We start from the raw sequence: 72089 nt of genomic DNA, 5'->3' as shown, positions 1-72089 counted from the left end.
TTTTGTATACCATCGTCAAAGAAACTTCCCGCCAGTTTCGATAACCACGACTCCACAGCATTTTTCGTCTCATCGTCAGATCCAAAGCGCTTGCCACCAAGCTTGCGCTTCATGTGCAGGAACAAGTGATAGTCGGACGGCGCTGTATGGCGGGTGATCGAACTGCTTCCAATGAAACTGTCGAATTAACGATTGAGTGACACCAGCAGTATGGGGCCGAGTATTGTCATGGAGCAACACAATTCCTTTACTGAGCATTCCTCTTCGTTTGTTTTGAATGGCACGCCTTAGGTTTGTTAAAGTCTCACAGTATCGTGTCGCATTAATGGTTTCACCTCTGGGAAGAAATTCAGTAAGCAAAACGCCTTTCCTATCCCAGAAGACAGTGCACATAATTTTTTGTGATGACATTGTCACTTTGAACTCTTGTTTTTTCGGAGAATGAGTGTGTCTCCACTCCATCGATTGTTTCGATTCTGGTGTGAAATGACACACCCAAGTTTCATCACCTGTCACAATTTGGTTTAAAAAGTTTTCTCCCTCATCACTGTACCGCGTGAGAAATGTTAGGGCACTACCAAGTCGCTTTGTTTTGTGAACATCAGTGAGCATTTTTGGAACCCATCGGGAACACAGTTTGCGATAATTCAAGCGGTCAGACACAATTTCGAACAAAACAGTACGTGAAATTTGTGGAAATGCCTCTGAAAGAGTTGTCATTGTGAAACGTCTGTTCTCATGAATTGCTTCATCAACTTTCCTTACCAAATTATCGATGACAACAGAAGGCCGACCACTCCGAGCCTCGGCGTGGACATTTGTTCGACCTGCATTAAACACTCTTACCCACTTTCTCACCATTCCATCACTTATCGCGTATTAACCGTAAACTTCTGTCACTTGACGATAAATTTCGGCCGGTTTAACATTCCTCGCGTTGAAAAATTTAATCACGACACGAATCTCACAGTCAGCGGGAGAACTAATTGTCTTAAACATTTTGAATGTGCACAGGAAACTGAAAACACAACATAGAGCAACCAAAATGGCGACAATTGAAAGTCAGTGAACAAGAAAGACTAGTGCGCATGCGCGGGACGCCTACCACAGCGCTACGACAGCGCTCGAATGAAACGGTACTTAGTTTCCGAATACGCTACGTATGTACTCCAATAGCAGGGACGCCATCTCCATGTATTCTAACCTCCTTGGTCCACACAATGCAGTGCGAAGGGTGAAAGTTCAGACGCCTTACGTGACGTCAAGTCACATGATTCTGCAGCTGACCAGGCCATCTAATCTCGAAGGCCACGCTACGATCCTGCTATTTGCAGCTCGCAGGAAAGACCTCGTCCATCATACGGCATAGGCGTAGACACGCCCCTCTGTTCTCAGTTCCAGCGCCCGTCCCATGAAGGATGTACTTAGCCATGTAATTGCTCTACCATTCTCCTACTGAAAAGTGGCCACCTCTGCATTGTTATCAATCTGTTCACTATTTAATCACATCATGCCCGCTACCATGGGTATTTCATCGCGAAAACTTAATCTTTACTTCGCTATGCCATATGCCAATGAGCCTATTAATCTGTAAAATTTTTCCTTTCCGCTTTTTGCTTTAGTATTGTATTTTTGTGTTATCAAATTTTTAAAAAAATTTACCAAAGAAATATATAAAATTAAAAAATACAAAAAAAGTTTAAAATCATAAAGCTTCCAAAAAAATCAAAACTTGATTTTTCCTATCCCTAAACTTTCTCGAGCTAATGTAGCTTCCTCTAGTGTGCATCGTGATAACCAATTATGCAATTTTCCTATTTCTGCTCACTACTTAGATATTTTTCTGATGTAGAGGTACATGGTTTTGAACCATAGGCACTCCGTATCTTGTAATTATTGGCATTGGCATATGTCATAACGAATATGAAATATTGGTTTGGCAATAAGTTCCCGCCGTTTTTTTAAAGTGGAACAATCTGTATGACATTAAATACTTTTGGCACGAAGTTGTACATCATTCGAAATAGAATATATTGTTCTACCGAACTACGATAGATTTACTTGTTATTTACAGATCATTAACATGGAATGAATGTCAAGTTGAGAGGAATGAGGATTTTCGACACCTCCTTCTTTTCGCCTTTAATAAAGGTTTTAAAGCCGTTTGCAACATTTGTGCTGTGGATGGAGTGGGTGCTATAGCTGAAAGAATCGCCCGCGATTGGTATGCGAACTTCAAAAAAGGAAATTTTAACCTCAAAGACGCACCTCGTTCTGGCCGTCCATTTGAGTTCAATGAAGAGCGATTGATCCACCTTTTGCATAAAAATCCGCGTCAAACAACAAGGAAACTGTCAGAGAGAATGGATTGTTTCCACACTACTGTAGAGAAGCATCTTCACTCGATGGGCAATGTTCAGAAATGTAGAGCATGGGTTCCTCACATTGTAAGTGTCACCAACAAATACTTTCTACCAACAACGTATTGAAATTGCTAAGCGTTGGGAAAACGTTGTAGACAATAAAGGAGAATACATTCTTAATTAATTACTTGTATATGTTTACTGAAAAATAGCCTTTTAAAAAACATTATTAAAAACCGCGGGAACTTAGTTGCAAACCCAATAAATAAGTTCAATTTTACGGACTCATTTACATCTTTAACTATCTTTAGAAAGACAATGAAATTTCATTTCATATTCTTCTCTCAAATATTTTACACTTAACTTTCTAGAAGTGGAAATATTAAGCTCTTAAATTTGACATTCTTGTTTGTTAAATTTTAAAAGACATTAGGAGAAGTTGGGTGAAGTATGAAACTCGTTCCGCTTTTGATTCTCCTGTTTTCTAACCTGTTTTTGCTAATATTCACAAAAATATTTACATAAACATTTTCTAACAATTAACGTATTTCTTTGCAATCTATTCCTACCCTCATGTAATTTTCCGCCTAGATTTTTCTACATATGATTCAGAAATTTCTGATCAATGGTCGCAATGTAAAATTTATTGGAAAGAAGTTATATTACTTATGTATGTTTAAAAAGGGAAAACATATGTAATCTAATTCTATAAAACTATTTAATATTTTTAATTAGATACTTCAGGCATTAATTGCATTTTTAAATTTTTAACAATCAGATTAACATATAAATAATATACTTAAAGACTGCATCTATTGTTTATAAACAATCTACATTGTTAATAAATGACAAACAGATTAAATAAGAAATAATAGTTTACTTTTTAGGAATAACAAGACTCAACTGATAAGTGAAACAACGCATTAAAGCGAAACAAAGTAACATCCTGTTTCGATATTAATAGCTCTTTTGGGCTAAAAAGAGAAGTCAAATTAAATAAAACTAATAAGCAAACCGATATATAAAAATTATCTCTAAATATCATTGGCATCCATAGTTTGATGTCAAAGAAACTCTTATTCCAAGATAATTTTTAACCGGTTTTATTATGTACCTCTCAAAAAATCAAATTCCGAATCAAAATTCTAGACTTTAAATTAATTAAACTAACAAAGAAAATGAAAATATTAATCCTTTCCAACGCAGCTAATTTTATAAATATATTTTACTAATATCCGCAACGGGACAGTGGATTCCATTTCATTCACCCAAAACTCAAAAGTTTTAACGCAATAGTATCGCAAAGGAAAAACGTCGACTCAAAATCAGAAATAAATCTATAGAATATCATCCGCTCTTGCCATTCCAGCACTGCTAAGTTTTTCTTCCTGCAGCTGTTGCCAGATTTATCCTCGCTGTATGTGAGAGGTACAACATCCTCCCACCCTGATTTTCTCAAAATCAGACATTGCACAAAATTTTCTGACATTACGAATAAAACAAAACAATGCTAAGTATTAGTTTAGAAAACACATAAAAGAAACTCGGTTAACATACAATATATATGACAGATCATACTAAAATGAGATCAATAAAGAATAAAGCTGTTCCACATGTAACTTTTGCTAAATCAGATTACATATAAATTTGAAGAATACACTTTGGAGGAAGCGAATATGAATACCCAATAGTCATAGAAGAAATGAGAATAAATATCTTCGAAAGATTTAAAAATCAATCTTCCAGTTAATCCGTTACGAACATTCTCAAGCTATTAAATTAAATAACGATGCCCTCAAGACAATTTGAGGTTCAACATCTTTAATATATTTTTGCCTGCGGGAGGGCATACCCACGTAAAGGAGCATTCTAGAAATTTAAGTTTACGAATTTCGGTAGATATCTGAGAATCACTGAGTCATCTCGATATGTGTAATTTGTCCCCAGATGATGCGACCTAAGCAGATATTACCAAGACTTTTGACTCCGTGAATACGGCAAAGCACACCACGGCTATCTCCCTAAGTTGAGCGGTGTCTTCGTGGAGGACGTTGTAAAAGAAAGCTGCTTATATACCGTTACACATCAGAAAAACCGTGCTGCAGGTCAAACCCAAACCGGAATTTCGAGTGTTCAGGAATTTTACCGCTCGGCCGCTTTGGTGTGCTGAATTTACGGAGTTTAGTTGTGCTATGGTGGTAAGCAGTTCCTACACAGTGTCTGTTACTCATCAACAGCGAGGATTATAAAATGAAATGAATCTTTCTTACAAGCGCCTATGTAGTAAACAATGTTGAAAGCCGATGCGTAAATGTACTTTGTCGAACTACATGCACATTTTTGGCCACCAATAATTATAAAAGAAACTCTTTCCAAAATAAAAATTTCAAACTAGGAATATGTAAAGTTTTTGAACTTATAGTTTTCTAGAAAAGCCGATTTTCTAGCTTCTCTAGAAAATCGTTGAGTAAAAAAAAAAGTGTTTGGTAAAAATGGTTTTTCTGTTGTCCATTTTCACGACATTTCGCGAGTTGCACTCCCCATAAATTTCTAACTTCTTTTATAATACAACTCAATTTCACTTCTGCAAATTCAAATTACATTTTCTTATTTCATCAAAGCCTTGCATGACTTTTAAGATATTTTCGCACGTAACAGGTATATAGCCGACCCGTCGATAAATATTGTCTCAGAAGGACTTGTGCGATTATAGGGTAGATGACCAGCAAAAAATGTTTATTTTAATCATTCTTTTTTTTCACTAACATCGGGAATCGTGCGTTTTCAAGGAGACATATGCAGTATAACTTATTTCAACTTGCAGCTATAAGATTTCACAGCTTAACGGTAAGAAATTTCTTGCGATAATTGAATATATATTTCTAGACTTTTTTTTTTTTGATTTGCTATTTGCAGGAACTACAGCATGTCAAGCCTGTTTTTTTTTTTTTTTGATTAATCAGAGCAACAATTAAATAAACCACATCAAAAATCGTAGAGATTGCTTAAAACTATAATATGACTACATACACTGGGTGTTACGCTTCAGAAAAACCGAATTAAATAACATTTTAAAATTACTATGAATTTCTTCTCAGTGTGATATCAGATGGTTTCAAATGTCTGCTTTGTCACAACATCCAAGTCTTCTATAGTTTTAAAAATTTGCTGTGTGTGGAATGAAGAATTATAACTTCATGTGTTGACACGGAGAACCATTTCTAGTCAGGTCTTATGAACGTTTGCAGTCTGTTTCCTTCCACGTAACTTTCTTACTCTACACGTCTGCTTCATTTCCCCCCTCATCTTTCTCATTTTTCTTCTATACCAGTACATTTCCGATTAGTTCACCGTCTTCTTCATTGCGTGTAATGAAAACTGAATTATCCACATCCGCTTAATGGACCCACCCGCGGCCAAGTCGCTGAACACTGGTAGTTCGGTCCGATATTCGAATCCCGCGAACGGGCTGGCTGCATAGGTGTTTTCGTGGTTATCCTTCAGTTACGCTAATCATCACTGAACAGGTATGCACGACTCAAATTGTCGGCATTTTTCGACGAAGCAGTTAAAGAAAATCTTTCTAGACTCATCGTCTACGAACATGATCATAAGCTGCAATTCAGTCAACACTGACATGAAAATTTTAACGTCTTTTCTGACAGCAGCCAAATAAATATCAAGTTCAAAGGTCGTCTATCAACACATAAAAATGGATCGGTCACTCATCTTTGTGTCTTATATAATTCCCTGATACAGTTTACATGAGACGTGCTACGATGGAGGCATAAAATTTATACAAATATATTCCTCATTTTAAGTCATTAGGCTGTCACCACATTGTATAGTTTTTTTATCCAGCGGGCCTGAATTTAGAATTTAATTTAGAATTGTTCAGTTTATTATTGCCGGTAGAATGGGTAGCAAACTTCAACTTAGACTCTATAATTGACCGAGCTATTGCGAAGAGCGATGTTGCCGGTTCCAGAAATAAAGCCCAGGGGCACTTGACATAAAGAAATGCGGACGTGGAGAAAATCTCAGATGAGAAAATGGAGAAAAGGGGAAGAAGAGAAGTAGCAAAAGGAGCAAGACAATCCAATCGGACAAGTTCACAAAACGTGACGAGCGATCATAGCTTTCAAGGAGGACCCAAGACAATGCAAATCAATGACAACAATATGAGAAGATACACTACAGCAATAGTTCCAATGACAAAGTCAAATACAACTAAACAACCTCAATCAATAATGTTAAATACAACACAGTACAATACAACTATACAACACAATTTTAATACAACTATTCAACGCAATACACTACAGCAACAAAACAACAACCTAAGCAACCTATTTACCAAAACTACTATATCATCACAATGCGAAAAATCTCACAGAATTAGTTTTATCAATCTCCAAGAATAATAATCAAGCTACAGAAGAACTTCATTTAAAATCAGATGCATTGGAAGTATAAACAGCTACCAATTGAGGATCTAAGTGAAAAAGTTGTCGTCTCCTCCCATGAAGGTGTGAGCTGCAAGTGGTCTGACGCTTCTATCTTCGAAGAGAATTTCATAATTAAAGACTTGGGAGTAATTAACAAAGTCACATTTGCACAGACAGCTTTGTTGAAGAAGTTTTCATTAGATTTTCTGATGAAATCTGGAATAGTAGTTTATTGCGGATAAAATAGTGTGAATCAGTAATAATGCGCAGGAATGTTTTTGCACTACTTGTAATTGATGCAGTTGAGTTTGAGTGACCGTGTTCCAAACAGGAGCAGCATAACAAAGTATCGGTCGAATGAAAATGGTATATATATGTTTTCTGGTACTCAAGCTAAGATTTGAATATTTTCCAATGACCGAGAGAAATCTGCATATTATGCCCATGGCTTTGCTCATGACACTATTAATGTGGTTACACCATGTGAGCCTTTGGTTCAAAGTAATTCCTAAGTATTTGGCCTTTGTGACCAGAGGAACAGCTTCCTGAAAAAGGTAGAGATCTTTAAAAGCAATGTTTTTCTTAGTTTCGCTAAGAATTAAAAGTTGTGACTTGCTAGCATTGATTTTTACTCGCCAATTTGTGCACCAGTCTTCTACGACATAGAGGTAATTTTGCATTTTGTCTATTGCATGATTAGCTTGAATGGATTTAATTGCAATCGCCGTATCGTCGGCATAACATGCTAATATAGAGTAATTGTCCAAACCAGGGTGAGGAAAATCTGATATGTTAAAAAGATATGGCACTGGACCGAGAATACTTCCTTGTGGGACGCTGGATATTATAGGTCTTGAATTGGGTTTTCCATTTCTTTGAGTGAAGAAGAAAGTGCGGTTCTGCAAAAAGGAGAAGATCAGAAGAATGAGTTCTCTAGGAAGTCCCAAGTTAATAATCTTGAAGACGAGCCCCTCATGCCAGACGCGGTGAAAGGCTTTTGCCACGTCCAGTATAAGGAGCGCAACACTTTGCTTGTTATGGAATGCAGATCCCACAAATTCTATAATTGTTATTAGTTGTCGAGTAGTACTGAGGTTTTTTTCTGAATCCTTACTGATCATTAGGTAGCAGGTGAAGAAAAGGTTCCAATCTTGTGAGAATAAGTCTTTCATAAATTTTATTAAGTCTGTATAATAAACTGATTGGACGATAGCCAACAGGCTCGGTCACATCTTTAACCGGTTTGGGAAGAAGAAAGATCTTGGCCTGCTTCCAAGGACCAGCGAAATAGTTGAGAGTAAGACAAGCGTTGAGAATACTAGCGAATTTACTGATAAGATTTCTAGGTAAGGGTTACGAAGCATTTTATTAGTAATTTGATCACTTCCAGGAACTTTTTTGATGATGAGATATGTAATAATATTAGTAATTAGCCTTGGGATGTTATGAGCCAAAGAAGAATGAAGCCAGGAATACACATAGTTTTCCAGAAAATCTTTAAAGGTCTGATTCATGGGCTCCATATTAGGAGTAAACTACTTTTCCATGTATTCAGCGAAAATATCAACTTTATCTTTAAGTGAGTAGGCAATTTTAGTATCCGTATGAATAGGTCTATTATTAATACTACTTCTTTTAAGATTTTGAAGATACTTCCACAAAGAACCATCATTAATATTTAGATGTAAATCTTCTCTTGTTTCTTTTTTAAAATCAGTGATAAGCTTCTTTATTCTTCTATTAAAAATATTGATTTCTCTTTTAAAGGCAGGGTCCCAGTTACGGTGCCAAAGCTTCAGCAATCGGTTTCTTTCTTTGATAATGTCTCTGATACTGCGAGGGAGTCGGATATTAGTGTTAGTTAATTGAATGGTAACTGTAGCATCTCTGAAAGCTTTCAGTATACTGTCAATGAAGATTTGAATGGCAAGATCGATATCCTGTTTGGTAGAAAGTGAAGTGAAAATAGGATTTGATTAAGATATTGTGAAAGATATTCCAGTCAGTATTATTTCTGGTAATAGGAGGGTCTTCTTTAGAAACACCTACAGAAGCAATGACAGGTACATGATCATATGTAAGTTCTGCCTTGACTTCCAAGGAAATAGGGATAGAAGTATTTGTAAGGATAATATCCAAGATGTCCAAGAGATTTGGATAGATTTGAGAAGAAGAGATTTGGAGAGGCAGGACGATAAGTGGCTTCAGAAGGTACATGTAATGCGACAGGATGATTGCAGATAAAATTATGCATAATACGTCCATTGGAGTTAGAACGACGACATCCCCATTCGAGATGCTTAGCATTCATGTCTGAGGCAATAATAACTTGCTGATCTTCAGGAAGTAAGTTTTTTAGCATATATTCAGAAAGTCGATTTCGTGGAGGATTATAAATAGCCTTAAAATGGATGGTACCAAGTTATGGGAGTATAACAGCAACAGTCACACTTTCGAATCCAGAAGCAGAGTTTGTCGACACAAGACAGGATTGCAGAGAGTACCGTAGCAGGAATTCAATTATTGGCGCCGCATCTTTCATGTTACTCTCGATTGGCAAGCTACATGATTTTTAATGAGTATTCGGGTTTTGCTAGTAACTTCACTTAGAAATCGCGCTTAAACTAGGTTAGTTGGTTATCTGAACATAGAAAGAACATGGGGGCTATTTGATTAGGATGCTTTCATAGAGAACCTTTGTAAAGAGAACTTAGAAAACTACGAAAACCAACCATGCAGCCTGGGTTAGACTTCGCAACAAACAATTAGTATTTAACAATCTTCAAATACTAGGCAACTGGTGAGGCTCCAATTTAATATTTTATTTATAAATATATAAAATATTGTTGTATTGTTAGACACAAAAAGCAGAATTTAAGTTTTGTTAACTCGTTAGTAAACTACCAAGCCGTAGTGCAAATGAATATTCAATTGCTTTTGCAATAATTGTATTCACTTAATATTCTTGGAATATGAGCTAAAGAAGGAACGTTCTCGGAAGATTAAAGAAGTGTTTAAATCCAGTGATATTAGGTTTGTCTTACAAGCTCAGGATCAAAACGATTCTGCAATTGCCCGAATAGTTGACTTGTAAATGACTGTGAACTAAGCAGATGACTTTTAATCTTACGTTTTCAGTCAGAAAACCTATTCCGAATGTTTTGTATTGCATGACAATGCATCTTTTCATTATTCAATAACCAGTCGGAGAACTGCTTGTGTTCGGAAAATAAGTATGTGTACTCAATCGTCCTGCATGTTCTTCAAATTTGTCTTCTTGTGATTTTTTTCTTTCCCAAAAACTAAAGTTGCCTCTCAAAGGAAAGTTTCTTGATATTGAAGAGACAAAAGACATCTACTTTTAGAGGCATGTCAAAAACAGATCTCTACAAGCCTTCTCTTCCATTACATGTTGTGCAGTCAGACGAAAAGTTGCATCAGCGTAAATTTTGTAATCTATTTTTATTCCACTCTGATTACTTTATTAACATACAGTGAATATATACTAAATCTTTTACTTTAGCTTAAGCAATTCGGAAGTTTTGACGGAATTGTTGTCGGAACTAGGACTTAGAAGATAAGTCAAATTAAATATTTCGATAATCCAATAAATTCAGGGTCGAAGTTTCAATATTTTATTTTCGGAGGGAGAGGAAATTTTTCAGTTTTGGTCCATTATCCTAAGTATATTTGCTTTGATTCTTTATTTTTTCCATAAAAGCGAAAAATTTACGCTTGGTATACATATAACGCATAGCTTCAAATTAAAATTTAATAATATACAGAGTGGTTATAATTAAAGTTCCACACTGAAACGGTCATAAAAGAAAAACTACTGGATCAAATGTTATCCAACTTGGTAATCGTGTAAAGGAGGTCATGGGAATTTATTTTCCGCGAAAAAATGGAAGTTCGAAACCTCACCACCAGGGGGAAAATGGCGCTGTATGCAATATTGTTAAACGAAATATGGGTCGGAATCTAACTTAACCTTTTGTTACACGGGTTTAACATGTTGCATACCCTTAAGAAACTTTGAAGTAGGCAAATTACCATTTAAAAGCGTTGAATTCGATAAAAGTCGAGTGCGCCATCCGTGTAAGTGAGAAATGCGTCCGTGAAAACCACGAATTAGCGATTAGAAAATGTGAGATCGCAAATCACTCGCACAAGTGCGTATAATCTGGAAATCGTTTTCTTACAGATCGCTAATTTGTAATTTTTGAAGCCTGAATTCGGCACTAAAACATGAAGATTCAAAATGCTTTCAATCGATATGGGCCAAAGAAATCTCTCATGTTATCTATCTAGTTCCATTGCATTCTCCTACTGCATTCGATTGCAAAACAGTCATTCCACACCGTTTAGTGTTGAATGACAGCTAGTTTTATAACTGAACCATTTTTCTCTGAAGGGCAGGCGACAGCTGGACCACTGTGATTGCTGCTCACTTAGAGTCAACTTTAAAATGTTTCGTGATACATGAAATGCATGGAACTGCAGTAACATGGCATTTTAAATACTACGATTTTATGCAGGGCTGGGCCTCACCTCACGTGTGTCGCACAGTTACTTAGGAAACATTTCACGAATGAACGTCTTATAGGCCGACAATTCCCCTCTTCCCACCAGACCTCAATCTCTGTGACTTTTGGCTATGGGGTTATCTCAAAAGCACTGTTTATGGTGATATTCTAAACAATTTGGCAGAAATGAAAAATGTCCGTAACATTCCTCATGATATACTAAGAACTGCTGTTAAAAATGCAGTAACAGGATTTAAAATGCTGGACGCTACATTGAACATGCTTTGTAACACATTTCGGAAACTATTAAACACATTTTAAACAGATGTTTTCATGTCTTATTTCATTTACCAATATTGTATACAACGCCATTTTTCCACTGGTGGGGAGTTTTTGAACTCTTTTTTTTTCCCGCGGAAAATAAATTCCCATAACCTTCTTTACACGATTCCCAAGTTTGATAACATTTGGTCCAGTAGTTTTCCTTTTATGACCATTTCAAATTGGAACTTTAATTATAACCACCATGTAAATTAAACTTTAAAAGTCTGACAGTTTGGTTCAAGTCCCAGCTTTAAAAATATATATATTTAAATATAATATTTTATATTAATCCTCTTAGAAAGAATGTTTTAAGAAGAAGAAGCTAATTTTTCTCTCGCGTAATAGATTGTATAAAAAAACATGATCTTTAATATGATTTAGATTGTTTCAGCCGATATAAGAATCGGGTTACTCGGTGGTACAGAATAAGCCCTGCTGGACTGTTTTATTTCTTTGTCATTTAGCAAAAATCTTTTAATTAAAATATTTATGCTTTGGACTTTGCTCTATACTTTGTTTATAGTTAAAATGTCTAGAAAATGAAAAGCTGTCTTCAGCTGAAACGCAGTTGATGCAATTGATATTTTAAAAAAATTGACAAGAATGCAAAATTTATGGAAGTCTAGGAATCGAAAAATCTTAATTTTTTTTGTGTGAGCACTGAAAATAACTGTAGAAGGAAAGAAGAAAATTAGGGAGAAAAGTAAGCAAAAATTTGCAGGGAAATTTAGCTGTCAGACATACCAAGATGTTTCAAAAAGTTGGACGCTTTTGAATATACCTTCAGGATACTTCAAAGAATTTGTTCAAAGAGAAAACATTTGGACGTGTACACCAGCAAATACCATCAATTGAGCTTGTGTTAACAGAAAAGACAAAAACGATATCATTACAGATGAAAGTGAAGAGCGACTGGTTGTAGACTATATGGTTGTATAAATTTAAATTACATTATAGAACATCATATCGTATCATAAATGGAGAATCCCATGATTTTCTCTGTCGAATTATTTGAAGATTCAGGAGTTTATCCAGTGATGTATGTGGATGTCACCTAAAGAAGCGGCTGAGCGGTAAATCGCTGAACACTGGTAGTTCGGTCCGAGGTTCGAATCCCTCGAACGGGCTGTCTGCATGGGCGTTTTCGTGGTTTTCCGCATATGTAACGTGTATGCGAGCCAGTTTTCCTTAGAAAGTCCTCCACGAAGGCATCCCTTTCCTTAGGCATAATTAAATAAACCAAAACCTCTTGATGAAACCAGACTTTCCTTTCATCTCATACCTTCAAAATGTTTAGCCTCTAAAGACTAATAAAGGCTCTGACCAAATACTTCGTGATGAACTTTCTAAGAGAAACCAGCTAGCATACACGGTACACATGAGAAAATCCACGAAAACGCCCATGTAACCGGCCCGTTTACCGGGATTCGAACCCCGGAGTGAACTACCAGTGTTCAACGATTCTCTACCGCTCGGCCGTTTGTAGGCCTTTACGAAATGGAAGGCGATAACTTTATTTAAAATGATTGTCAGAAATACCAAGATTATTTCGAAAAGTTGGATACTTTTTAATATACTTGCAGAATGCCTAAAGAAAAAGAGCAAGAATAAAGTAGAATGCCTGAAGAAAAAGAAAAGAAAAAATAAATTTTTGCGTAAAATTTAATATTTCTACTTTTTTTTTAATTTAAAACTTTTTAATCTTATGATATTTGATTCTTGCGATTTCAAAAATAAAATATTTGACTAAAATATGAATAACATTTTAAGAAACCAAATGTAGGATAAAACTGTGTACAATAGGCACAATGATTAAACTGTTTAAAGCAGTGTATGCAAGTCATCCTATGTTAAAATGTCCGTTATACATCTCTCTTATTTATATATTTCTTTTCTGAACGGAACATTGAAAAGCGTGTTAACTGTGCTTTACTGTAATTTCTCTTTTAATATATGCAGTTTTCAAATGCATCAGAGTCTGGGTTACAAAATATTCTTCGGAAAGAAACGCAATTCAAATAAATAAAATCAAATTCTGGAAAATTTATATTAATAAATATATTTAAAATGCTCAGTTCGAAGGAATAAATAGAAAATTTTAAAACAATTATCTGAAGAGTCAATGCAACACAAACAATTAAAATAAAAGTATAAAAATTTAAAAATTTCCTAAAATAATAACTATGACAAATAAATATATATAAAGAAAACTATTTGAAAAAAAAATAAATAAATAAACGCTGCACCGTTATTGACGCAGTTTGAATAGGTAAATAGAAATTTTTAAAACAGTTATTCGAAGAAAAAATCGCAACTTAAACAATTAAAATGAAATTCGAAAAAGAAAAAATTACTTAAAATAATAACAGTTATAATAAAAAATATATAAAGAATATTATTTGGAAAAAAGAATGATGGTGACTTTTTTTCCTCTCACGGGAAAGGAAACAAGGTTGCTATATATTAAGACGTTCGCCAAGTGAACTATTCTTGGCGCAAACTGAACAAAAAGTGCCAACATAAATTTGTGAATTTCTCCGTAAATTTCGCTCCAAATTTTACAAAATTTCATATTTAGGCGTAATTTGAGTCGTAGAATCGAAATATGTAAAAACATTGGTATGTTATTTCAGAAAAAAGTCCGATTTTGTGTCAAAATACCTATGTTAGAATAGTGCTATATATAAATCTAATATATGTCCTAAGTCGCGCTTTCGAGACATGAAGAACGCAATTTGAATTTTGTCAATCGGCCCAGTAGAACGGGAGATATAGCACTGTCCCATTTTTTTTTTTTTTTTTTTTTTTGAGCAGTGTACATATTTTCTACCTATTGAAATCAGTTTCATTTTTATGACACCTAATTTAGGCGGCTGGCTGCGCAAACCGCTAGATTTTTAAGGAGTAATGTAGCGTCTATAAAGTCATGGAAGGCAACACTTAAGCCCCTAATCGGGAATTTTAAAGATATGCTGCTTTAAAATATTTAATGACTTTGCTGCTATTATTATGTTTCCTGAGTGCGAAGAACTTCATATTTAATAAATAATATTCAACACGCAAAACTTTACTTAAAAAAACAGACAAAAGGTTTTGTAAACAATCGTACTCAGGAAACTGAACAATGATAAATTGAGAAAAGAGTGAAAAAAGCCCAAAAACGTACGGCGTTACTTAACACTGTATCGGGAATTCTAAGCATATGCTGCTGTTAAAAGTTTTGCTATATTGCTGTTAGGGCGGAAATTTTATTGCAGTGTGTGGCAATATTCATCTTTGCTGCATACTACGCATAAGTGCGCTTCATAACGCGACGACAACTTTTTCGCCGAAACGTAACTACTTACTTCTCACATTTTCCTTTCCCTGTTAGTGTCCTATTTCTAGCGTCGTGTGTATTCTAATATTTAAATAGATAAACTCTTGTGACATGACGAAGTTAAAGACGTATGGTAATCGCGAAAAATTTCGGGTGTCATATTTCGACGGAAATATCCATTTTTACCGCTTTCGTATGCAAATTAACGATGGTTCTGCAGGAACTATGTACGTAAAGACAGAATAAAAGACTCTCTCTCCCAAAATGGGTTTAAAAAAGGATTTAAAATGGATTCACAAGAGACCTTTACCGGTACGTTCGTTCGTACGTACGTATGTATGTAGCTCGCATAACTACGAAACGAATAGCCTCAGAACTTTAAAATTTTGTATGTAGGACTACTATAACAAGCAGTTGGGCACCTTCCGTTTTGGTTGCAATCGGCCGTACCAATAGTAATGTAAAAATTTCCAGAGGAAGAAGAGGAGGAAATTCTAGCAATGAAAACTTTTTTCCACGCAGGATTTGGGAATAGTATTTAAAAGTATTAAAAGTATTTGTTCCTTCTTTCAAGAGAATGCCTTCACTAAAAATTCTATTAACTTGCTGCATTCTTTCAAAGATATCACATTACGATTTTTCTTAGCAAAATTAAAATCAATTTCTAGGATGCCAAATTATCACAGATTTCATTATCGACTTTTGCAATTATAAATTGAAAATGTAATTTTTTCCATAAAAAAATTTTCTGTACGCTACAATTCAAGCATCCTTTGTATGATCATCTCCAAATTCCTTAAATTTTCAAAATCATCACAATCTGCTCCTAAGTCAGCAACTACAACTGACGCCTTGTTTTAAATTTACAAAAACTTTAGGAAGTTTGATAGTTAATCACCACGATGTTTTGGCTAATATCAACTGTTATTGCCAGCTTCTTGAGAACATTAAATAATGTAGATCCTTTTCACAAACACATAATCACAGGAGATCTTATCATCATTCAAGATTGTAAATTACGACAACTCATGCAACTTGGTACCAAGTTTCGTCCCACCTTTTATCTTAATAAGAACTTTTGCCTGAAGCAGTTCAGCAATGGTTTAAATAAATTTTTATTTTAACTAGCAATCGAGCAAACTTACCGACTACTACCTTTCTAGATTCAAAATCTACTGTTATAAAAGATTTTGAACAAATCCTATATAGTCTACCCAGTTTAAATCAAATGCACGATAAGCAGCATCTGGAATATCAAATCAAGCTTTTACAAGAACGTTTCATCATCAACAAAACAGACAAGGCGAGTAATAATTTCAGTATCATTTGAAGAAAATTCTATTATGAACTTATTCAAAAGGAGCTGCTCAGCACTAGCACTTATAAACAAGTTCGTACCGACGTTAAAATTCTTCTGCAAAATCTACAGCCTTACATAAAAGACTCAAAATTCGTCCGAACAAATTAAATAATAAGTTCGCTTATCTCTGTGCACTTCCTAAATTTCATAAAACTCTTGTCAAATTCGGATACATTGCTAATAGTACTAAAATTTCTTTAAAAGAAATTGATTATCTCTTTGCTCAGAAAGTTAAGCAAATTCTTGATATTCTGAACAATTTCGATTTTCAAGATCAACACTGCAGCTGGATGATTAGTAACATAGAAAAAGTTCTCGAGATATTAAATCTGCTTGACATAGAACACATTCGATGTTACGACTTCTAAAACCTGTATACCACTTTACCTTTAGAAGAAATTCATAGTTGTCTTCTTACTCTCCCTAATTTTATTTTACAAATCCTTACAATAGTTACTATAGAAGAATGCAAACTTTTCCTCCACAGTATACTATTAAACAATTATCGGCAATTTGATAACAATATATTTAAACAAGTACAAGGAATTCCAATGGGGGGAAATTAGTTTAACAGCAATCTGTGGATTCTTCTTTTTCACTCAAGAATTTAAATTTATAAATTCACCTAATGATGAAGAACACAAATATTACCAGCGCATCTTTCGGTATATTGACGAAGTTATTGCTTTTAACAACTTCAACAAACGTGAAAATGCAAATATTTATCCCAGTTACCTTGAGCTTAATAATACCAATGCAATACAAGATGATATCGTTTACCTTGATCTTCAAATTCTAAATTACAATCTTATTAAAATCTTTGACAAACCCAGAGATTTCATTTTTCCTACACTCAAACTCACTAACTGGACTTCTAACGTTTCTAAAATAGTCATTGTTAGCACTATTAATTCACAACTTCTTAGAATTAAAAGAATCTGCAATAACACAGACCTTCTCCAAGAAGAATTTCTTTACATCATTAAAATCTTAGAAAGCAATCTTTCCAATAACAACCATTAAAAATTCCTTAAAAAAAGAGCTGGCATTTACCTTTTATTTTAGGTTATTTGGTTTGGAGATATGAAATTTTTTACCCAAATCCGGTAGGAAGGTAGATGATGGATGGCTAATTCAAATGATCTAGTTTAAAAATGTAGCATAGTTTCTTTATACTGCATCAACATTTTTCTCTCATTTCCATTGGCACAGAATTTCAGTTAATTTATTAAATTTATTATTTAATATCACTTTTTTCTGTCCAACCCTATCCCTTCATTTATTTTAAGGGCCAATTTCTTTTCAAACTCCCTTGTTAGCCCTCTAGCGCGAAGAATTACGACGTTTTACTAACAAATTGCCGCTTTTTTCTAATTTCTACCTGCTTTTGGTCAGATTAGCACTTTCTTTGATTTCGCCATTTTGTTAGCCTTCACTTTTAAAACAACTTAGTCTTGAACAAGACGCCATTTTGTAAGAGTTGCCTCTTTCTTCCACCATCCTTACCACCTCATTTTGGTCCCTCAGATTTTTTCCCACTGATCGTTTGGTACTATTGGCTACTGCATTAATATGTTTGTTTCCCCCCTTCTATGTCATCTCAACTAATTGGTGAAATTTGACTGTTTTGCAATTCTGGAAACGTTACTTAGGACTTCATCTAATTTCGGAAACCTTTTTTCGCGATTTTTTCTCACTTTAATATGAAAAGGCAATCGCTAAGGACGCAGATATGTCAGTCTTTTTCTTCCAGTTTTCTTTGACCTTGGTCTTAGAAAGACTCATTTTGTGTCGCATTTTTATTTCTTTTTAACAAAGTTTTTATTCTTAGATTTAATAGGGCTAACCCTTAAAATAATGTAAATTTTGACTAATAGCTTTTTAGCTATTTATCTTAATTGTACATTTGCCAACACAGGTTACCTAGTATTAGTTTTTCTTTCATCCGTTTCAAGTTTCTTAAAATAAATTTATAAAATTCTTTATTTTATTTTGTTCTTTAAATTCAATTTTAATTTAAATTGCAAGCACGTCTGGAAAAGAGACGAAATTATTGAGACATTACTATAATAAGATTTTTTAATTAAATAATTTTATTTAATGAATTACCGCTTTAAAGTCTCAATTATTTCGTTTGACGAAAAGTGCTTATGTTATTAGCCAATTTGGCGTTTTCTCATGCCTTTTTCCTTGATAAGTCTGGGTAAACCTCGAATTGCGCTAATTAACCATTTTTTCCTTTCTTTGTATTATTTCATTGTTTTTAAAATTTTTTGATTGTTTGCGAACAAAATTGATGTTTTTTAGGTTTAAAAAAATGTAGTCTTTTCTTTTTTCAATTAGTTTTTTTTAAGATTAAATTGATTGGTAGTTATTACAGGAGGTTTTTCCGCATAAACTTTAACTACTTTAGTATTGTATTACTGTTTTTACTTTAGGTTAATGGTGTACTATGGAACTGCAGTATCATATTTGCTTTAAAGCATTAGCAAAAAAAATTACTTTCCTCTTCTGAGCTAATATATATACATATATAAATTGAGCTCACTGAGCATATATATACCCATTCTATTACTCGGCTCAGTGAGCTCAATTTTTTATCGCTATATGTTGTTAAATTGTACATTTTTTTTCATTAAAAATGATTGAATTTTGTTATGCGTATCTTCTGGTTTTTATGCCTTTAGTTAATCTGCCTGCAATAGTTGTAAAATACACAATTTAAAAGTTGCTTAAGTACAGCTAAGCCTATTTGTTTACCATAGCAGCTGTATTTATTTACATTTGAAACTTAGCAGAATAGTGAATTAAGACTTTCTGCACCTTCAATGTCTTTTTGCCGAGTCGGACCAGAAGAAAGGTAAATTGTCCGTTTTTTTTTTTTTTTTTTTTTTTTTTTTTTGCTTTAAAAATGTATTAAAAACGATTGTATTGTTCTTATCTTCCGCTTAAGGTTTTTATGCTTTTAGTTAAACTGCAAGCAATAGTTTTAGAATTATCAGCAATTTAAAAGTTGTTTAATTGCGGCTAAGCCTAATATTTTTACCATAGCAGCCATGTCTCTTTACATTTAAAACTTATCAGAACAGCTAAATAAGTCAGTTTCTGCATTTTCAGTGTCATTTTGCCGAGCGGAACCAAAAGTAAACTTTCCCTTTTGTGCCCCGAAAATTCTGCCTTCTTGCCCACTGGCCGAATTGCTTGATTTTGCGCAAAAACTATAATTTGAATTGTAAATTTTTTTTATATATAATATTTTTAACTGTATTTGGTGTTTTACATTTTTCTATATATTTTCAAATTTTAATGAAGATATTTTGGGGTTTCATACATTTTTGCGTTGTCGCGAAGTGGGAATTGAAATTTAATGAAAAATAAATCTCTAATGAAATTCTAGGAAATTATTTTTAATGAAATGCAGCAAAAATATTGCGTATAATTTACGGGATAAGCATGCCAATTTAAGTGCTAAATGTGAAGAATGTTGTAAGCAAAAATTATCGGAGTTCAAAAATAGTAAACAAGTAATGAAAGGTTTTGTTACTTTAAGTGAGAAAGGTCTGGAATTTAGTTAACTAGTAAGTCTAAAAATTGCCAAGACTGGGCAGGCTCACGCTATTGAAGAAAACCTTATATTACCAGCAGCTAAAGATATCGTTTTAACATTATTCAACGGGAAAGAGGCTAAATGAACTTAATAATATTCCGTTATCAAATGGTACAGTAAATCGACGAATTAATGAAATGGCAAATTCCATAAAAGAGCCACTTGTTCAAAAAATAAAATAAAGTGACTATTTCGCATTGCAGTAGGAGGAATATACTGATATAACGAACTTTGTTCAATTGTTAGTTTACATGCGTTTCGAAAAAGACAAACGAATTGCTGAAGAGTATTTATTTTGTGAATATCTTCATGAAAGAGCAACTGCAAGTAAAATTTTCAAAGTAATTGACAATTTTGTGTCTGAATGATATTCCTTGGAATAAGTGCATTGCCGTATGCGGTGACGGAGCTCGAGCTTTTAAGCAAAATATTCTGGAGTGATTTCTCAAATTAAAAAAGTCGCAGCTGAAACTGCTCCATACATCGTGAAGCTTTAGTAACCAAAACAAACACTGAAAACCTGAAAATCGTTTTGAGTCAAGTCGTGAAAATTGTTAAATTTATTAAAACTCGAGTTTTAAATTCATGAATAGTTACGATTTTATGCCAAGAGATAGGTAGTGAATATGAAACGCTTTTGTTACATTCTGAAGTAAAGTTCTGAAGTTACCCAGAGGCAAAATTTTAAATCGTCTTTTTGAACTTTGATCAGAAATTCAAATTTTCCTCTGTCATTCAAAATTTGAATTCCAAAAATGTTTATTTGGTGAATTATGGTTGGCGCGTTTAGCATATTTAGCTGATATTTTTGGTAAGTTAAGGGAACTAAATTTAGGATTATAAGAACAAAATGTTAATTTGTTTACCGTTAGAGATAAATTAAATTCAATGATAAAAAAAGTCGAGCTAATTATCAAAGAATTGCATAATAATATTTTAAGCATTTTGCCACTTTTAGAGAGTTTTCTAACCGAAGATAATTTGAAAATAGAAAAAGAATTAGCATCCGACATTAAAAATCATTGTTTTTCATTGATAAATAATTTCAACGTGTATTTTCCCGCGGATTATGAAAAAGAATATTGGACTGCAAATCCATTTTGTTCAAATGTACCTGAAATTTTATATCGTGAGGAAAAAGAACAATTAATAAAAATTTCCTGTGATCGAACTCTAATTGAAGATATCAAAAGTAACACACTTGGTAACTTTTGGCTTAACAGGAAAAGAAATGAATTAGAAGCATTTCAAATAAAGCTATTAAATTTTTATTGCCTGTTTGTACAACCTATATATGTGAACAAAGATTTTCTTCCACGTTATATTTTTTAAATAAATACAGAACAAAATTAAATGTGGATTCTAACTTAAAACAAAGTCAAATAACTTTTTGTTTGTTTAAAACAAAGTCAAATAAGTTTTTGTTTGTTTAAAACAAAGTCAAATAAGATCAGACATAGAGAAATTGATTTCCTTTTTAAATAGGCCCATATTTCGCATTAAATTTTAGAATTAAAGTACTATAACTTAAATTTTGATAACTAAAATGGTAACCAATATTTAATCTAATATTTTTATGAGGGCATATTCAATACAGATAGCCAATATTTTGTGCAAATGGCAAAATATGTTTTAGCCCAAAGGGCGTTAACTCAGCTGGGCTATTAATTTCAAAACGGCATTTTGTATCGATTCACTTTTCAAAATGTTGCCACCAAATATTATTGCCATGCATTCAAGGAGATGCTCTCCACTCAGTCAAAGTGAAGCCAAAAAAGGGGGAAAGCACGCCCTTAATAGTCGTGGCTTAGACAGATTGACGTGCTCTAACCACACCCAATTTTGTTCCTGGTAGTAAGTAGTAAAGGATCGCAGATTCTTCACGCCCTCAGAGATTTCGAGTTTTGACTGTCGTACATGTAAGACGTACATCTGCTCGCTCCTGATTTTGTGATATTGGAACTCTTCTTTATTATTTTTATTATATTGGAACTCTTCTATTATACCTGATCAGAGTGCATGCCGCTGTAACAGTAGGCCGGCATTGCAATACACTGGTTGCTTTCTCGGCTGCTTCATTTTCTGCCATCCGCTCCACCATGGATCGAATGATTGATTTTATTGCCTCTGAGATTACCAACTTAGAATGCATCAAAGAAGTTGATGGATCTCTCTCATCTAAGGACGCACGAGACCTTAAATTCCTTCGACGCCTCAAACTTTTCATCGAAAGAGAATTGAACGCTGATCGTTCTTCTACTTCTCTTCCCAAACCAAACATCCCTGCTCCTAAGGTTAATGACAGTGATTCTTCAATAACTGGAATCAACAAAACTAATGTCAGACGAGCCAGCAGCCCTGCGCGCTCAGATGAAGAGCAGTCGAAAAAATATAAAGCACTGGATGAAGACAGCTCCGACACGGACTCAGGTCCTAAAGGAGATATTACTAGAAGACTAAGAAAACCCTCTCGAAAGCCTGTTCTGACGGATTCCTGTGTTTTGTCAGAAGTTTCGACAGCTGAGCCGACCACGGAAACAACTTCTGATATAATGGATACAGCCCCAGACGTGGATAATATGGATACAGCCCACGCTAATGTGGCGCCATCTAGTGAAATCCCCGAGAAGCCGGCTGCGAGTACGTCTCAGACGGAAAGCATAAGCGGTGCTGCACCGACCTATCGGCCTATCGGTGCTGCAGATGAGGTCACGTGCCCGGCTGGGCTAATAGGTGATGCTCATGATCATGAAACTGGTTCCAATTCTGCCGAAAATAATGAGCAGGATGTGGATAAATTCATACATCCAAATAAAGTGAGCAATAAAGCTCCCCCGATTATTATACAAGATGGTAAATACTCCTGGTTAAAATATAAGGAAATGCTTAAAGATGCAGGAATTAAGCTAAAATCAGGTATAATGAAAGCTCAAGACCACTATGAGCTAAAAGTTGACAGTATAGAAACTCATAAGAGTTTAACTGCATTACTTAATGCCAAAGGAGTGAAATATCAATCATTTATTTTACCCGAAAACAAGAAGGTTAAAGTTGTTATACGCAGCTTACCGATCGACACGCCAACCTCAGAGATAGCTGATGAACTGATAGATAGAGGTTTCCCAGTTGAACGAGTCTCGCAATTAGTAAGACGCAGAAATGGAGAAAAATTTAATCTGCCCCTGTTTCTAGTTATTTTGAAGAGGAATGAAAAAGGCGAGAGGGATACATAATATAACTAGATTATGTTTGCTGAATGTTAAAGTAGAAGCTTACAAAGGAAGGAAAGGGACGGTACAATGCTTTCGGTGTCAGGCATTTCATCATGCTCAGGCAGGATGTATGCATGACCCGAAATGCATGAAATGCGCTGGCGATCATTATTCAAAACACTGTCCCAAGCCAAGAGAAGATAAACCTAAGTGTATAAATTGCCAATTAGATCATACAAGCAACTACAGGGGTTGCCCGAATTTTCCCAAAATAAATACTCAAAATCCGCCTTTGAAGAATTTCAGTGATAGAGTAATTATCAATAAATCTTATGCCGCCGCTGTTGGCTGGCAAACAATGAATATTCTAGATGAAGCTAGAAGTATTTTTGTAGGGCTTAAAAACCTTGTTGAGGCTATTAAGGCTTCCGGCATTCTACAAGTAAATTTAGCTCCTAGCGCAAATGCTAGTAGTTTCAACGCGGTCAATAATGAACCCAATCATGGATAGGAAAGATAATAATTTTAGGCCAATCAAGATGTTAGTGTGGAACGCTAACAACATGAGAGGAAAGAAAGATGAGTTGGAGGATTTTATGTATGAGAACGACAATGATATTTGCCTGATCTCCGAGACGCACATCACCCCAGGAGACAGAGTTAGGATCAAAAATTATAGAACCTACCGATGTGATAAGTTACATCACAGAGGAGGTGGAGCACTCATCTACGTTCATTGTAAATATTCATCTTGTTTAATTTCGACTGAAAGAGACAAGGGCTATGAAATTGTGATTGCCTCTATTAGCTTGCCTAAGATTGGAGATACCTTATTTGCGGCAATCTACAACCCCCTACTAATAGGCTAACTGAGGAAATGTTACAAAATATTATTCCGAATTCCTCAATACTGATTGTTGGTTGCGACCTAAATAGTAAGCATAAAGATTGGGGCTGCCGCATCACCAATCACAATGGTAAAGTACTGAGAGAGTATATCAGTAACCACCCAGTTGGTTATATTTGCGCCTGACGTGCTGACGTTCAGGCCCAGCAACATCAGGTACACTCCTGATATTCTAGATATCATTTTGTCTAATACAGGAATTAATATGGTGCTGGAGGTTCGAGACGACTTAAACTCTGATCATACTCCTGTAATTGCTACACTAGGGGTCACCAGTATTAATTATACGAATGTTAAGACCCATACCGACTGGAGAATGTACCACAATGTTGTGAAAGTTAGGCTCCCTAGATTAGGTGCTATGAAAAGCCCTTCTGATATTGACAAGGAGATTGATAAGTTTACTACATGTCTTAATGACTCTTACTATGAGGCCACCAAGGTTACTCAAAGGTCTTGTAAAATCGCTAAGATTCCAAGGTACATCAAATCTCTCATAGCCGAAAGAAACAGGCTGCGAAGGAGGTATAATATCACCTGGGACCCAATTATTAAAACGGAGTTAAATAGGATCAGTAAGCATATTAAGCTTGAAATGCATAAATTAAAGTGTGAGGCTTGGAATGATAAAAATGGAGGAGTTAAACTTAGATAGTGATGCCTTCTGGCAGTTTACAAAAATGTTAAAGAGGACCCATCAGTGTGATAGGCCAATTATTGCCAACGGCGTGACTGCTTATTCAGATACTGACAAATGTCAGATTTTGGCTTCACATCTTGAAAAGCAGTTTTCTCCCAATCAGACACCTCGTAATATTCACTTTGAGACCCAAGTGAAAATGAAAGTAGAAGAATGGCTAGGTGCTCCCACGGTTCTAAATGCCGATAGTTTAACTAATCTAAGAGAAGTTACGGATATTATCTCCAAATTGAACCCCAAGGAAGCCCCAGGTATTGATGGAGTTACAAATTTAATGATCAGGAACATCCCGCGCGGTGGAATCACAATACTTTCCAGCATTTTTAATATATGCATTACGTTATGCTACTTCCCCGACTGCTGGAAGTACGCAAAAGTTTTCCTACTACCGAAGCCTGCAAAAGACATCACTAAGGCGGAGAATCACAAGCCCATAAGCTTGCTCTCTAATATAGGCAAGATCTTTGAACGAATAATTTTAAGGAAATTCCAGCCTTATTTACAGGTACTTTTAGAAGATCAGTACGGATTTAGGAGTGAACTTTGCACATCTAAACAACTGATTAGGCTTGTGGAATTTATCGGCTCTGCTCTGCATCATAAGAGTTGTACTGCAGTGCTCATGCTGGACGTGGCCAAAGCATTTGACCGTGTCTGGCATGAGGGCTTAATATATAAATTGATAATGATGAATTTGCCTATAGAACTGATCTTACTCACCAGATCTTATATTGCAAATCGTTACTTTACTGTTAGCTGCAAACAAAGTCATTCTGGATACAAAACTATCGCTGCAGGCGTCCCCCAGGGATCCTGTCTTGGCCCAGTACTCTATCTTTTCTATGCGGCTGATTTCCCGCGGGATACACTCAACAGAAATACATTGCTGGCCTGCTATGCGGATGACACCGCTGTAGCTGTCAGATCTATTCAGCCTAACAGGGCAATTTCTGTTATGCAGGATATAATTATGGACATTGAAGAGTGGTGCTCCAGGCGGAAGATTTCCATCAATGCGACTAAATCACAGCTACTTCTTGTTAGAAGGAAGAAAATACTGGTCTCAGTTCAGCCACTTTACCTATTCGGCCAACGTGTTCCGATGGTAAACAAGGCCAAGTATTTAGGTGTTTACTTGAATCGAAGACTCACGTGGAGTACGCATGTCAATTACATTGCAAACAAGACCAGAGGAATTGCTCAACAATTACAAGTACTGCTAGGGCGCAGCTCGCAGTTAGATCTGAGAAGGAAAAGACAGATTTATATTTCCATTTTAAGACCAATTATGCGTTATGCGTTCCCTGTCTGGGCGACTGTTACGAGCTCAGATATCAACAAATTGCAGGTGACTCAAAACACAATCTTACGCACCCATTACAGGAGCGCATTTTTACATCCGTAACAAACTCCTGCACGATCATTTACAAGTTGAATATATTGACAAATATCTGCAAAAACTTAACAGCAAGTTCTTTGACAAAGGCTTGAATTGCAGTAAAGGAAACTTTAATGCTGTACTGAACTATGTCTGCATTCCTGAGGACTACAATATCAGGCCTTTCACGGCTCACAGAATGAGGGATCACAATTTTGTCACTTAGCCCACTCGTTTTCAAATATGTAAATAACACATTTTTATGCGTACACTACTTCACTTTCATTTGTTTATTACATGTTCAACACTGTATCCTATGCACGTTTCATGTATTTTCATTTCTTTTGCATCTTCATAGCTCCATACACGTGATTATTACTCTTGTCTCAGGGGTGAGAGTTAAGTTACTTTGATGATTGGACTTTGTCACTATGGCCGATGGGCCCTCTTTTCCTTACCCGCTCCGATTTCCCGGCTGGGAACTAGCTGATAGTTGACATTCTGATTGTCCTTAGGGGATTAGATCAATATAGCTTATTAAAGCCCAACTGGGCTAATATAAGCATATGCAATTAGCATTTAAGCAAGCAAGCATTCACGCCCTCTTTCCTTTACTTTTCTCGCCATTTCATTTTATTTCTACATTGTATAATTGCTATAATTTCTACATTATGTAATTGCAACCTGTAATTTATGAATAATAGCATGAAAAGTATTGTAATCGCAAAACAGTAACTATGTACTCAAACTATAATTTGATTATACTTTACTTATTCTAAGTATATATAATTCTCAAATTTCTCATGTTATAAATATTACTTATGTTTCGAAAAAACTTAATTTGAATAAACAATGATAGAAATATGTAAATTTTACGTTGTTATTTTAAAACTCACACAAAAATTTGGGACTAAAAATCAAATCCAGTTAATATATATTTACTTGAGCACAAAATAAAATGTGGTTAAACACATAATAGGTAACACACTTGTAATGTAATTATGATCAGACATTAAAGTAAGCTGTTTTCTTTCCCATGGAGAGCTAGCCACTCCCCCTCCCCTTGTTTACTTATCGTTTTGCCATCAAATATAAGTTAATTACGAATATCACTTTTATTATTATTATGAAAAGGTAAATCTGAGAACTATATATATTTCTTCGTGTACAAAGAAAATACTCAAACTCTTTCTTGAAGGCCATTCAAACACACATTTCGATTATTCTACTTTTTTATGCACGTTCTAAAACATTCTTTTACATGGACATGAAGTCGGAAATGTAGACATTATTTCGGTGTAACAATTCAGTGCCTTTTAGGCCTTTCAGATCTAGGCATACAAAATCAGAAAACACACTGAGAACTTGAAACCAGCTGGCATTTTACTTCACTTCGCTTAGTAAGGTAACCATTTTCTTGCCGTCCTGTGGCGTGGCTTATTTCCTTCCCCTGGCTTCACTTTCTTTGTACTGCAATAGCAGAGACGGCATCTCCATGTATTCTAACCTCCTTGCATGCATTATATTTAAAAAACCTAAATAATGAAGAATCTGCATGAATGAATGAATGTTCCTCGCATTGAGAAAAAACAACGTTCTAGAGCTATCAGATTTTGAATAACGTAATCCTCCAACCAAACATGGCCACTTGGAAGGCCGGAGTTTGAATTTCGAATTTTTTTTATTATCTTTTTCAAATTTCAAAACTTTTAACAAATTTTTAATTAACATACTCAATGATTTCGAAGCGAGCAATAGGAACACCGAACGAAAAATCATTTTAATCTCCATCGCAGGAGACTGTGTATCTGAAATTCTAAAAGTATGCTATTTTGCTGTTTTTAAATATTTTATGGTTGAATTGAAGTTTATGTGTTTAAAGTGCGAAGAACATGGTATTTATAATAAATAAAAGTAAACGCACCAAACGTTAAAAAAAACGTCCTTTTGGGCGGAGTATAAAATCTGAAGAGCATTCAGATTTTTTTCTTTCTTTTTAGCCCAAACGGCGTTAGCCCAGAAGAGCTATTAACTTCGTTTTGGCTTTGATGCTTTAGTTGCATATTCTGGTGTTCAGCAGGCATTTATCCTGCTCTTACCAGAGCTTATCACGGAATCCCACTAAGAACCTCACACATAACGGCTCTTCATAATAGTTTCACCATAAATATATGAATACTTGAGATTCGTTTTGGCATTTTGCGTTGAAAACTTAAATGTCAGTTTCACATTTAAGTTTTTTTTACTTTTGTCGGTTTCACATTAAGTTTCACATTTAAGTTTTCACATTAAGTTTCACATTTAACTTAAATGTCGATCGGACATTTAAAATTGTTGCTACCAAATATTATCGCCCTGTGTTGTATTTAAAGAAATACAAAAGCAGCAAGACAACATGAATTAGAGAGACCTTAGTGGTTCATGTATTTTTGAAATATGTTTAACTTTTACAAGTCCTTTTAAAATTATTTGTGCGTTAAAATTTATTAATTTTTTCTCACCCCTTTTTGATTTTGAAGTCATTTCGACTGTAATTTGAACATTCAGTTTTTAGGAGATTGCATTTACCACTTTATTATTATTTCTAGTTGTTGAATGATTTTACATTTTTGCTAAGGAACTATAGAGTCAAATGTATTTTTTAGCATAAGCTTTTAAACGTTCCTCTTACTTCTAAAAATATCTAAAGAAATTAAATAATGAAGAATCTGCATAAAATGTAAGTTTGTATCTCGCAGTGTGATTATAGAGCCATCAAATTTTGAATAACGTAATCTTCCACCGAATGTGGGCGAATTTGGAATTTGTTTTATTATCGATCTCATATTTTGTAACACTTTAACGAATTTTTGATTAACAAACTCAACGATTCTAAAGCGAGCAATGGCAACATTGTACGAAAAAAAAAAAAAAAAATTCTTATCTCCACCGCGCGAGACTGTGTATTGGAAATTCTAAAGATATGCTCATTTTAAAATTATCTTGCGATATTGCAGTTGAATTGAATTTTATGGTTTAAGTGCGAAGAACATGATATTTAATAAATAAAGGTAACACACAAAAGGTTAAAATAAAGTCCCTTTGGTCGTAATGCAAAATCTGAAAACTTTCAGATTATTATTATTTCTATTAAGGAACTGAAAAATAATCATTGTAAAATGTAATGGTGGTACTAAAGGTGTTCAGTTTTTGATTAAATGGTACGTGTTAGTTAAGAGGTTGAGAACCGTTGGTCTAGAATATACACAGTTTCATTTTCTGAGAAATACAGAGCAATTCCGAAGATAATAAACCTAAACTTGAGTGGACAAATATTAACATCATTGTACATTTCCTCAAACTTGTTGCAATATTAGTCTATATTTTATATTACATATTTCAGAACCCTTCAACCTGCTTCACATAGGAAATTTTCGTAAAATACATAATACTGATATTTCGTAAAAATATTTCTTTTCTCTATATACATAACTTTCAAGAAACCTAACTAATAAATTTTGAAATGTTTCAGTGTGGTTTGGTGTTTTTGATGAAGCCATACTGATTGAGTTTCTGTATGTATGCTTCTTGACTGAGGACGAAAGACTGATACTTGTGCATATTGATTGATTCTGCTGCTCCACCGAGCTCTGGAGGAAGGGTCTCTGAAGGAATATACTGGTGTAGAGATTTTACATCATCTCCATGAATATAAACCTGAAATATAAAAGCGATTACAATTAGCTTCGAAGATGAATCAAATATTTCCTTTATGCATTGAGTTAAAATAGCAAAAGATTTAATTTTAAAATCTAAATTTTCCTTAATGATATTAATTTATTAAATTATTATTCCTTTCTTTAAATGTTCTTTTCCTCTCTTAAATACATTTTCTTAATTACCGTTGCTATTTGTCAATGTTATAACCTGAACTTACCAAAGATACTTTATTTTAATTGCACGTAAGCGACACTCACCATTTATTAAATTTAAATCATTAATTATTCATTTATTATACCTAAATGTCACATTAAATAAGAAATACAAATGTATATTATACTGAAATAATTAGAAATTTTAAGTTAAGAATTGCACTAGCAGCAAAACACTAGTTGCTCATAAACATTACAAAGAAATAAGCTGAGAGCTTCAAATATTATATATACTATTACCATTAGGAAAAAAGTATACTTCGGTCGTAAAAGCCAAAATTAAAATTTTTCTTTATTTTATTAGCTTAAATAACCGACAGTCAGGTCTTAAAAAGTCTGCCTAGTGAAATATAAAACCTCCATTTGAGCCACTATAGTTTTCATTCTTTTGGATCAAAGGCGTATCCTTGAAAGGATTTAAATGCAGCGCTTATTTGAATTCGGGTTCGGAAAATACGGAGCTTAATAGTAAAACGAATTCTTTGATGTATTGTCTAGACCAACGATTCTCCACCAGTGGTACGCAGGAGAAAAATCGGTGGTACGCAAACAAACAATCTATCTTATCTTCTAAATTCAAAAATTGAATACAGAGGCTGTTCGCACATTTTTTAGACGATTTTGGTAAGCAGTAATAAAAACTCGTTTGCTGCAAAAGAAGTAATTTCAATTGCACTATGTTTTTAAAAGTCAAAATTATCGTCTGTGGCTTGAAAGTTTTGTTTTTATTCAAAATGGCGAATTTAACAAAGCAGTGGTTCGAAGACTACATTTACGCTCTTTCCGAAGAGAAATATGCATACTCTGTTATCCAAAAACGATGTGAGAGTCATTGTTTTGTAATATCTAAAGCGTCGATAGGTAATATCATCAACAAGAAAGTTAAATTGGTCAAATTGGTCAAAAAAAGTCAAATTGGAGCCTCAAGTGGGCCAAAAATTCCAAACAAGTATCCAAGGAAAAAACGAACATCTTCGACTATTGCAAAGGTACGTTGTTTAATGTTAAAAGAAAATCCTCCTAGTCAAAGGACAGTTGCAAAATCATTAAAATGCTCGGTGTCCACTGTAAACAAAATGATAAACGTTGATTTAAATCTTAAGAAAGCGAAAAAACGCAATGTGCATCGTCTTCTTCCAAAGCATATCGCTCAACGAAGGACACGCTGCAGAATTCTATATGAGAAACACTTATCCAAAGAAAAATGGAAAACAATTGTCACAATAGGTGAAGCATGGGTGTATTTAAAAGATTGTAACAAAAAAGAGCCATTTATTTTCATAAAAGGGGAGAAAAAGATCTAAGTACATGGTTCAAAGAATCGAGAGAAAGTTTTTCTAAGGGATTCATGATTGTTGCTGGTTTTTCTTATAATGGCAAGTTAAAAATAAAGAGAGTGCAAAAAAATGTCAAGATTAACTCCAAATACTATCAGGAACATATTTTATCGCCAATTTTTCTGAATGAAATACCATCGCTTCACCCACAGTGCCATCAATCTGTGAGACTCCATCAGGACAAAGCTAGCAGTCACACTTAAAAATCCACTGTAAATTTCCTAAAGGAAATGCAACAAAAAACTGGTATCAAGGCCATACCCTTCACTGATATCCCTACTAAATCTCCCGATGTGTCACCTATGGATTTTTGTGCTTTCGGACCTTTAAAAACTGCATTATCCAAACGTTGTCCCAAAACCCTAACAGGACTCTGGAAAGCTGTTCGGGAGGAATGGGATAGAATACCTTTTCTGCCACTTCAAAAAGCATTATTATCCTGGAAATTGCGGTGTAGAAAGATAGTTCAGGATAAGGGATGTCAAATAGAACATTTAAAACACAAGAATTTTATGTAATTTAGTTTTGTGAATATAATATACATCGTCTAAAAAATGCGTGAACAGCCTCTGTACCCCATCATTCTGTCTAATGTTTTTTCTCCAACACTCGTAAATGTAGGGGATCTGAGCTTTGTTCAAGGTCAATAGCCGCTCATAGAATTCAGCAAAATAGGCCTTCTTTTATTTAAACAACTATTTTTTTAGCCATAGACGTAACAAAATTTGTCGTAAGGGATGTTTTTAAAAGGAGTAATAGAAATGGATTTTATATAAAATAGGAGATAAAAATACTTCCTATAAAAAGACTATAGTGCCTCATTAATTCTTTTATAGTTGATCGATTTATTAGCAGGTCTACAGTTTATTAGTCACCATTTCCGGGCTCATATTGCTTTTTCCATTTTCAATTATCATCATTTCAATTATTTTTACGTTTACCTGCTGTCTCTAACAGCAGGTATTTTGTCTTCTTGTTGCTTTGTATTCTTTACTTTTCTACGCAATTTGAAAACATCGTCGTTTGGCTTATAAGAATTCGTAATATATTATGCATTTTAATACTTGTGAAAAAATAATAAAACAAATCTAGATTTCCAAAATGAAAAAATGGCTAGGATTGACTAAGCTGAAAAGTTATGATTCACAGGTGATGGAACCACAACAATCTACTAGCACTAAGAATATTGAAAAGAAAAGCTTTTAAAAAATATAAGGAAAGTTATTTATCATTTGGGTATACTTGGAATGGAGATGAATTGTACCGCTAACCTCAGTGTGTGGTTTGCGGTGAAATATTATCCAATCAAAGTATGAAACCATTGTTTCTTAAAAGATAGCTTGAATCTGAGCATGCCAATTTAAGGGATAAATCTGAAGAATATGGTAAGAAGAAATTATCGGAGTTCAAAAATGGCAAGCAAGTAATGAAAAGTTTTGTTACTTCAATCAAAAAAGCTGTGGAATCTAGTTAATTAGTAAGCCTAAGAATTGACAAGTCTTACACTATACGAGAAAAACTGTATATTACCAGCAGCTAAAAGATGTTGTTTTGACATCATTCAACGAAAAAGAGGCTAAAGAATTTAATTATATTATGTTATCAAATTACACAATAAGTCGACGAATTGATGAAATGGCAAATTCCATAAAAGAAACGCTTATTAAAAAAAACTAAATAAATAAAAGACAGTGAGTATTTTGTATTGCAATTGGATGAAAGTACTGATATAACGAACCTTTTTCAATTATTAGTTTAAGTACGTTTCTAAGAAGATAATTGAACTGCCGAAGAGTATTTATTTTGGGTATGGCTTCATGAAAGAGCAACTGCAAATGAAATTTTCAAAGTAATTGACAGTTTTACGTCAGAGAATGATATTCCTTGGAATAAATGCAGTGTCGTAACGGAGCTCGGGCTTTAACACGAAAACAATCTGGTGCAATTTCTCAAATAAAGAAAATCCCAGCTGAAACTAAATTTACTCACTGCTCCATTCATCGTAAAGCTTTAGTAGCCAAAAGAATCCCCAAAATCCTGAAAAATCGTTTTGAGTCAAGACGTGAAAATTGTTAATTTTATTAAAGGCCGAGTTTAAAATTCATGAATAGTTACGATTTTATGTCAAGAAATGGGCAGTGAACATGAAACGCTTTTATTATACTCCGAAGTAAGGTGGTTATCCAGAAGCAAAGTTTTAAATCGTCTTTTTGAACTTCGATCAAAAATTCAAATTTTCCTGTATAATTCAAAATTTGAATTGCACAAATGTCTATTTAGTGAATTATGGTTGGCGGGTTTAGCATATTTAGCTGGTATTTGGGGGAAGTTAAATGAAGTAAATTTAGAATTACAAAGACAAGGTTTAATTTGTTTACTATTAGAGATAAAATAAATGCAATGATTAAAAATTTGAGCTAATAGTCAAAGAATTCAATAATAATATTTTAAGCCTTTTTTTCGCTTTTAGAAAGGTTTCCTAATCAAAAATAATTTGAAAGAAAAGAATTATCATCCGACATTAAAAATCATTGTTTTTCATTCATAAATAATTTCAATATATATTTTCCCGAGGATTATAAAAAAAGATAACTGGATTGGAAATCCATTTTCTTCAAATGTGCCTGAAGTTTTATTTCGTGAAGAAAAGGAACAATTGATAGAAAGTTCCTGCGTTCGAACTCTAACCGAAGATTTCAAAAACAACACACTTGTTAAGGGGACTCATGCACTTTAAAACCCATAAGATCTTTGAATATGTGACTGTTGTAAGAACTGGAATATCTTGTTTATTTTTAAAGCAATTACTTCCACCTTTTTACAGCTGACTACATAATATAGCTGCTTTCTGAAATAGTAATCAGAAAATTTGTGTTGCCACTAATATTTTTATAATTTAATCCGCTTTATGAGAAACGCTTTCGTCGTGCTTCCACCTTGCGCACACAGTTTAAAACATTCTGTTGCATAATTTAATTCCGTATTTAATATCTAGCTTTTATAACATTTGGAAATTACTGTGAACCAAAAATTCTATGAATTTCATGTTAAACTTTTATTTTATTTGGAGTTGAGTTTATAAAATGTATTTGATTAAAAAAAACGGTAATGTTTTCGTGCCTAAAATTTTTTAATATTAAAATATTCATCAGATTTTTGGTTTAGTTAGAAAATAGTACCCATATAAAGAATTCCATCCAATTTCAAGTATGTACCATTAACCACTTTTAAAATATCATGCGCGCAAGGCGGAAACATGACGAAAATTTTGTCACAAAGCGGATTAAATAACAAAAATATTTCTGGCAACACAAACCCTCATGTTACTAGTTTCCAAAGCAGCTATCTTATGTAATCAGCTGTAAAAAGTTGTAAGTAATTGCTTTTCAAATAAATAAACTATCCTAATTCTTGCAACAGTCACATATTCGAAGATCATAAGAGATTTAAAGTGTATGAGCCCCCTTTTCGTTGAACAGGAAAAAAATTTAAAGGCATTTCAAATAAAGCTATTAAATTTTTACTGCTATTTTGCACAACCTATTTGTATGAACAAGAATTTTCTTCCATATTATACTTAAAAATAATTATAGAACAACATTGAAAGTGGATCCTTATTTACGCTTAAAATTAAGTGAATTATGACCAGACGTGAAGAAAACTTATCTCTCTTAAACAGGGTTCCACACTCAAATTTAGAATTAAAGTATTATAACTTAAATTTTGATAATTAAAATATTAACAAATCTTTCAATCCAATATATTTGTATGTGTGTCTATTTAATATAGTTAGCTAAATGGTTGTGCAAATTGCAAAATATATATACTTTTAAGTATTTCTATTGAGAAATTAAAAAATAATCATTGTAAAATATACTGGTGGTACTAAAGGTTTTCTGTTTTTGTTTATATGGTACGCGTTACTCAAAAGGTTGAGAGCCGCTGCCCTAGACCATTCCTTAGCTTTCTTCATAGTTCGGAATGGACTCTCGACCCTTTTGAAGCCGAAATACCCGAGACGGCTTTTCATTCAAACGACTACAACCGCCCGAAACGGCCGAGAATGTGATGTTGTTTCCTTCTCTTCGCTTAAGGTACGCAGTAACAGGTACAGTCTCTTGTAATGCATTATATCAGATTATTGCAGATAGCCTGTCCTAAAAGATTAATGGAAGCTTCTTTGTTAGGAAACAGAAAGGATGTCATTTGAAATCTTCGGACTTCTTTGCCCGTTAATATACAGGGAGTTGAAGAAATGGACAAGGACGGGTGTTTCGGTATTTTAAGCATACAGGTTAGCAAAGGCTTCAATTTTCTTAATGTAATTAAAGCATCTTTTTGTTGAAAATCCCTTTCTTCGTCCAAAACTATAATCTTTGTAAATTAATGTATTTAATCATTTGAGACATTACGTTACATTTGAGCAGCTCAGCAATGCATCCAGGAAATAATATAGTAACCCTCATTCTCCATCTAGTTGCTTGATGGTTTCTACCTACCTAAATAAAAGGGAATCCATGGGATTACATCATTTGTTCATATTGCATATCAAAACTCTGTAACTCATTTGACTGTGAGACATTTTTCCTAGTCATTTATAATTAAACATCATTTTTATGTTCGTACCGGAAGCATTCATGACAATGAACAATTAAAGTATATCCACTCGAGGAGATTTTCCTTTCTAGGGTTCCAAAACCAAATGCAGTGAACTCAAACTCAAATTACATACGGGTCGAATACATGGCGTAAAAACAGCTGAGTAGCCAGGTTTTTTTTAAAACGAAATTAAACCTTTTCATAAAAAAATAAATAAACAACAAACTAAATTTTAAATTTCGTTTATTAAATATTTATTAAAACATACGTTAACAACAATAATTATAATGCAAAGAAAGAAGTTCAAATTTATATTAGTTTTCAGTCTAAAATCTAATGCTTAGTACCTGCAAGATATTTGTCTTGATTACAGCTTTCTAAGCCAAACATATTAACAGCTAAATATTAATATTTCAGATTGACTTAATTTCAAATAATACTCATATGTTTAAATAATCATTAAACAATCTTCTTTAAAGCTAAAATAAGCTAATTATGTAAACTTTCCAAGTGGCGTAAAAATTCAGAAAAAATAATTTCCCATAATTATTAAATTTTTCTTCGATACAAATCTCTTTGTTTCTGACTACAGCTTAATATTTGATGTGGTATCCAGTCAAAACGTTTGTAGCCTCGAAGAAAAATTACTAGAAATTATCATTTTCACGTATTGCGAATGCTTATAGAGTCGCGGTGGGTTTGTTTCCTTAACACGTTTCGACTGAAAAAAAAAAAAAATATATATATATATATATATATATGCTGTTCAAATGTAAAGGTACATCCAAAGAAAGCGATCATTTTTAGGGAGGAAAATTTGTAACTGAGCATGCTTATTTTTTTATAAGTACGAATAAAAGTTAATCAGATCCCCTGCTCGGTTATTAACGTTTGCTTTTAATGGTAATGCGAATAATGTAAGTAGGACTTCAAATAATTAAAATTTATACAACACCATATTTGCGACAAATATACTACTGAAATGCATTCGCGGGGCCGCATAAAATTTCTTCCGGGCCACAAATTTAAGACCACTCACGAAGATTATATGATGAGTCGTGTGCTCAGACTCACTAAATTTAACATATGCTAATGTCAGCTGAATTACCTCAACTAGCATGGTTACTACTTCTGGACATGCTTTCCTACTTCCAGTATCCTACTTCAAATAAATTCCTACTTCTAAGTATCAATGAGACATCGCAAGCCCTCAGCGAGACGACAAATTCAAGCCCTTCTTTCCTTCGGGCTACCTTTAATAATACGTATTAATGCGCATCTTCAATAGCTTACTACGGATCCTGTTTATAAAATGAACTTGCCAAAATGTTATGATGACTTTACGTAGGTCGAAGTGAAAGCCTTGCTTATCGAAATCAAAAGAATCATTTACTTTTCCTATGTAGGTAATACAGAACTTCGCTCTAGGAATTAAACGCATACCTCGTGTTTATATTTTTCTATAGCTGAGGAATTGAATAAAGAGAGTTTGTAATATGTTTCGATAAAAGATGTGTTTTTCAATGCTTTATCTCTGAGTACATATATTTGGTAATTAGTTTATGAAACTGAGATTATGAAGAAAAAATCTGATGTGTGCACCACATGGCTTCCTTGTAAGGAATATTAAATTCTACGCATTTTTTCTTGCATTTCATTTAAATTTATTGGATTGAATTAAGCCTACTTCATCGATAGCGCATAAATCACAACATTATAAATGCACTCTTTAAAATTCACTATATTTGTTTACCATAGCGACACTCTGGCGCTGGGTTCACTTAACAGCGTTATATTTCGTTCATATTATAACTCAGAATGCACAAAATTTATATCAACTGAAGAATTATCTAATCGTTACCACATGTTCTATTCAAATACTGTAATAAATCTAGAACGATGTATAAATGAAATTAAGCAGACAAAACAAAAAAAGAAACAGTTTTTCGCAGACAATTCAGTATGTCTCATTCAATTAATTCAGTTTTCGCTTCGCGACAAAGCGAAAATACATAAAAACTCAAAATATCTATATTAAAAATTTTGAAGTAAATCTTAAACACTTATTTCCTCGAAAAAATCCAGAAAGGATTAAGCATGATTTAATTCGCAATAATAAATGAAGGCGTTATCTTTGTTGTTGCGAAGCTTAGTCTCTCTAGATTGGCAACAAATCTACTATTCACTATTCTGCTGTTTCAAATGTAAACAAATATGTCCGCCATGTTATTTAAAACTTATGCTTAATTGCGCTTAAACAGCTTTAAATTGTTGATAATTCTACAAATATTGCTTACAGATTTCCTAAGGGCATAAAAACCTTAATCGGAAGATAAGAACAACATAATTCAATCAGTTTTAAAGCAAAAAATGCACAATTTACAAACATATAAGAGTAAAGAAACTGAGATCACTGAGCCGGGTAACAGATATATATATATATATATATATATATATTTATATACGCTTGGTGCGGCCGATTGTATCCAAAATACGCGATGCACCTTTACATGTTATGGCAGTCCTATATACAAAATTTCAACGTTCTGAGGCCACTCGTTTTTGATTTATGCGAGATACATACGTACTACGTATACGTTCGTACAGACACCACGAAAAATTCTCTTCAGAATTCATTTTAAAGCAGTTTTATAATTTTTTTGGAGGAAAAGAGTCTTTTAGTCTGTCCTTAGGTACAGATGTCACGCAGAAACATCGTTAAATTGCATTCGATAGCAGTCAAAATATTCGTTGAAATATGCTGCCTGAAACTTTTCGCGATTATAAATACTTCTTTTTTGCTTTGTACAAGGAAGTAAAAATTTAAAGACACTTTTATAGGTACAGAGGCTGTTTGCACATTTTAAGACCATTTTTATTGTAATTACAGAAATATTTTACCTAATATTTTATGTTTTTATTCTTCTATTTGATAACCTTATTCTTCATTATCTCTATACACCGTAATTTCTAAGACAATAAAGCCTTCTATACTACCGAAAGAGGTATGTCGACCATTTTTCCAAAGCTTAAGGAGGTTGCAGATCGACGTTTGGACAACTCGGCTTTTAAACCGTTCAGAAGCACAAAAATACATTGGTAATACAACAGAAGATTTAGTAGGTATATGAGTGAAGGACATGACCTTGATACCCGTTTTCTTATTTCATTTTTTCAAAGAAATTAACAGTTGATTTTCAATGCCTCTTCTTGCTTAGTTTTGATGCAGTTCTGACTGATGATACTGTGGGTAGCTATTTCATAGTTGAAAATTGAGTATAAAATACGGTCCTGATAATATGTGGATTTGATCTTAATATTTTTATCCGCTCTTTTTATTTTTAATTTGCCGTTAAACGAAAAACCAGCAACAAACATAAATCACTTTTGAGTCATGCTTTAAGATTCTTTTCTCCACTTTTATGATAATAAATGGATCTGTTTTTATTGAAATCATTTAAGAAGACCCAAGATTCGTTTATTGTGACAACATTTTTTACTTTTCTCCGAATAAATGTTTCTCACAAAGAATTCTGCAGCGCGTTTTGCGTTCGGTTTTATGCCGTGGAGAAAGACGATGCACATTATGTTTTCTCGCCTTTCTTTAAGATTCCGTCAACATTAAAAACTTTGTTTACGGTTGAGACTGGGCATTTTAATGATTTTACAGTTGTTCTTTCACTTGGCAGATTTTTTTTAATAATAAAGATCTTACATTTGCAACATTCCGTCTTTCCTTTGGATACGTATTTCGAACAATTTTCCCCTTGAAGCTAAATTTCGACATTTTTTCCTTTGTTGTTGTCAAAATTACCTATCGTAGCTTTAGATATCGAAAAGCCATGGCTTTCGCAGTGTTTTTTAATAACTAAATATGAAACATTATCTTTAGAAAGAACACAAACATAGTCTTTCATCCATTGCTTCTTTAAAAGTAAAGTTTTGCATGAAAACAAAACTGTTAAGCAGCAGATGATAATTTATACTTTCAAAAATATAGTTGAAGTTAAAAATAAATCAAGCAGAAGTTTGTTTTTACAGCAAAGCCAAATCGTCTAAAAATGGGCGAACATCCTTTGTATATATCTTCTAAACCGTGGAATTAAATGTGCACATAAAAAGAATATTTTTCTGCATAATTATTTTAGTTCATAATTATACCTAAATCCGTTCTTCTACTTAATGTTAAGTAGCAATTTAATACAGCGTACAGATGAAAATATTTGTGGTAGTTAACAGAAAATTATTATTTCATAATGTCAAAAAATTTTTCATCTGTTTTAAAATCAAAAAACTGATTTTAGGAATTACGATGATAAAAATAATTTTAAAATAATTATTGAAATATAAATAATTATTGAACAGAAAAATTAACTAAATTGCTTAAGGTTAATTTTGTTATCATTTTATGTAAGTAACAGAAATATACTACATTTAATTTAGATTTGATCTTTGCATATTCCTTCTTCTCTTTTAAATATTATTTTGTCAAATAATTATTTGTAATTGTGGAAATATCTTATATCATATTTGCAAGTTACGTTTGGCTCAATTAAATATCCCAAATATCAATGTAGTTATATTTCATTTATAAAATAACATTCAGATGAAACTACTTACCCTTTGTTTCAACTTTTTTGGTAAGAAAGTAGCGATAAAGAGGCAAAAATGGTGCATAGGTAATGGCTCATAAATTACATGAAAGCCCTTGAGCCTGCATGGCCAACATTCCTAAAAGCATGAGAAAAGGAAATTAATTAAAAGATATGTTCAAAGCTCTTTAATTCACAATTAAATAAAAAAAAAAGCTCGCAAAAACTGTTGTATATCTTTGTGGGTAATTATTTCACAAGACACTGTATTTAATTATTACTTGCTACTTTATTATGTACAAAATACATCATCTTCGCTTACACACGTATCACTACAACTACTCGCATTCCAGTTACAGTTATGGTTTACAACTACTTCGCGCGCTTGCGATGCTTGGCACTGCGCCAGCTTCTTGCAACTTGGGTACAATGTCTTTAACAAACAACATAATATTTAATGATTTTTCATATTTCAAATTTAGCTTTCTCATTTCAGATCTAGCAATCCAAAAATTTTGTCTTATTATAGAAAGTAAAAATGCAGGAGATGCATGCAAGAATATTTCGTCATAATATCTAAAGTTTAAAAATGAAAAGTTTTTGAGAAATGAGCTTGTGATGCCTTTGATTTCCAAAATATTTGAATACCTTAATTATCCTCCAACGCGAATAATTTTTTAATCAAGGAGTGGACTTGAGGATAATAACTGGCTATCCAATTTCAACGATTCTTCGCACTTTAAGCTGATAATTCGTCGGGAAATACAGAATGTGGTAAAGTTCTTACTATCGTACAACACGTATTATTCATTTCTTCATTAACAAGAAATCCTGATTTCTTAGATAAATCTTAAACAATAATCTTAATAATCTTAAACAATCTATCATTGATAAATCTTAAACGATAATCAACGATAAGCATATTATTGGTCAAGATGAAATTTTTAACGAATTATCATCAGTTTTAGCGAACCTGCAAATAACGCATTCTTTTTCTTCCTTGACTACTTCTTAACTGTCCAATTCAATGTCTATTTTTACATCTCACAGATCATTATCAGATTCCAGATAATAATTTTGCAATCAGGAAGGTCCATTGAACCATAGATCGCAATCAAGTAATTCATTGGGTTATTCAGAAGGATTTTCCTTGAACGTGATTCCATATCATTTCAGGAATGACGGTTAGAATTTTTGACAGTCAATTAACTACGATAAGAAGAGGTATTTGGAAGCAAAACAGAATAGTGGTTCTGTGGTTCAGAGGCAACCGTGGTTCAAAAGCAAAACAGAATATAATCTGACCTTGCCAACTACTACTAGCAAGAATCATTCAAACATTTCATCACTGTCGTTAGTATATTTGCTAACAATAGAGCAGATCATAATTCTGCTCTGGATTAGCACTGGACATTAAGTGGTGCAACTCTTGTTTTTGCACATATCGCGCAATGAATGATGATGATTATGACAGCTTTTAGATGTCTTGACGTTACGCACATTAGATAAATTGTCGAAACAAAGTTTATTAAATTTCACAAAATCGAGACTCTTCTAAACAGGCAAATTTACTGAATAGATCACACGTATATAAGTAATGATTTTTCTTACAACAAGGGCAATTTTTTTAACACTAACGATATGATCTTAAAATTTACTTTCCTTTCTTTAAAACTTTTTAGTTTTCTGAAGTGCTCTAGCATACTCTTTTAAAAGAGCTAGTGATTTTTTTTTTTTTTTTTTTTTTTTTTTATTCCTAGTTGACCTCCCCGGAATTGCCTCTCATACCAAATCCGTGTGTTTTTATCTAATTTTTCTACAAGTGAATGAGTTACCAATGTATCACCAAAGCCTTCAAACATTTTGTTTTAAAGCTCTAGGAGAATAAACGCTTGCATTAGTGATATCGACAAGATTCAAATAGTGTCTTCTGAGTCAGCGGTTTGGGTTTCGTAATAACCTTCTTAATTAATGCATTCACTAGTTCTCGTTTATTCGAAAATCTATTCTCAATAAATCTCATGAAATTTTATATTTTGAATCTGAAGTAGATTTAGCTTCAGCCTTGCAAGAGGCTTTTAATATATTGAAGCCTTTGAGCGTTTGAAAATTTAATATTGTTTACATTGTCCTTGAAAGGTCTCCAAATGTAAGCCACTATTTATCTAAACTTCCAAGTTCTGATGAATTTGCCGTGAATAGTGGATATGTGCAAAAACAAGTTCTGATGAATTTGCCGCGGATAGTAGATATGTGCAAAAACAAGTTCTGATGAATTTGCCGCGAATAGAAGAAAAAACATCGCGAATAGTAGATATGTGCAGAAACATGATGAATTTGCCGCGATGAAAGCCGCTAATTTGCCGCATTTTGCATGCTTTGATCCGGTTGTCTTAAAATATCATGCTTCAATAGAGAGCATCAAGTAAGCGAATACAGAAGTGTGGGTCAAGAAGACAGGGCTTGCTGGTGAAAGGGGCGTGATCAATAACCATTCTAGACTTTCACTAAAAGTTAAATTCGGCAGCTTTACTTTCGTAGTATCGGGCATAACACACACTATCAAGGCAAGAACATTTTTTATCTTAGTCTCAGTAAAGGTTATCAATTGTTCGATATTTTTCAACTGTTGTTGTTTTCAATTGTTGAAAAACATCAAACAGTTTGAACTATTTGATATTTTTCAACATAGGTATCAACTTCCTTTTCCTCTCATATTGCATAAATATCATCAAAAATTCATGAAACATCTGCTCTTAAATTATTCAGTTTCGCTTTGAAAAGTTTAATTTTTCCCCTATCTGCGTTAGCAGTGTGAGAATTTATTTTATTATTCAATCACTTAACTGATAGAGCAGATGCGTGTTCTCAAATGTTTCAGTAACACTCACTTTGAGTCAATATTTCTTTGATTAATAGGAAGAACACATATTATTCATCTGGCGATGACAAACAAATGCCTCGTTGTAGAAGTCAAAACACGATGTTCCAAAGCAAAACATTGCAAATAAATGCACAAATGGAAAGTAACCAAAAAAAAAAAAAAAAAAAAAAAAAACCTTAAATATAAAAAAAAATCTGAAATGTTTCAGATTTTAAATTACGTCCAAAGGGATGTTTTTTAACATTTTGTGTGTTACCTTTCTTTATTAAATATCATGTTCCTCGCACTTAAACCATAAGATCCAGTGCAACAGCAATATCGCAAAATAGTTTTAAAACGAGCATATCTTTAGAATTTCCGATACAGAGACTCACGCGCTGGAGATAAAAATGTTTTTTCTGCACAACGTTGCCATTGCTCGCTTTGAAATCCTTGAGTTTGTTAATCAAAAATTCGTCAAAGTTTTAAAAAATAGGAAATCGATCATAAAACAAATTTCAAATTTCAAATTTGGTCTTCCACATGCTCATATTCGTTGGAGGATTACGTTATTCAAAATTCGATGACTCTATGTACCGTTATTTTATGACAATGTGAGAAATATACATACATTTACGCAGATTTTTCATTATTTAATTTCTTCAAATATAATGCAGGACTCTAACATTTTATGGCAACAGTTTGAAAAGTGAACCGACATTTATCCGTTTTGGCAAAATGCCAAAACCGAACTAATAGTCCTTCGGGATTCAAATCCCTTTGGACTAAAAAAACTTACGTGGCGTTTGTAACGTCATAGCATACAAAATCAAATTTTTCCAATAATAATTGCTGTTCACATGAAACCACTAGGTTTGCCGGGTGGACAGCTCCAAAAATGATGATTCGATGCGAAATAACAATAATAATCAAAGAAATGTATCAATTTGCGATTTTTTGATTCTCAAGCAAAAAAGGACTGCTTTATGAATCACAGCGAAAAACTAAGTATATATACTTTCGTCACCAAGGCGCGAGTAGCCACGTGATCATATACAATTAACTGCGCTTGTAAAACCAGTGCCGTGTACATAATAATAACATCTCCCATAGTAAAAGTGAGTTTAATTTTTATCTTTAGTTAAATTTTTAAACATTTTTAATTCCAGAATTTTATTATTAGTTCTACGTAGGAAGAAGTTTTTAGGGAATCTTATAACTACAGTTGAAAGAAATCAATCCAGGAGTAAAGGATTCAACTGATCCTTCCGATCCCACTGTTCATTCCATTATTTCTGGTTTTCGCTCTAACGCCACTCGTCGCTCTTAATTCATTTACATTTCCTGATTTTATTCGTCATGGTTACAGCTAGTGAGAGGTGAATCATAAAAAGAAACGATTAAGTTTAGCGAGCAAACTGATCACGTAAAAGAGCGGGTTTGCCCGCCTTTACCTCAAAGCATATGCATGGTAAATATGAGCAAAACCGCTCTTTTCAATTAAGTATTATAATTTCCTTTATAATGGTTGCGTGACCAGTGGCCGAGCGGCAAAAACGCTGAACACTGGTAGTTCGGTCCGAGGTTCGAATCCCGCGAACGGGCTGGCTGCATGGGCGTTTTCGTGTTTTTCCCTATGTGTAACGTGTATACGAGCCAGTTTCCCTTAGAAAGTCCTCCACGAAGGCATCCCTCCCTTTAGGCAGATAGCCCTCGTGTGCTTTGCCATAATTGAATAATCCAGTCCATCCTTTATAATGATGCAACTGGAAGGAGTCTCTCAGACATATCTTCCGCTTAATAAGAAAGAGTTAAAGATAATTGAAAAACCTCGTAAAGAAAGATATGAATCCCTCTTACTATGGTATAAATTAAAAGATATTAACGTACAGTAAACATAAAAAATTGTTGCAAACATACCCTATTACGATAGCATTATTGGAAAAGGCATATTCAGTGCAATATTTCTCTTTCTTTCCTTACCTGTAAATATTTGATATACATCTTCGCAATGCTTACGGATGAAAGTTGATACAATTGTTGCAAAGTACAATCTTTGAAGTCCAAAATAATGTGAGCTCCATGAATTTGCGAAGACTCTATTTGTAAATCTATTTCGCCTTTGATTATGGCTAAAGCAGCAACATCTGTGAGAGTACCTTTTGATGAGTCAAAATGACCTGCGTGAGGAGTAGAAAAAAATTAAATTAAATCAGTTTTTAACCAATATCGTAAAATTGCATAATCAAATTTGGAAGCAAAATGCTTACAGACCGTCTATTTAGTAAACATTTAGGCCTATCTATATATGAACGGCCTATAATGTTTCAGAATATTTCTAAGAAGAATATTGTTACGAATTTTGTATATAGATAGATGATATCAGTGCAATTATATGTAAAATTATTGTATTTTTTACTGTATTTAAGTATGAATGCAGGAGCAAGTCCATTTCACATTGTGTAAATGTGTATTTCGGCAATTTCGCCAGAAATCGCCAAAACCAGCAAAACTTGGCGACCATTTGGCAACATTTTGGTCCAGTCCCAGTATCACTGCAACAAGTATTGTAACTGAGTAAATGTAATTGATCATTGTATTAGCTGCAACCGTAATTCGACCGTCATATGGCTTTCCAGTAATTTACAGAAGCAGAATGTACTAGAAATATCTCGGCGGCCTGGTGGAAACTACACAAGACTGGACAGAGAGCATCTGCCCTCGGCTGTTTAATTATTCATTTTGCGAGTTGTTAGTTCAGCGTGAGATCGGAGATATTTCTGGGTTAGCTTTCTCTTTAGATACGATTTTCATTGCTTGTGTTTAACGTTCTTAGTAGTTTGAAGCGTAACTACTTATTATTCGTGTGATACTGTGGACATCTGTACAAGTATTTCTGCGGAAAATTCCAGAACTTTGAAATGTTTATTTTGACAAGATAAATTTGAAATGTTTATTTTGACAAGATAAATTTGAAATGTTTATTTTGACAAGATAAATTTTATTATCCTATCATCGGACCTGCGCGCATTTAATCTACTACTAAACCGTACGCACGCAACAATAGTAATGACATAATAATACTGAAAATAATAATAATAATGAAAATAATAATAATAATGAAATAATAATAATGAAAATAATAATAATGAAACAAAATTTTTAGATGTAATAAAATGTAAACTAATAAAAAGCTTAATTTTACCTAATTTGGGAAGAACAAAATATCCTGATGTCTGAAATCTTAATAATTGGGTACCAAAATCGTAAAAGGATGTGCACACCACAACATATTATATATAAAAATTGCAAATGGCTGATTCATCAACTGATTGTGATTGATGAATAAGCCATCTGCAATTAATTGTGCAATGCTTCAATTAATTGTGATTCAATTAATTGAATAGGTATTGTGATTCTGACCACACATTCATACTACTTATGGGTGAATTTACGGTATTCATAGCAGAATTTATTCAGATTCTTTTGAAATTTTAGATTTCATGTATTAAGTTTTATTAACAAGCTTGCCCAAATGGGCAATTAGTCTCGAAATGCGATTTTGTGTCATCCGCTGTAAATGCGATGGTTCACTGTTTATTCGTAACTGTTGCCATTCGGAAAATGTAATATATTTGTCTTTCTAAATTCTGTCTGATATTAATTAACAAACTAAACTATTTAAAAGCAATAACAATACTTTTTTACTCCCTTGTACGAAGTAATAGAAGCACTGTAATCACGAAAATTTCCGAATATCATTTTTCAACGAAAATATCCAATTTCACCGCTGTCGAACGCAATTTCATGATGTTTCTGCGTGATATCTGCACATAAAAACAGAATAAAAGACTCTTCCTCCCCAAAAGTATTATAAAACTGATTTAAAATAGATTCAGAAGAGATATTTTTCTAGACGTCCGTCCGTATATATGTATGTATCGCATAACTCCAAAAAGGAGTAGCCTCAGAACGTTACAATTTTGTACATAGGACTGCTACAACATGTAGTTGTGCATCTCCCTTTTTGATTGCAACCGGTCGTAAAATTGTACACTTTTCGCTTTAAAAATGATTGAATTATATTATGCTTTTAGTTAATCTGCATGCAATTATTTGTACAATCAACAATTTAAAAGTTGTTTAAGTACGCCTAAGCCTAAAAGTTTTCTTACCATAATAGCTATATTTGTTTACATTTGAAACTTAGCAGAATAGTGAATTAATTACTTCAGTGTCTTTTGCCGAGTGAGACCAAAAGGAAACTTTTGGTTTTGTGCACCAAAAAAATCTGCCTTCTTGATTACTGGACGAATTGCTTGTTTTGCGTATAAACTTTAATTTTAATTGTAAATTTGTTTTTAAATTATTTTAACTGTATTTGGTGTTTTATGTTTTTCTATATTTTTCAATTTTTAATAAAGATATTTCCCGGTTTTATGTATTTTTGCCTTTCAGCGAAGTGAGAACTAGATTAATTCAATGAGAAACCTACGTGTAATGAAATTCGAGGAAATAAGTTTAAATGCAATGCAGCAAATTAATATTCCGTACAAGGAAGTCATGTTGATACCACATCAGATATTTTAGGACTCTAGTTTGCTTGATTTTTAAGCTGAATGATTTAAATAAAAATGTATTTAATTGACGATAAACGTTACTCTTTATATTACTTTCATTCGCATATTCAAAAGATAGGTAATGGCCCCATGTTAGTCTAAAGCTATATTAATCTAGTATGCTATAAAAAATGTTTCGCTATTCCACCTTGGTCATTTTTATTCATAATATCCACTGTTTAAACCGTACTAAACTTTAACGATCCTGTTTAAATGACAGTTAAAATTGAATCCTTTCAAATTTTTACAACTTTTTTTATTATTGTTTAGATTCACTCAGGTTTGAAATTTAAGTAAAGAAAATTAATTTCAAGAAGGAATATTTACGATAACTTCCGAGAAATGTACAATTTTCTGAATTATTTCTGTATTAGTTGTGGACAATTTATTATTATTCTGTATTAGTTGTGGACAATTTATTATTATTTCTGTATTAGTTGTGGACAATTTGGAAATGTTTCTTTCATTTATGGTTTCTGATTCTGACCTATTCAGAATTTATGTTAACGAAAAAAACATTTTTCACCGGAAAATTAGTTGCGGATATAAATTCTATATGTATTTTTTTCCCTTTAAGGAAAATTTAAAGTATTTAATTTTCTATAAAGCGTTAAACACTGATCACTCAATAATAATATCTGATGAGAAAATTGTATGCTAAGATTTGGAACCTGTGGGACGATCTTGAACGTAGAAAAACAAAGCTGCAAACTTTAGACGTGCCTAATGGTATGCGCTTCTGAACGTGCCTCATCAATGAAACCACTCATTTTTCATCAACTGGTAAAACAGTGAGAAATCAATCATGTACAAATTGCTATACAGCGATTGGTTTCAAAATGTTTTTGAAATTATTGCAAAAGAGTATAACCATTTTTTGGAAATAATTTACCGATTAAATATTTCAAAATTCATAATGGGTGTTGCAATTTTTTGCAAAATTGGCATATCCATTAAAAACATAAACATTACTAAGTACTGAGGGCAGAAAAAATTATAAATACATTGTAAAGTGTAAAGTGTGTTACTTGAAAATGGATGTAAAGAATAATATTGTTAACCAAAAACAATAAAGAATTGTTAACCAAAAACTTTATGAATATGGAAATTTGAAGGGAATTCCATTTCAGTAAATGAAAGTATTTTTGCATAAATTTGAAAACAAAATACAGTTGTAAAAATATACCAGTGACTAAGAGTGAATCTTTGGAACTTTGGGGTTATACTGTTGTTCAACAGGTAATTCTAAAGGTCATAGGTCATAGGTCTTCGCTTATTTAATAGGTATAGGACCCTGAAGTCTTTACCTATCTACTGTCCTTAGTAGGTATCCTAAAAGGGAAAAATAAATCCAGATGTTGGAATAAACCTGTGCACTTGAAGTCCTGAATGACATCCAATGTGGCAGTATGTAACAGTGGCATAACTTGGGCAAAATAGCGATTTAACCTGTCCGAAGCATAACTTTCACAATTAAAAGCAATTTAGCACATCTGTAGCAAAAAAACTTTCGCATAACTTTCTCCTCGTAGGCGCTACGGCTGTAGCGTCCTCCTTCCTCCGTGTCTTGAAGCTAACAGAATATCAGGTAATTTTAGCCTACTCTTACCAGTTCCTTATTTAATCCCTTTCTGGGCAATGCGGTGAGGAATAAAGATAGTTTCTCCCGAAGAGGCTTATCTGAAGGGAAAGTAACTGAATCATTTCTGAACATAAATTGTATTCTCCTTACTACATGATACGTGCTTGAGAAATTACTAGAATTTGACTCATAAATGTGGTATATCTATTTATCTGATCTGATTACTCCATTAAATTGCTTCTAGTTTGTTTCCTAATTTCCACTTTCAGCCAATCATTTCTAGATATGGTACGCCAAGAGCAATGTAAAACTAATGAAGAATTAACGTAGTATCTTATTGATTTTTATTTAACGGAAGTAAATATTTTTGCAATATATAATGTGGTTTTCTTGACAGCAATGTGCACACAAATAATATTAAACGGACGCTGTTTGAAATCCGTCAGTATAGTTTCTTGAATATTGGTTGTATCCCCCAAAACGCGCATTAATTTTAGAGTTAGAAAATAAGTTAAATTAGGCAAATAATTAGACCATGAAAAACTATATTAGGCTGAAACTTCTCGAACAACCCTGACGCAAACGTTTGAAAACTTTGCTCACAGCAATTAAACTTTGTCTCGTGGCAGGGATTTCTAGTGTTAATTCCCCTTGAGCACAATAGAAATAACGAACTTTTTTTTATTTTCGTTTTCGACAGAACACGTGTTTCTGGTTTTTGAAGTTATTAGCAATTTCCAAGCGGTACTATTCTGCTTTGATTCAAATTCATGCTAGGATTGCCCATCTTTATTGCCTAAAACGAAGTGTTTTCAGAGAGGTAGGTTCTTTTAATGGCAGAAATGATGCCATTAGAGGAGATAGCTCTACAAATAGCAATTTTCCAAACAAAACACTACAGATACGATATTAGCACCAAATTGTCATGAAGAAACTGTCTTTTAGCTGGCACATACTAGCGCCACGTCTCACTTCATTTAATTCGTGTGATTTACAAGCTTCTACTCCACACTATGTTCATTATAAACTTTCTTATAAAATTAAAATATGTAATAAGAGCTATTTTTATTCAAAAGGAAATAACAGTGACTATGAAAATATTGTATATAGGAATAGTAAAAATTGTTTTTTAAAATTATTTGTTTTAATCTTACCCATTCTAGCCCAGAAAATTGTGGGTCCAAAGGAAGGATGCTTCGGCAAAGTAATTAGCATGTTCATGTCCAAAGTCGCTTTCATTTCCGATGGCAAAAAATCCGTGTATATCTTGGAATATTTGTTCTTGACTTCATAATACTTTAAGATCCTTTTGAGGGCTCTCTGCACATCAAATTTTGACACCCGGAGAAATCTAATCAAAAAATCGTCTTCCATCAAGGGAATCAAATCAGGAACTTCTGAAAACAAAAGGAGAGCAAACTCCTTTCTCACTATGAAAATATTTTAGTGAAAATGTCAAGGAAACAAAAAGAACATCTTGCAAGTATTTAAAAGCTAAATCCTTTCTTTTAAAAATCATTCTGAAACTATCACGTATTGTGAAATTCCGTGAAATTTTCAAAATGTTTGTAAAATTTTAATGATCAGTTAGAAACTAAGGAATTTTGCGGAAAAAGAAAGGATTAATCTTATAAATGCACGGTTTCCTGTACGAAATTTGACCACAAAGATTTAAGAAGTGCGTATAGAACGTCTGAGAATCACTTTTGAGAAAGAATGTGTTGCTTACTTATCAACTTACTTATCAATCACTTTTGAGAAAGAATGTGTCTGAGAATCACTTTTGAGAAAGAATGTGTTGCTTTTGAGAAAGAATGTGTTGCTTACACAGTTTCAGGCGGCTGATACACAGAAACAGACACAAGACAAAATGTACTGTACAATCTTCACTTTTATTTAACCAATTCTGATAATGCGAAAGTTACTACAACATAGCAAGTCATACCACTTGGCTGTCACAAGAACGAAGTTCTATTCACCACTAGAAGCTTCGCTGCCAGCCTTCGTCTGGCTTTTAAATGTACCGGAAAAATGGCTGAAGGGAACACCAAACGTTAAATTTAAAAACTGCGTACAATTTTACTCTGCAGAACAACTTCATAAAAAAAGTTATTACGTATAACAAAATTACAATGAAATAAGCAATATCCTTTAATACAAATATTAATTATCCTAATAAATAAATTAACCAACTTCCTTTTGCAAAATCTTAAAAACTCAAATGGTATAAAGGAGGTTAAGAACTTTGCTTCCTAAAAAAGTCAATAAGGTTACAAACATGAAAGAATAAAAAAAATAAAAAATTCTGAAAAGCAAAGTATAATTAATGATATTTTATCTTATATTTTCAAGAGAAAAAAATTACAATGAAATAAGCTATATCTCTTAATACAAATATTAATTATCCTAATAAAAAAATTAACCAACTGTCCGTTGAAGAAAAAAAAAATCATGCAAAACTTTTCAATATATTACAAACAGTGAAATGAACAATAAATAACATATAAGAATACAAAAAACAAAAAATTCTGAAAAGCAAAGTATAATTAATGATATTTTATCTTATATTGTTGCCAAACCCATATTTCTAAAAGAATGAAACTATTCAAAATGATGTGATTTCATCAAAAATCTACCAACAACAGTAAGAAAGGAAAATTGTTGCCAAAATCACATTTTTAAAGATGTGAGAAGTGTACTCGAAAGCTTCATTTAAAAAAATTTTTAAAAATACAAAATATTATAATTTTTTCAAAATTCTTTTTGTAAAAGCAATCGCAAGGATGAAAGTTTAACGTGTCCAAAAATCAAAGAAAAATAAACAGTACATTTTTAAAAGTAAACTTTTTAGAAATAGAAACTTTTTAGAAAAAATCCGGTTGAAAAGGTGTTAAGCTCCCTTTGTTAAATAAATTCGTATTTAATCGATTTATTGAAACACGAAATTTATTTTAAGTTCGTAAAATAGCTAAGTGCCTACGTTTCATGACGACGTGAAAATGGAGTGTGTAGAGTAAAGTCTCGATTTCCTATAGCCCATTATGTCTCAAAATGACGCGATTTCGTAACAAAACATAAAATTAAAATTAAAAACATTCTAATTCGAATTTCGAAAACATCGCTTCGAGGTGCACTGGCTCTTGTCTAGATGCACCTGTGTACAAAATTTAAGCTCGGCGCAAAACGAAAGACACACACACACAGGACAGACTCTTTCTTTTATTATATGTAGAGAAGAAGACTAGTTTTGTTGACACATGCAACAAGTAGAAACGAGAAACATTTCAAAACGATAAATCACAGAGTAATTACCTCACACTTCCGGTTGCGAGCGGACTGCTGCTTCAGTCATCGAATAAATAAATCAAATGAGCGTAGATTTTAAAAACTCGTAATACTCACATCACAAGAAAAAAATGTTTCAAATCTAACTTTTTTTTTAAATAATTTCGACACACACTTCGATTTGTAACCTCAAAATAAGGCACTGACATTCGTAAAAACGAATTCGAAACGAACTTCACTTCTTATTATTAATAGAATAAGAAGTGAAGAATTTTATCAATAGAATTTTAAAACTTATAGCTTTCTCTCTTTGTTACGAAAATTCGTTGGCTGTAATGTTTTTATTTGTTAATAAAATTAGCAAAAAATGCACCACCTTTCTAGTAATAAACTAATAATATCCATGCTCCCCCTCTTAAACCTTCCAGCGGGCGCGCCTTCTGCACCAACAAGAACGGTCGCGCGTATTTCTTAGATACGCTATTATAAAAAATACATTTTCCAGAGCAAAAATATTAAAATTAGTTTGTAAATAGTTAAATGTTAATAAGCACAATTAAGTTAAACAATATTAACTTTAAATTAAGGAAAATAAAATAAGTATAAAGCAAAAAAAACAGTATAAAATGGACTAAAGACTTATCAAACTACCTTGAAAGTAAAACAAAATTAAACTGCCAATATTTCAGCTGAACTTTTATATTTTTAATCAGTAAGTAAAAAAACATATTAAATATTACATAACAAATCAATTTCATAGTCACTTTATTGCATCGGTGCAGTCTGAACAAATATGTTTACAGTGCTCTAGACAAATATAAATTTCGGAAGAATTATCATCATTATTTCCCTCTTCAGAATTGCCCTCTGCACTTATCTCCGATTTTGAATCATCTTTTTCTGAAATTCGTTCTTCTTCATCTGTAATGCTTTCATCTAAAATAATGTCCTCATCGTCCTCACTGTCACATAAAAGCATATTTCTTATAATCTCAAGATCCTTCGGATAATTCATGTTGAGCATTTTACTTTTATTCGCCATAACTGAAAAGAAAAGAACAAAAATATCATACATGGTCGCGCGTATGTGACGGATACAGTGCTTCTATTTTATCATTAAAAGTAATTATGCACACAAATTATACAAAATGATAAGATTTAGATGCAAAAGAATAAAGATTTTCTATAATAAAAAAGGAAATTAGATATAGAAAAAACTTACTTCAACGGTCGTGCGTATTTCTGGAATACAAATAGTAAATCTGCAGACTCGCATTAACCCCTCGAAATCCAGCAGACGACTGAAAGAAGGGCGAACGAAGAGGAGAGAATAGCCAAGAACACGCGGTCATAGCGCCTTCTGGTCTACGAAAAAAATGCGAAATTAAAATCTAGTGTATATCACACATACGCGCGCCCGCTGGAAGGTAAAAAAAAACAAAGCAGTCATTTTCTGATATTAAACTTTACTTCCTATAATTATGAAACGTGATCCGTTATCTGATCTCTGTAGCAATTATTCGATTATTAATCTGTTATGTATCTGAAATTTAATCCGCTTAATGTACACATTCGTCTACTGTGATCCGAAATGTAATCTGTTTAACATAACCATGCCTTGGTATAAACGGTTTTTGCTGCACAAATCTTTGTCTTTGTCTTTTGAATGGTTAGGAGGCAATTAGCAGCCTCTGCTGCTTTAACCTCCGCTTTTGAAAAAGATGCCGTTAGGCGTTGGTATATATAATTGAAAAAATGGGCGTGTAACGCCGCGCCTACTAGGCGAAGCTGAAGCAAATACAAAGGTATGTAGAGTGAAAAAGCATCTGGGAGCTGTTCGAGCTGTGACAAAAGATATAACTAGCTGAAAAGTATGCTTAATAAAGCATTTGAAAAAATAAACATTAAGTAATTTAAATTAAGTATGCTTATGAAACAGGTTCAGAATGAAATGGATCGTAATTATACTGGTGGGAGTGGCTCAAATGAGGAATAAGTCAACAGTAACATATTTCTGGTGAATTTCTCTGGTGAGTTCTTCTGGTGAGTTTCTTCTGGTGAGTTCTCGTACGAGAAATGTTAAAGTCATATAAATTAACAGTATTCACAAACAGTTCACACTGTACAAAGTTCTGGAATAAACACACTTTTTAAGAAACACTTATAATTTTAAAAGACACAATATTTCAGCATAAGTCACAGTTTAGAAGGCGGGATGGTGAAACACACATAATTAATTCAGTTTGTGTGTCCCTAACAAAGTCTTTTTATAGGAACACTAATAAAATATAAAATTCTTGAAAATAATGATATAAAGTAATAATCCACTGAGCTTTTTTAAGTCCTAAATAAGTTGAAAAAAAAAAAAAAAAAAAGTCTCTAGTGGGGAAATATTGCACAAATCAATCTCTTCTGTTTGGTCACCCTCCCTGCTTCGCCTTATTACCAGCCAATCAAAGTTTACTTTCCGCTTCATTCATTGCCTAAGAAGACATAAGCTGTACAAAGTTGTGTAAATCTCCATGGATAAACTTTCTGCGTAGCGCGTAAATCAACGCATGAAGCAGCAACGATAAACAGTTACAAGTCCAGCGTATTTTTCCGGAATCTCGGCCAAGGTCATCAATCTACTTGGTGAAACGTTCGCATCTCTCTATCATTTAAATATCGTCTACGAAATTGATTATTTTATCACAAAGTATTTTTATGAAGTATAGGAATATCAATAATGAATAACGCCTGTATATCAATAACACTGAATTATCGCGCAAACGCGATGCGCGATGTTATCAGCTCCGTTGAAGTACTGCCGATAATCGGCTTGTGACTTTAGTTCTTTCTTAACGTAATATGAAGTAAAAAGGCGATTATCAATTATTATCTAAGCTGAGTCAAAGCGTGTCCAGTGAATATGTGCTCGGCATTACGTATATTTTCTGCATCGCTAAATAACAGTGAAATAAATCGTCAAATTTATTTCCGGCTCCAGTACGTCTAAAAATGTCATCAAGTATAGAAATTATCATCTCTTTCAAAAAAGGTCAAATATCAAAACTGTGCTACCTATTTCTTCGTTTATTTGCTCTGTAATTTTGAACATTTAAATTTCCTTAATTATTGGTTTTAATTTTTGACAAGATTTATTTATATTGTAGCAATGTTTTTTTCCATATTAAATTAAACAATTTGTTACTTTTTAACAAAAATGTTAATGGAGACAAGACGTAAATCTGCTGCAATATCTCAAAGAAATTTGCTAAAATTGTGCCTGACTTTTTAGTCCAAAGGGATTTGAATCCCGAAGGACTATTAGTTTCGTTTTGGCATTTTGCGTCGGACTCATAAATGTCAGTTCACTTTTCAAACTGTTGCCACAAAATGTTAGAGTCCTGCATTATATTTGAAGAAATTAAATAATGAAAAATCTGCATAAATGTATGTATATTTCTCGTATTGTGATAAAACAACGGTACATAGAGTCATCGAATTTTGAATAACGTAATCCTCCAACGAATATGAGCATGTGGAAGACAAAATTTGAAATTTGAAATTTGTTTTATGATCGATTTCCTATTTTTTAAAACTTTGACGAATTTTTGATTAACAAACTCAAGGATTTCAAAGCGAGCAATGGCAACGTTGTGCAGAAAAAACATTTTTATCTCCAGCGCGTGAGTCTCTGTATCGGAAATTCTAAAGATAGGCTCGTTTTAAAACTATTTTGCGATATTGCTGTTGCACTGGATCTTATGGTTTAAGTGCGAGGAACATGAAATTTAATAAAGAAAGGTAACACACAAAATGTTAAAAAACGCCCCTTTGGACGTAATTTAAAATCTGAAACATTTCAGATTTTTTTTTTTTTTTTTTTTTTTTTTTTTTTTTTTTTTTTTTCCTCGCAAAAGTTAGTTTACATATCCAATTTTGACGGATCAAAAACATTTTCCGATTGACGAGAAAAAAGAAAGAAAATATAGTACCAAAACTTGATTTTGATTTCGAAAAACCAATTTTTGAAAGATAAACGTAGTAGCAAAGATTTTTCTCAAACAAAATAATTGGCTTTATTTTCTAATTATTTGAAAGGATAAATGTTAACATTCTATATTCGCGATTGTGTTGAAGTAGATAACTGGAATCCTTTAATAGATAAATTTCTCACATATTTTCCAGTTTAGAATGTTTTACCATTCATGATTCTGTTTCAATAACTTGTAATAAATTTAATATTTATCAATACTTCTACTAAACATTAAAACTAGGCTCTGCATTGAAATTGATTGACCAAATTTTAAGCTAGAAAGCAACGCCGTATGTTGCTAGCTGTTCAGAATATCACTTCTCTTCAAAATTGGATTTCCTTAGTCAGGAAAATATTTTCATCCTCAAGTTCTCCTGAAGTATGACAAAGCAGAAGTATCACAAGCAAAGTTTACCATTCCTAGACCCCAAGAAAGTGGGGGCCCTAAGCAATAGCTTGTGTAGCTTATACGTAAATCCTGAACTGTATATCCTACTCCAGGGGTTATTTGCCTCGAAATCGGATCTGGAGAAATGTTCAACCACCACAGTTGAGACATCCAAATTCACAGTATCTCGCCTGCCTTCATTCTCACAAAATCAAACTTCACCTATAAAAATGACAATATTTCAAACTCTTAGGCTTAGACAGTTCTATATTACCGAGCTATTGCAGGTGCAACGTTGCCGGTTCCTTAAATTAAGCCTAAGGGCACATGACATAATGAATTCAGGAAATGGAAAACATCTCGGATGAGAAAACGGAGAAAGGAAAAGTGAGAGGGGTACCAAAAGGAAAAAGGCCAAAGGCATTTAGCAGGTGAACGGAACTTGACAAGATGAAGAAAATCCGAAATGATCCTTGACAATTCAGACTGTTTCAAACTCTTATGACTTATGACTTACTTTTTTCTGGTCATTAACTACTAAAGAGTTTTTGCCAGTAGATCGCATTAAAGTGCACTAGGCAAAGATATTTTCAAATAAATGGTACTAGGGAAGTACCAACACCCGTGGGCGAAGAAAATTCAGCTGCGTGAGCAGGCATATCTTAATACTTACGAAAGTAGGCGTTTCATCATAAAAATTGTGCAGTGGTAAGCAATGGCATTAAATTGAAGCATGTAGGCAGGTTCAGTGAGTTGTACGGCAAATGCAGGTGGTGAGCTCAATATAGCTAGTAAGAGTGCAGGATAAGCAATAGTGAGACATCATGAAAATGGCGCGAAGACAGTTTGAAGCTGTGAATGGCATAGTTTCAAACTCACTGTTCGGTTACTGAGCAATAACTTTCCTGTTATTATTGATACTGGTAGCTAAATTAACGTAATTTCTCAGAATATTTTATGCTCTATTGATAATTTTAGAATTATTGAAATTTAAACTTCATAAAAGGTAATTGTGACCATTTGCAGGTCTTGCTGTAACTAAACTAGTTACGTTGTCCTGCAAAGTTGGAAGAATAAGTAGAAATGTCATATTTTTATGTTGTTAATTCACTTTTAAGTTATTTATTGTTGTCTTCGTCTTTTTTTTTTCCTTGTTGGGATTCGCTAACCTCAAAATGAGTGGTTGCGCGTCTACACTGACGGCTCTATGTTAGAGACAGAGCGCGATGCTGGAGCAGGTATCAAAAGAGAAATTTACGTTTCTACTTACCAATGGACTACTTCTTCCTTTGATGGGGAAATCGAAGCCATTGCTGTGGCTGTTCAATAACTGTCGATTCGTAGCCACTCTTTTGTAAAGGCAGTCATAGTGTCAGATTCCAGAAGTGCACTTCAAACCTTACTTAATAATCAAAATACTTCCTAAAGAATCTTAAGAATGTAGGTCTTTGCTTAAGGCAATGGCAAACAGATTTCTTTCCAATGGATTCCAGCCCCCTGCGGAATTAGGGGTAGCGAAAAAGCTGTTACTGTGGCTAAGAAAGGAACTTTGATAATGTAACATATTAATCGACCGCTTTCTTTTCATACGACTAAATAGTTCGTTAACCTGACTCTTAAGGAAATTTTGTTTTTAACAGGATATGATTTCAATGTCCTGTGGATAAGAGATGGAGGATTTTCGGGAAAGAGACAACTTTCTTTCCCAGTTTTCCAGCGGTAGCTCTATTTACACGTCTGACTGGATATGACTGTTTGCAAGACCACTTCTATAGAATTGAAGTGGTAAATTCCCCAAACTTTGTTTCGTGTGACGCGCATGTTCACAAAGCCTACAGACCGTTTCTTCTACGTTTGCTCCGATTGGTTAAAACAGGAAGCGTAGGGTTTCAGAATCTTATGCTTGGCGACTTTTGCTTCATCGCATTTACTATTTACATATCAGTCTCGTGTACCGAAAAGTGTGCGAAAGCCAACGGGGAAACCGCAGCTCAGCAATAACGAAGAAGGAAGAATTTCTCCGACTTGTAGATCGCCGGTCCTATTCCTGCTCGTGACTTTTACGACCTCTGCCCTGCACGGATTTATTTTTATCCTCACTTTATTGAATGACTTTGTCATTATTGATCATTTCGCCTTCGGGTGCGGTGTTAAAAATTTAAAAACCTTTATTTTTTATATTTTTATTAATGCTAATTTTTCTTATTTTTATTTACTGCTTTGTACTCTTTGCAGTAGGTACCATTAGCAAGATTACGATCCAAGATCCCGGAAAGCGTTTCAATAGAAATAGCGCATAATGGAATAAAAATATAATTTTAGTTATACTTACTCATAATTTAGGTAAAAAGAATGGATATCCGACGCCCTTAAATGTTTATTGAATGTTTTAATTTGGCTTATTTTTTAATTTTCCTTTATTTGTATAAATTAACGAGCTATGGAAATTTACACAATAGATTCTTTCTAACAGAAATGACGAAACATTACATATGCCATTTCCATGTAAACACTTTTTCTTTCAAAACAATTATCGTACTTTTAACAGTTTAAATTCAAATACAAATAAACTATTAATAAGATCAGTAGGTTATTTAAAATACATTCCACACAATTCTCCTTAGCTTTTATTCATAAAATAAAATATTATCGAACGGAATAAACTCTGTTTCTCCTTGCTGTACTGAAAGGCGACAAGTTTTGTTTGGCATTAATTACCACGCCTACAAGACGATAACTCGCCATTCCAAATATGACCGACAAGCAGATGTTTCATCCAATGAGAGCAGACCGTAGGGGAAATGGTCTGTAGGCTTTGTAAAAATGCGTGTGACACCAATCAATCTATGATTTTTGAACATTTAAATAATTGTATTGTACTTTCTCGACATGAGGACATTGTTAAAAAGTACTGGAAAGCTTTCTCAGTCTTAATATCTGAACTAACTGCAATATATTATGGTCTATTGTACATCTCAAAGCTCTGGCACAAGAAGCTCATACTGTATAATGCGCTGAAATTGTTAGAAGCTTTTTCCGACTCTCAAAATGCTGTAATAGTGGATGTTCTGAAGAAACATATAAACGAGTCGTGGATATGAAATCCTGCACTGCTAGGTTCCCAGACATGCGGGAATAAAGGGAAAGAAGCTGGCAGATGTCACAGTGAAATCTGCTATTGAACTGTCCAGTCGCCTCATCCCTTTTATAGATATATGTTATGTCATCGAAGAAAAGATCCGGAAAAATGGCAGCAACTTTGGGACGTTCAGCTTCACAAGTTGAGAAGTGTAAAGCATAGAATTGAGCATTAGTATTTCAATAGAAATCGTAAGGAGCAAGTTCTTTTGGCTCGCCTCACGATTGGTCACCATAGAGTGACACATAACTGCCTACTGAAAGCTGAGAATGAGCCTATTTATTTGAATTGTCTATCTGTTCGTCATATTTTAATTGAGTGACCAAGTTTTAATAATCTTCATCAGAAATATTTTAATAGCTGTGACTTACCTCTCGACCGTTTAATCAAAAGAGAGGCCAATTGTAATTTATTTTATTACCTGATGTAATCTGATTTGAAGATTGTGTATTGTATTTTAATGTTTAACACTTGTGTGCTTTTAGCTTGTTTTTATATGACTCCATCCTCTGGATTTGGAACATTTGTCCATGTTCCTGTTCTGTTTATCAATAATTTGTTTTGAATACATCAAATTAGAAATCTAATTTGATGTATCAGTTATCTAATACATCAAATTAGATCATACTACCTCACATTTGGCTCGTTATAATCATCTTTGGTTTTGCGCCAATAATCTGACTCACTCACTCTTATGCTGTATAACAGAATTTGGAAGGAACATAGTTTTCTTGAAGCATGGTGAAAGGTCATTGTTATTCCTATAGCTAAACATGGGAAAAAACCCTAAGGACCGCCCTATTGCTTTTAGAAGTTGCCTTTGCAAAGTCCTGGAAAAAATGGTTTACTCCAGTTTAGTTCATTATTTAGAGAAAAATGACCATCTGTCTCCTTCCCAAAGTGGTTTCAGGAAAAGTAAGTCAACTACTGACAATATGCTTCGATTGGAGGCGTCAGTACGAAATGCGTTTCTTAAGCGCAACCACCTGATTTCCATCTTCATTGACATGGTAAAAACTGAAGATCGTTCTTTGCGATATGGTATTCTACACGACCTGTATAACTGCAACTTCAGAAGAAATTTACCTGTTTTCGTACAGAGCTTATTAAAAGGTCGGCCATTTCAAGAAGTTAAACTGCTCGCTCTGGTGTCTTTATTCAAGAAGAGGGTGTGCCACAAGGCTGTGTGCTGAGTGTTAGACTATTTAATTTGCAGATGAACACCTTTTGTAAAACATTTCTCTTTCAGTTAGAGGTTCTTTATATGTTGATGATCTACAAATAAGCTGGCAAGGTAAAGATATGCGCTATAGGGAAAGACAACTTTTCACATGTTTTATATTTGAAGAAGAAATGTCATTGAAGACTTTAAACCTCTTGAAAGTACTGTCGAACTTATCCTGGGGAGCCGATTGGTGATCAATGCTGTGATTGTATAGAACCCTCGTACGGTCTAAACTATATTATGGGGGCAGATGTGTATGGGTCTGATCGTTCAACAGTCGTATCAAACCTTGACCCACTACAGTATTAGGATCTTAGGATTTCTTCAGGAGCATTTCGAACATCTCCTCTGCACAGCTTGTATGCAGAGTGCTTTGAACGATCACTTCAATTAAGGCCCGAGCAATTGTTTCCATATTACTATTTTAATATAATGTCTCAGCCCGAACATCCTGTTCGATCTCTTATACTAGATAATTCAAATAATCTCCTTTTCCAAGTACGGCCTTCTTGCATACCTATTTTCATTAACAGATCTCGCTCAATGTTCGAAAAATATGACATGTCTGGGATAAATGTCCACAGAAAAACTTTCTCAAATTTCTCTTTAAGAATTAAAATTTTTAAAGTATTCAATGAATTAAAGAAAAGCAATACTAGCGAATATATGTACGAGCAGATGTTTTTAAATCGCAGAAATGAGTACAAAACCTATCTTCCTATATATACAAATGGATCAAAAGCTGGTGGTCATGTTGGGGCAGCTTTTGTGATTGAACACTATATTGAAAGTTTCAGATTGCGTAAGGTTTGTTCTGTTCTCACTTCTGAATTGGCTGTTAGTTACAGTGCTCTCTCTCCTTTAATTCAAAGCAATGCTATAAAAGATGCATTTTATTAGGTCAGTCCATAAATTCGTGGGCATTTTTTGTTTGGTAAATTTTTAAGTAATATAAAAAACACAATTTAACATTTTAATCAATTACATATTTTCCTCCATTATCTACAATGTCTCGCCATCTTACAGGCAGTTTTTTTATGCCATTGCTGTAGAAAGACTCTGGTTTTGATGCAAAAAACTTGAAAGCTCATTGTGTACATCCTGTTTATAATTTAATTTTTTTCCCAGTAAAAAACCCAGCGACCGAGCGGTAAAGTCGCTGAGCACTGGTAGTTCGGTCCGAGGTTCGAATCCCGCGAACGGGCTGGCTGCATGGGCGTTTTCGTGGTTTTCCCCATGTGTAACGTGTATACAGGCCAGTTACCCTTAGAAAGTCCTCCACGAAGGCATCCCTCCCCTTAGGCAGATAGTCCTAGTGTGCTTTGCCATAATTAAATACACCAAACACCAAACACCCCAGTAAAAAACATTTTAAGGCATGAAATAAGTGAAAATCACTTAAGGCAATATCTGGGGAGTAAGCAGGATGTGGCAAAAGCTCCCAATTAAATTCACTAATTTTTGCAAAGTTGTTCGAGCCGTGTGCGGTCTAGCGTTATCATGATGAAACAACACTTTCTTGATATTCACCAATCGTGAGAGTTTTCTGAGTTTAGATAGCAAAGTTTTTCACTATAAACTTTTAAATGAATCGTTTGATTTGGTTCTAACAGCTCAAAACATCCTGAACGGGTTTCATCATCAATGCTGCTTTTTCCATCTTAAAATTTTTTAAACCATTTCTGGGCAGTCTTTACACTAATAGTGTGTTCACCATGTACACTATTCATTCTTATCGCTGCAAACCTGGCAGAACCACACGAAAATAAAAAATATAGCACAGCACGTTTGTACTGATTATCTATATTCATTTTCTATGGGTACTAAAATGCGTTCGATATTTACGAAAGTTGATGATGAACTGAGTAATACGTTGGTCAAACGATGACAAGTTTTAACAGGTTCAAAATTGTATTGTTTTAGTAAATGCGTCATAGTGAATTCCACGCATTCTCTTAATGCGCACGAACTTATGGACTGACCACAGACTTATTTCGTACTCTAAGTTCGTTGGAAAGTTGTTCTAAAGATAACAATTCATACGTTTTAGAAGTCCTGAATTTGAACTTAAGAAGTGAAGGATATGATATTCTTTACTGCTGGGTACCCTGACGTGTTGAAATAAAAGGAAACGAATTGGCAGATATTGCAGCAAAGAATGACGTCAAAGTATCCAGTACAGCTGTTCCGTCTTCCCATATAAGATCGGATATTAAATTGAGAATTTTAAATAAATAGAACACTGGAAACTCTGGGTCATTCAGCTTAATAATAAGTTAAGAAGCGTAAAACCGAGAATCGAAAATTGGGTGACTAATAAAAGCTGGAGGGAGGAAGTTTTGATAATTCGTTTAAGAATCGATCATACCCAAGTCACTCATAAGTAACATCACAGAGTGAGCCATTTTGTCTTAACTGTCATAAGGTTTTGTCCGTATGCCATTTTTTATCAGACTATCCGTTTTTGAAGTCTTCAATTGAAGCATTTAAACACGTGTGACTTGCCTCTTCACTATATAATCGGAAAAGAGGTTAATATTAATTTATTTGAATACCTGAAAGAAATAGGTCTTTACTACGTAATTTGATTAAGACACAATAACACGTCGAATAAATACTAATTCAGAAGTAAAACAACAAAAATCAGCGTTATATTTTCACAATTTTCACAGGACTAGTTTCGATGGTTTTACCGAACCACCATCCTCAGCGCAAAACCGCAAATGAACAAGATAGGAAATAATGATTAGATAAGATAAGAAAGCCTGGATATGAATAAGCAAGTGGCGCCATCTGTTGATGAAATCAGAACTAAAACATAATTTCTTTAAAGGCCGAAGGCGAAGATGGATTGGAATTAGGATCGTTAACTAGAACAGAAAGATTTTTTTGAATGTGAAATGCTTCTAGAAAATCCAATTCTCCAATGAAAGATGTTTTTTGAATAATTTTGGCAGCAGAAAAACTGAAAGTGTGATTTTCGGACCAACAATGTTGAGCAACAGAAGACTTCTGTGTTTCCTTTTTTCTAACATATGCCTCATGTTTCTTGACGCCAAATTTTAACGCTTTCTTAGTTTGGCCAATATAAATTAAACCACACTGGCAAGGAATCCTATAAATACCCCAGGAATTCATATCTGGAATGGGGTCCTTGAGTATGGAACTCGGAATTTATTGATGGAAGAATACACAACCCGAAAGTTAGTCCTGTGAAAATTGTGAAAATATAACGCTGATTTTTCTTGTTTGACTTCTGAATTAGTACTTAATTTTACTACTTCGTATTCTAATGTCTCATCTTTTCAGATTTCACTCTTACTTTTAAATGTGAAATCCCTATGTGAATTTTATATCCAAGCTTCATCTCAACATTCATCATCCTAATTTTCATTGATTTTAAAGTCTACTTTTGCTTTTATGTCTGTGCTTGGCACTGGCTTTATCATGGGTATAACTTGTGTCTGGCACATCATAACCCTATAAATTCTGCGCCACAAAATTTCACTACCACCAAACAGCAGTGCCGATAGTACGCGACCATGCCATGGTCACATTCTGGCACCTACTGATAGGAGTTTCTACTTCTTGAACGAAGCATAACACGACCTTTATACAAATAGCCAACGTTCAAACGCGATTTCCAAACCAGGAACGCATTACGCAGTTTTTTTCATTTATGCACAATGTAGATGGCTTTATTCATATTTGGTGTGGATGAAGGAGCTAAAATGCTGATTATTGACATACCTCAGAATGTAATACCTTTCATGAAAATTTGACGTTTGTTGTTACATGCCGCCGAATTAGTATAGCAAATTTAATGTGGAGCAGTGCGGTTTGGATGCTCGAAGAGCTGTTCCTATGTAAAATGCGCGATTTTAGCATGGGACTTGTTCATTAAATCAGAGTAGTGAAAACAATTTAACTTGTTATTTCACTGTATGACAATGAATATAAAATAATTATATGTTTAGGGAAAAGTGCTACGGGAAGCTACAAAATATATACTTAAGACACTGCTTTATTCATTTAAACTGCAACCAATTCTTATTATTTTAATGGGAGATTGGAACCCAAAATTCTTCAAAAAATGGTGATTTCCGATTTTTTAATTTTCAAATACCATTCTTTAATCTCTATGAAAATTAGAACTGTAAAAAATCTAGTTTTAATTTGTCATCGAATGCTTTGATAAATGAGGATTTTTACATAAAAATGCGTTTTTCTCCAAACGTGATTTTTTTTATACTCGATGACCTTTTCTCAGAAACTACTACTCACAGGTATCTAAAATTTTTATGGTTTATTTATTAGGTTTCCTAATATTTATTAAAATGAGCTTTATGTGATAATTTTTGTTTTGTTTTGTTTTGTTTTGTGTGTGTGTGTGTGTGAGAGAGAGAGAGAGAAGTAATATACTATGCCTAACATACTATGCCTACATACTATGCCTTTTACTATGCCTAACAAAATATTTTGTAAATTACTCCAAAATGTTTCAAAAGCTCTTTTTAGGCTACTTTAATTAATCAAATAGGTATACTTTAATTACACAAAAAAAAGTTCAAGCGTGTATCTACAGCAGATTTTGAGAAAAGGTACATCGAAAATGGCCAATTTAACATCGTCGGTATAGAGGTTTCTGACACCTCTTTAAATAAACAAATGTGCCAGGAAATTGTATATAGAAAATCAGCAGCTTTGAAACAATCTTTTCTCTTACACTTGTTTCATTCTTTATGAATTACTTACCCTTTATTTAGTATTAAACGTTCTTTCTTTTTATTTCTTGAATTAACTTTATGCTTCCTTGTTTCTGTTATTTTTTAACGTCTTGACTATCTTTGATTATGAAATATTCTTTAGACGTAACAACCTTGCTTTTTAGGATTCATCGTCTTTGTTTTTCTCCGAATTTTACTTTCTTTTGATTGTCCTTAGTGTGATTAACCGAAAAGAAATGTGGCTCGTATTTTATTCCTAATTTATATATTATTTAATAAATCGTCCTCATATAATATATTTCCTGCCAGGAAAGTCTTTTATTCAGCTAGCTTAATTTGATTCAACAAGACTGTCATTATTTTGAGACAGAAAATATGAGGAAATACATAGTCATATTTTAGTATCGTACTCCTTTAACTTCATGGCATAAAAGGTTTATTGGTTAATGATTTCTGTTAGAAGGAAGATTTCTAGAATTGAGAAAATCTCGATTGCATTTATATGTTTCAAAGCTAGATATGCACCAGCTATTACAAACTTTGTAATCTTGAGTAATCTATTCAGCACCTTTCAGTCTAGACAGATCACGTGAAAGATACACTTCATCGGGTGGGCTCCAACTGGGCGAATGAAAATCCTCCCCACCTGTCCTTCTTAGCATAATAATTTAAATTTATTTACAATTTATACGTCAGTGATCCAAACGCATAGTAATGTTGTTATAATAGATTTCATGCTAAGCTTTTTTTTTTTAATTTAACTATTAATTTCTGCAAACATTTACATGATTGCTTTAATTAACGAAAAATATTTCTAGCACACTTTAACACAGTTTGATATGGAATAATTTTTTGCACTCTATTAAATTTTCCAGTCTAGTTCAGACATCTTGACTATTATTGATGTAATTTATTAAAAATATAATTTGTATGCTTTATAATTATTTAATTTATGATACTATTATCATAAATGAAAGATTTTTGAAATGCTAATATGTATGTTTACCAATACCTTTTATTTTCTTTGTTAGCTCTCGCATTTATTACTGTTATTCAAGTAATTAGCCTGCTTGTTAGATATTTTTTACTTGTTCTTGTGATATGTAATTCTATTTATTTATTTTTATTTTCCTCTTGGCTACAATTGGCTTCGAAAAGTTAAATTGTAACCCTGTAGGCAGCAGGAAGGAAGAAATTTTGATTGGCGCAGTTGGACTATAGCTCGACCGGGGGGGGGGATTTTCATTAGCGCAGTTGGAGTACATCCGTCCAACTGAGCGAATCAAAATTTCTTTCCCCCGTTGCCTACAGGATTACAATTTAACTTTTCGAAGCCAATTGTTGCCAAGAGGAAAATAAAAATAAAGAAATAGAATTAATTACATATCAACAATCAGAAGAACAAGTAAAGAATATCTAACAAGCAGGCTAATTACTTGAATAATAATAATAAATGCGAGAGCTAACAAAGAAAATAAAAAGTATTGGTAAACATACATATCACCATTACAAACATCTTTCATTAACTACAATATTATAGCAAAGAGTATTATAATAATATCATAAATTAAATAATTATAAAGCATACCAATTATATTTTTTATAAATTATATCAATAATAGCCAAGATGTCTGAAATAGACTGGAAAATTTAATATAGTTCTTTGGCGTGCAAAAGATTATTCCGAATCAAAGTGTGTTAAAGTGGTAGAAATAATTTTCGTTAATTAAAGTAATCATGTAAATGTTTGCAGTAATTAATAGTTAAATTTAAAAAATGCTTAGCATGAAATCTATTATAACAACGTTACTATGCGTTTGGAACACTGACGTATAAATTGTAAATAAATTAAAATTATTATGCTAAGAAAATTTTTCTAAAATTTATTTAGAAGAAAAGAATTAGATAAACATACTGCAAATTAATGTAATCAATCAGGCCTCTCAGTAAATAAAAGTTTATTTTTTAAACCAAAATCTAAAAATTGGGATATAAAAGTTTGTGATACTTGGAAATATCTGAACACATAATTAATTAGACACGTACAATTAAATTAATAACAAGCTAATTAACACTAGCATTAAGCTTAATTTCATTCAAGTAATCAAAATATCTAAAACAAGTAATCGAACTGAAGCTTTATTGCTATTTTACGTAGATTTGCGTATAAAATAAATATTTGCACTTGTGAAACAAGTGAATAATGTACTGATAGTCAACAGGAATTAAAATAGAGTGGTTAAAAATTTAACTACTTGTCAGAAGGTATGCAAACTTACCATAGCAGCAAAAATTGAATGATTATAGAAAACTCATAAAGTTTAGCGCTACAGTGTGAAAAGAAAATTCTGAAATAAACATGTTAAAAAAATTTAGATGGAGAAATAATCCTTAATTTGTTGGTATCCATATAAACTCTATGCTTTTGGAAAAGGTTACATATAATTTGAACCGAGGTATCAATTATCGAATCCGAGTTAACTTCTTTCCTTATTTTTTCTTATTAGAGGGATTTGTAAAAAGGTATGCTAAGATGAAAATTTTTGCGATATTTTTAAAGAATAAATTTAAAACATATTTTTGATTCATGAACTGAAATTTTTACGATGCATTTTTACACAATAAATAAGTACAAAAAAAGAAAGGTTAGGTTATTTAATTACGGCAAAGCCGCGAGGGCTATCTGCCTAAGGGGAGGGATGCCTTCGTGGAGAACAGGGAAACTGGCTCGTATACACCTTACAGTTGGGGAAAGCCACAAAAACACCCATGCAGTCAGCCTGTTCGCGGGATTCGAACCTCGGATCGAACTACCAGTGTTCAGCGACTTTACCGCTCGGCCGCGAGTGGGCACACACACGCAAAAAAAAGCTGGGAGATCTCTGGGATTAGAAACTCGGGTCGACCTACCAATGTTTAGTGATTTTTCCGCTTGATCATAAGACCTTTTGAAATTAGGCTGAAAAATATATTAAAGAAAATAGAAGATACAGCTCACGTAAGAACAAAACTGGGCTGAATTAGAGATTTACAATTTGGTGAATGAGTTAAACTTAATCTTTATGCCATTATGAAATATTAGGAATGCAGCATAAAAGCAGTACTGAAGAAGGCAATGGCAACATAAATCATTGTAATCTAAATGTATAACATTATCAATATATGCTATTAATTTCAATACTGCTGAAAAAATTATAACTGAATTCTATTATAAATCAGGTTAGAAATATTATTAGGTGATTTAGTGACCATCTTTGTTAACAAATAATTAATTTTACAAATAATTCAGCCTGAAACTAGGTTAGAAAATGAGTTTCATGCTGAAAATTAAGCTTTACCAAGATGTTAGAAATATCTTCTCTTAACTAGAGTTATGATGCAAAAATTTATAAGAATTATCATTTAAATATAAATTGGCATAAATACAATACAAAATATATAAATTCTGCATACATAAAAACTTGAATACAGTGCAATAATATGTGAAAAAGGGATGGATTAAAAGGGAACTGAAAATCCCAAGACATGAATATAAGGGAGATCGATTATTTATTTATTTATTTATTTATTGGGGTTAATTATGAAAATTATTAAATGTGTATTACAAATTAAATGTATGCCAAAGTACATCAGATAAAGTAACTGGAAAACAGAATAAATATTTAAACGTTTCTAGTATTAAAATATGGACTTTATAAGAAAGTTAAATAACCTTAAAATAACTTCAATGACTAAAAATGGAAAGCTTAATACGTCAATTTAGAACCACTTAAGAAATCAAATTTTTAGATTTAATAAAGAAAATTGTTTAAATTAAATTAGAACTTTTTACCTAAAATGGTAAATTTGAAAGTTAAAACCATTTTGCTATCTAAGAAGATTTGTTAATATTTATCTAGGCAAGAAACTTATTTAAGGTGCTCTACAAATCCGATATTCTATAGGTTGATTATGTATCAGTTTTGTGTATGTCATTAATTTATCAATTTCATTATTCAAATCAGCGAATAAAATCTACAAGTTGAAAAGTTTTTAATTCTTACAGAGAATAAAAAAGATCTGGCTCACCATTCTTTTAAGCATCATAAAACTTTATAATGAGTGTAAAATAAATTCATTTTTATTTTACAGCTCAATTTATATTCAATAATAGCAATGGCTAATAGCGCAAACACAGTCTGTATCGTAATGAGTACAACCGACGTTCTGCTAACAGACATTCTGTAAGACAGAAGAGTTTCTGTCATACAGAGGCCTTTGAACTATATTGATGTTTTGCATCAGAAATTAACACCCCCATTAAATTACACTGTGGAAGAATTAGTGAAAAAATAAATATTTTGAAATAATTTGCTTAAAAGTACTTTTAACATTTGCACCGAGTTTTCAAGACTGAAGTAATCAAAACAGGTGAAGTGGACTTCTGGTTCGTACAAAATACTTACATATATACTAAAATAAAATCTAAGATAAAACATTTTCAACTATCACAAAATACAATTAATTTATAACTTATATAAAATTAGGTTCAATTCAGCATTTTTAAGCTATAAATTATTTTTTAACGCTCAGGACCGGACAAGTCCTAAAAATTTAGACTTACTTTCAATAAGTCGTTTGAGCTCTATTAATGTCTCTTTTTTAACTTCAGGCGTTTCTCCAAGTTCTATCCTAGCCTTTATTTCTAATTCTGCTTTAAAACCTGTAAAAATGGAAGAATGTAATTCCATCTTGCTTCTTGAAATGTTCGAAACTTTCCAACAAACTATCTGAAATTATATCCTTCTTCCTTATCAACGTCATTCAAGGTCTTTTAATGCTATTGGGCTTATCACTTTAAATTTATTTTAAATTTTGTACTGTAACAATGAAACATTATTCAGTTTTTTTTATTTCGTTGAAATCAAACTCCAATGCGATTAAACTATTCAAACTCTTATCATTCGGACGTCCTCGAAAAACTAGTTTTCTGAAAAGGCCTTCATTCACACTGACGAGTTAACTGCCTCTTATAATATCAGCAAGAACTCTAAGTTAAATGTAAAATTTTCGATAAACACGAATAATTTAAATTAGAAATTACCACCCTCATTGAGAAACAGGGTTTTACATTTATATTTTAAATTAAACAAGGAGTTTTTTGCGTACATTTTGCTGAAAATCTGAAAAATAAATTTATTATAAATAGACTATGAATTTAAATTCTTTACTAAATGAGCACTGTCGACAGAAATCAAACCGGCCAATGACTTTGACTCGAATGCTCTTCTGCAAGATCATTTTTATGGTTTTTTTTTTCATTTTTGTCACAAACCAGATAAAAAATTTCTTTACGAACGCACTTTCTTCTTCCGCATCGTCTGACAAGTTTCACTCAATAATGTTACATGTTATAGGAATATTTTGTAAGATTTGAAACTTTTATAAGCATTATAATTATTTATAAGTATTCATAAATCTCAAAGATAATATTTACTTTAAAATTAAACTTTCTATTTGTAATAAAAAGATATTTATATGCAATAGAATTTTTATTAGAATAATGTTTTCCAAATCATTTCTTTCTGTCAACATTTAATTTCAGATTATTTCGAGTTTTACGGTAAATACTCAAACGTTAAAAATACTGCATCTAGAAAATAATTTAGGGAAAAGAT

The 72089-nt window shown here is 33.1% G+C and overlaps 1 protein-coding gene across 2 annotated transcripts; it reads right to left on the bottom strand.

Annotated features, from left to right (window-relative positions):
* Nucleotides 1-21217: 21217 nt before the first annotated feature.
* Nucleotides 21218-71205, bottom strand: LOC118194618 (alpha-tocopherol transfer protein-like). Of its 2 annotated transcripts, XM_035365798.2 has the most exons (5): nt 71036-71198; nt 50802-51044; nt 45430-45626; nt 40612-40722; nt 26936-29840 (listed from the first exon to the last, which is right to left on the bottom strand). In XM_035365798.2, the coding sequence occupies exons 1-5, from the start codon at nt 71160-71162 to the stop codon at nt 29652-29654; spliced, it is 867 nt and encodes a 288-aa protein (XP_035221689.2). In that variant the 5' UTR covers nt 71163-71198; the 3' UTR covers nt 26936-29651. The 2 variants fall into 2 exon arrangements, with proteins under 2 accessions (XP_085682313.1, XP_035221689.2); XM_085826187.1 differs by lacking the exon at nt 50802-51044 and having other exon boundaries at nt 21218-29840; nt 71036-71205.
* Between the last annotated feature and the right edge of the window lie 884 nt (nt 71206-72089).

The sequence above is a fragment of the Stegodyphus dumicola genome, chromosome 11 (genome assembly GCF_044657685.1).
Source record: "Stegodyphus dumicola isolate Sdum_Otavi_A_Nest chromosome 11, ASM4465768v1".
Lineage (NCBI taxonomy): Eukaryota > Metazoa > Arthropoda > Arachnida > Araneae > Eresidae > Stegodyphus > Stegodyphus dumicola.
Note: the sequence above shows the minus strand (reverse complement) of the source record. Positions and strands in the feature narration are given on the sequence as shown.

Coding starts and splice junctions, on each gene's coding strand:
- LOC118194618 (XM_035365798.2), bottom strand. CDS start 71,162: ATGGAATTACATTCTTCCATTTTTACAGGTTTTAAAGCAGAATTAGAA. Junction 51,045..71,035: donor GCTCAAACGACTTATTGAAA/GTAAGTCTAAAT, acceptor TTTTGTTTTCAG/AAGTTCCTGATTTGATTCCC. Junction 40,723..45,429: donor TGTATATCAAATATTTACAG/GTAAGGAAAGAA, acceptor TCATGCTTTTAG/GAATGTTGGCCATGCAGGCT.